Here is a 72,089-nt window from a genome sequence, read left to right as displayed (position 1 = left end):
TGGGGCGGGATAACTGTCACTTTACAGTTGATGAGAAAAGGTATCCCCCCCTACTACTCTCTTGTATTGTTATAAGCCGATCATCCTATTGATGTTTACAGACAGGGGTATATGTTTAATCCTTGCAACCAGGGTTGGCGGCAAGGTAGGATTGTCTGCAGTGGATATGAACGGTAGACAGTTCTAGTACTGCAGTCCTCACTAGTCCACAAATGCCTTGGCAAGTGTTTTAGTGTGTTTATCACTTGCCTTCTAGCACAAAGGGTTCGTCTAACTATAGTTTGTAATGGATATGGTTCTACAAATATATCTTGGTGGTTGGTACCAAAACAAAATAAATTGCGGCTATGCTGCTAAATAACTTACTTGGAAGTCTGGTATTATGAGTCCTCCATGCTCTACAGGCAGCACGAGGATGACCTACTTTATGCTTGCCTGTCCCCATATCTGGTTCAAATTAAGCAAGCTGCTTTTCAGTGTGTGGAAAAGTCTTGTGTTAAAATAGGCAGGTTACTGAAGAAGAGGGCAATCATTTCCATCATATAGTTCAGGAAGATAAATCAATTTATCAGTATGCAAATGCAGATTATTGAGGACAGCACCAAAGTTCATTCAGACTATTTCGGACAGGTCTCTACTAATTAGCACTCCTAAGTATTTAACCATGTCCGGCCTCCACTCTAATGTGTATTCACTTAACATTTATTTTGTTGCCTCGGTCAGTGGTAACACCTTAGATTCATCCCAATTTATCTTCAGACCTGAATGGGTCCCCGACCTTAATATTTACCTGATTATTGGATCCATAATTGTGGTCTGAATGTTCTATTTATATCACAATGTTGGCAGTATTGAGAGATATTATTAACGGATAGCCTCTTATGTATATGCCATTGTATGAATGATACTTTAGGAGGAGGACACACACCCTAAGTAAGCAATTGCTACTGCAAAGTTTGGAGGTGACAGATGGCAACCTTGACAAGTGCCTGCGTGTTACAGCCAGGAGGCCTGACAGTGACATTTAATTTGTGTATAGCAGTTGGATCATTCAAAGCACAGTTTAGCGCCCAGTCCACAGCAATTCAGCACTTCTAGCAAAATCAGTAATTGTAGCGAATCAAATGATTTTTCTACAACTACAAATGCTGCCATCGCTGGAAGGAAGGTGTCAAAGTGATCGAGTGCAGGCATCAATGATCGTAAATAATACATCTCTGTGGAACAAAACAAGAGTGATCTGCCATCACCATATAAAGTAGTCAAGGTTGTAATCTGCTAGCTAAGATTGTCACTAATATCTTATTGTCAGTATTCAAGAAAGACAATGTCCAGTAGGAAGAACATTCCTGAGAGACTGTATTAGATTTTGGTGTTACAGTTATTATTGCCTCCCTGACTGTCGGGAAATGCTTACTCTTTATTAAATGCTCATTGTGCACGTTGAGATGACGGGATACTAGCATTGCTAGGTATTCCTTTTACAATTTAACTCAGCCTCCATCATGTCCAGTGCATTTTCCACAACACTCTTTCCTACAGCTGAGATTTATTTTAAAGACACGGGACTAATAATCTGGTTCCTTGTGTCTCTCTCTGCTCGGGCAGGTGCAACCTTTTCAAGGCTTTCAGTTATTGGAGATGCACTGTGTGTCAGGCATGTAGAGGATAATTTCAGGTAATACACAAATGTTTCTAATATCCCTAGGAAATTAGACACTATTCTTCCACCGACTTGAGTGACTTGCTTCATATTTCGCTTGCTCCTGGGTCTTGCCAACACCCACGCCACGGTCTAGCCTGGTCTATCTTCCTTTGCCAAATTGTCTAATGCATATATTGCCTCCCCAAACGCAGGACCTCTTGTTCTGTGGTTTCTCCGAAGTCCCAGGCCTTTTCACTTACTTCAGCTATCCTCCCTCAGTCCCCCTGGTATTCATTTTCAACTCCCAAATCGTATAATTTGGTTTTAGGACAGCTATGTCAGTGGTGTAATGCTCTCAAGACTCTTCGGGCCATATTTATACTTTTTGACGCACAACTGCGCCAACGCAGTTGTGCGTCAAACATTTTACCGCCGGCTAACGCCATTCCAACGTGCCATGCGGGCGCCTTATTAATGGAATGACGTTAGCCGGCGCTGCGGACTGGTGTGCGTAAAAAAAAATGACTCACACCAGGCAGCGCCGGAGTATGGGAAAATGGGGGTTGTGCGTCAACAAATGGTGCAAGTCAGGTCTGAGGCAAAATTCAGGCCTCAAACCGGATTTGCGCCTTTTTTTTTACGCACAACCTCCATTGACATGACTCCTGTCTTGGCAAAGACAGGAGTCATGCCCCCTTGCCCAATGGCCATGCCCAGGGGACTAATGTCCCCTGGGCATGGTCATTGAGCATTGTGGCATGTAGGGGGCCCCAAATCAGGCCCCCCTATGCCACAAAAAAACCCGGAAACAAATACTTACCCGAACTTACCTTTACTTCCCTGGGATGGGTCCCTCCATCCTTGGGTGTCCTCCTGGGGCGGGCAAGGGTGGCAGGGGGTGTCCCTGGGGGCAGGGGAGGGCACCTCTGGGCTCCTTCCGAGCCCACAGGTCCCTTAACGCCTGCCCTGACCCAGGCGTTAAAAAACGGCGCACATCAGGCTGTGCGCCGTTTTTTAAGGCCCACCCCCTCCTGTGCGTCAAAATGACACCAGAGTATAAATAAGGGGCACAGGCCTTAAAGTCATTTTTTGGAAGGGAACGCTTACCTTGCATATAATTAACGCAAGGCTGGTTCCCCCTTCAAAAAAATGACGCACATGGTGGAATTTTGATGCCAGCGGGGTCGGGCGTCAAAGTATAAATATGGGGCAGGGTTTGCGCCGATTGTGCGTCAAAATTTTTGACGCACATTCGGCGCAACCAGAGTATAAATATGCCCCTTCCTCTCTTAGATAAACTCATTCCACAAATATATGCTTCAAATGCTTCTCACAAAGTATCATTCATTGGCACAGAATCCTCATTGATGTCAAAATATTTAATTTCATTCATCGGCACGTAGGAGAGGTCAAAGAGCTTGCCATTGTGAGCATGATATGAGAATGGTCAGGCACTAGTCTCAGGAGTATTATTGTGTTCACAACCCATGACACTGAAATATACCAAAATTCAGTTATGGAGCTTAAGTCGTGAACTCTTGAGTATTGTGCGTATGGAGCCTTGTGTGTCTTCTCTGCCTTGTGTGTCTGTTATTCGTTTGTGTTAAGTGAAGTTTGATGACTATACCAGAATATGGTCACCACCCACCTTTAGTATGATATGTATGATGAAAAAATTTGTAAGTGCCCCAAATGGCTGTGATGGTGCTGTATCTCTAGTAAACGAACATTAGTTTCGCTTTCTTGAGGTCAATAAGCCCATGCACATTTCAAGTTGTTTATTACTATTTGTAATTGTTAGGCAAGTTGTGTACATTTGGCCTATGTCGTGTGGTTACTTCGCTGAGAAATAGGCCGTTATTTATTAATTAATCAACAAAAACTTCCCTATCTTTCTCCCCTCTCACAATGACCCCGATTATCAGTGAAATAACCCTATAGTCCAATAATACCAGTGAAACATTTCCCTTCCATCATTACTCGGTCGTTAGTGTGCTCCACGTCTTGGGGGCGGGGGCAGATGTTTACAGCGTGCCTTGGTTTCTTACGATGACTTGTGTAAAGGGGTTAGCCCATAAAACTTGAAAAGATTAGGCCATTAATTGATGAAATATGAAGAAATAGTGCCCAAGCAACTTAGCTCTTAGCTCTGGTTTAGACAAGAGAGAAGAGGAGCTAATTCCAAGCAAGCTAAGGGCCTGATTCCAACCCTGGCGGGCAGCGGTAGCCATCCGCAGCTACCGCCGCCCGCCAAGCTGGAACTGGTATATGTCCGCCATGCGGCCAAAATACCGCTTCCCGCATTCTGACATTCCCGCTGGGCCGGCGGGCGCTAACCAAGTTAGCGCCCGCCGGCCCAGCGGGAATGAGGCTGCAACACAGAAGCCGGCTCCGAATGGAGCCGGTGGTGTTGCGGCGGTGCGACGGGTGCCCCATTCGGAGCCTGCAACTCCAGGCCGGCTTCATTGTTGCAGGGCCTTTCCCGCTGGGCCGGCGGGCGCTCCTTTTAGAAACCAAAACAAACATAATTGTAGCAAAAATGAATTTCTACTTCAATCTATGATGAAATTAGTATTCAATTCTCAGTTCTTGTTGGACCTGTCATCCTTATGTTGGTCTTAACTTAGATTTGTTGCCTTTTACCTCCTGTTTTGGTGGTGGAATTAGGACTAAAGTGCATTTGCTTCTCCCCTAAAGCAGGTAACATTGGTTTATCCACAATAGGCATATTTCATTTACCTGTAAGTCCCTTGTAAAGTGGTAGACCATATACCCAGGACCTGTAAATTAAATGCCACTAGTGGACCTGCAGCACTGATTGTGCCACCCAGTTAAGTAGCCTTGTAAACATGACCCAGGCCTGCCACTGCAGAGCCTGTGTGTTCAGTTTCACTGCCACCTCAACTTGCCATTTAAAGCCTCTTGCCAAGCATTGAACTCCTCTTTTCGTACATATAAGCCACACCAAAGGTAGGTCCTAGGTAGCCCATAGGTCAGGGTGCCATGTGAGTAAATGGCAGGACATGTACATTTACGTTTTTCATATCCTGATAATAAAAAAATCCCAAAGTCATTTCATTACTGTGAGACCTGTCCCTCTCATAGGCCAGCATTGGGAAATCCTTAAATACTTTTAAGCTGTAATTCCTGATCTAAGAGGAGTAGCTGCATCATGTTTAGTATCATTGGAATGGTGAAAATATATCCTCTTTACTGGTAAAGTCAGATTTAATATTGCTATTTTAGAAATGACGCTTTTAGAAAGTGGGCATTTCTCTGCTCTCACTGGCCTGTGTGCCTACGGCCTGCCTTAATTATACATATGACCTGGGCTAGGTGACAGCTAGTGTTGTACATTCCCTCCAGACACCCACACCACAGGATACTCAACTGAAGCTGCATTCATCTGCATACTGATCGGTCTTCCTGGGAAGGAGGTTAGGAAAAGCTCACACTTTTACATCAAAGGGTAGTGACCAGAGCCTACACAAGGGGGCTAATTACCTCCTACAGATAGATTGGAGCCTGGGGCTGGGCTGAAAGGGGATCTGTGCACTTCACAGAAACTTTGAAGTCATCCCCCACATCAAAGACACTTTTTAATATAAGTACTGGGGCTCTGGCTCACTAAAATCGGTACACTTCTGGACTCAAGGAAATTCTTCTGGAGTAAAGACTGCTGTATGTGCCAGGATTGCCTCTCTGTCGAGACTGAATTTTCGCAGGAACTGATGCTCTGCCTTGTTGTGCCGCCATCTTGTCTGCTGATCACTGCCCTGCAAACTAAGCACCCTCAGCCACCTCCAGAGTGACTCTAAGGGCTTGTTGGCTTTCCCCCTGTTCTACCCGAGATCTCAGGGACATTAACAATCTCATGATCGGTCTGACTGCCGCTCTCTGTGTCGCCTCAACTTGTCTCCAAGCTCCACTTAATTCTAGAATGTCACATTGATAGTTGGACAGTGAGTGCAGTGTGTGCGCTGTGCAGTTCCAGATTCTATCAGCCTTCACCAACTTATTGTTTGGAGACGAAGCTCCTGGCACTGCTGACGTTTGTGCCGGTCGAAGACCTCATCTTTTCATCTGGTCCCATCGCACTGGAGGAAATCGTATTCCTACGCAGAACCCCTCGCCCGTCTGCAAGTGAGAAGCTGTGTCTGCCCACAGCCTCCCCAAAGGAAACTTCTGGCATGGCCCTGTGCAGCTGAACCTGGCGATGAGCAATGGCAACACAACAACCCAGCGCAGGAGTCCACAAGCAGGTTAGCTCGACTCCAGCTGCGTGCACCTCCGTGGATATCGGGATTACTCAGGTAAGGGCCTGAGTGATCCCTGCATACCGTACAGCACTCCTCATAAGGAACTTCTTGTCAGAGGCCTCCTGTATTCCCTGTAATTCTTGCCCCACCAGTGGGTTGCTCTCACTCTCCCAGAGGGAGCCCTAATTACCATAAGGGAAACGCACTGGCTCCTTGAGCCATATGATTGACAACACTGTATCAACCTTTAAGATTGCAAAGCACTCCTTTTTGATTGCTTTAAAAAGTGAAATATCGTTCTTGGATTTTTGTTGTTCTGGTCGTATTATTATTAACAGATATAATTAATCTATTTTTCTAATACTTTTTGTGGTGGTCCATTGTGATTTCTGTATGCGTGTTGCACAAACACTTTACACATTGCCTTCTAAGTTAAGCCTGCCTGCTCTGTGCCAAGCTACTAGAGGATGAGGACAGGTTAAATAAGTTGTGTATTCGACTTACCCTGACTAGGATTGTGGTCTCGATTTGGCCAGGATTCATACTGCTGCTAACTAGGGACCCAATTTCTAACAGCTCTCATGAAAAATAGGGAACATCTTCAAAATCAAAATCAGATTATAAGTTCTAAGAAAAGGACATTCATCAGTTTTTATGTTTTCCTTCTTTTTTTTCCAAAGACTCTTTATTATTTTTTTCTCAGTCTTTGAACACATAACTCACCAATATTGTGATCTTCATTTAATATACCAAAGTTTTTTTTACCCTCAAGGTGGTTCTTCTTCTGAGTCAGTCTCTACATCTGATTCTTTCTAAAAAAAATTATGATACGTGTTCAACTGGCAATATTCACCTCCATCAAAACCTTTTTCTTCTGACACAGTAGCTACATAAACTTACTCTGGTAAAGTACCAATTTATTAGGTCCTCTCCTTCTACCTGATCTCTTCAATATTTAACTCTCATTAGTTCCCTAAAGTAGCTGCTTACTTGTCTCTGACTCTGGTTCACAGTGCTTTTTCTTTCAAGTTCTTTTTCTGTGAACCTCCTCAGGCCATGCCTCTTCAGTGACAGTTTTCAGGCCGTGGTTTTACTCAGGGCTTCGGTTCTCACTTCGCCTTGTTCTTTGTTTGATTTTTCTCTTGTCTTTTCTTTACACAGCAAATTTTCTTCTTCGAGAGGATTTTCAATTCTGATTTTCACCTGCAACTCATCAAGCTTTCTATTTTGATCAGAGTCTACATCTTCTTGCTGCCACTCATGCTATACGGTTTTGCTTGGTACCAGCTCTTCACTCTGATCAGTTTGTAACTGGACAGCTGAAGTTTCAAGCTCTTCATCTGAAATGTCACTTACTTTAAATCTTTTCAGATTTCTTCTTGAGTTTTCAGGCTGATTTTCAATTTGTTTATCAACTTAGTTTTCACCAGTCACAAAATGTTCTCCCCCTCTGAATACTTTGCGAATTTTGTTTTGATTGTCACTCATACTGTCTCTATATTCAATGGTCTGTCTATTTTGATCATCAGTGACTTCCTCTTCCACTACTTCAACTGCTCTACGTGCACACATTTGACTGCACTATTGGTAGTTAAGAAAACTCAGTGAGGGTCACTCCACCTTTTGTTCAAGCAATTTTTGCAGAGATGTTTCTGAATAACAACAAAGGGCCTGATTTAGATCTTGATGGGACTACCGCCATTCCACCACGGTGGCAGTCCCAAGTACTCTGTCAAGCTGATGGAGTTTCTACTGCTGTATTCAGATTTGTGGCGGTTCAACCTCCATCCTTGTCGACAGAGTGTACTATGTCGCATGAGCGATATCCCGTAGCCAACACTGCCGACTTCAGTGCTGGCATATTGTACTCCATCACCGACGGGACAGTGGGATAGCGCAAAGCATATTTAGATATCACAGTCATGCAGGCAGTGTACCAACAGCAGTCCCCTAATGGCGGGAGTCTGTCTCAGGACCCATTCAGCATAGTACTATGGCTGTGGCTATTGGATGGATGCTAGCAGCACACACCTGATATAGATTGGCCAATTGTGAACTCCTGCAAACCACACTATAAAACACATTCCTTTTCAGACCACTATAATTTGCCGTTTCACTGCAGAACACCATTCTGATGGCAAGTCTGTCTCTCAGGAGTCAGGTTTCTTCTCTGTTTTTTCCTCCCTCAGTTTATTTTCCTTACCTTTCTTTTTTTTGATTTTTGATTAACTTTTCTGGCAGTGGATACTTTTTTTAGTTATTCACTATTGTAGGAAGGAGGAATTCATTTTTTACAGAGGGAGAATTGCCATTGATGGTGGCTGAAATTATTAGAGTAGAGTCACAATTTTTTTGAGCCCAAGTACAAATTACAACCATATCTCAGAAAAGGCAAATGTAGACCAAAATAGTTGACATAGACCAGAATGGTTGACAGAGTGAATGCTGCAGCAAACAATCTATACACGCAGGAGGAAATTAGGAAGAGGTGAAACAATCTGAGGGGGAGAGTGCGTTCCCTGGCCTCCTATCATCACCTAGAGGCCTAGAGGGCTGGTGTTGATTCTCCCAGACCCACTTACAACTATTTCCCTGGGGGGAGACGGTCTTGCAGATCCTATATCCTGAAGGCTTGAAAGGAATCCCAGGTGGAGTGGAGACTGGTAAGTTTAACTTAGTAGTGCCTTCCTAATCACAAATGGAGTTTTTGCCTTACGTTACGTTAGCTGTTCAGAATGTTTTAAGACCCTTATCAAAACAAATAAATCTAAACTTAATTAATCAAAATATCCAGTTTCATCCAAATTACTTTCATCATGGTTGTATTTCTCTTTTTAACAATGCTCACTTTGTGTTGTCAGAATGTACGTTGTTCTCCATGGATCATCACCTGGATTTGCCTAGTCCCTTCCTTTATTTCAATGTATGTTGTTGTACAGGTTCCAAACTCCATCTATTTGCACAAGGAATAGTGATTATAAGTGTTCTTTTCAGCTATTTACATCATTCACATGTGTGTATACATATTGTAAATGTGTGTTCGTTTTCACTGCAGAAATTTATATTGGTATGTCTAACTCATATTTCAACAAGTATTGTCAATAGTGATTACAAATTACTACAACTACCATGATCTCGTGTTTTTTGTTTCTGGAAAACAATAATGCAATGTAATGTTGGTCAACCTCTCTTTTCATCCATAAATGCACATATGTAAAAGTGTTATGCCCTTGTCAATCACCATTTCATGCTGTGTTTGAAAATGCCATTTGTTGTGTTGGTCTAGTATATCATCACCTTCTTTTTATTCCATTGAATTGATATAATTGTTTACATAATTCATGGTCTGTTGAATCAAAGATTTCCAATCATGTTCTGTGGCATGCTGAATATAAGTAATATTGATACACAATTGTTTTTTGCAGTGTTCATATGATGACCAATTTGTTTAATTCTAATAAGCTGAACTATAGTCTGTTTTCTAGTTTGCTAGGACTTGGAATGCTTTAGTTCTCAATTCTCCTCTCTAGTGTGTTGGGTGAATATCTGGTTCAGGCAATGTACACCTTCTAAATAATATTTGTCATTTCAGAACACCTCTTTAACATTTTTAGTGAAGTTTTCATCTGTGTAAATTAACCTGCATGTATAAATTTTTAAAAAAATCACACAAAGGCCTAATCATTCCATTAATCATAATGTTTACTTTTAAGTAGCTTTATTTGTAGCTGAAGACACATTTGAGGAAAGACATTTAGGGCCAGATTTATGCTGTCCTTGCACCGTTCCAACGCTACATAACGTGGTGTTGGAAGGGGAAAAACACTGTGCCATATTTACAAAGTGGCGCTATGCTTGCATTGCGCCACTTTATAACCCTTTGCGCCACATTATGCCTGCACCAGGCTTAATGTATGCAAGGGGGCGTTCCGGCACTAGGGGGGCTGTAAAAATGATGCAAAGGAATCTATGATATTCCTTTGTGTCATTTTTATTAGCATTTGTTAATGCCTGATAAGTGCAGGCATTAAACAGAGGCTCCCATTGAATACAGTGGGCCTCTGGGTGATTTGCAGGATTAGAGTCACAATTTTTTACGCTAATCCTGCAAAGCGCTGGACTTGCATCAAAGATTATGACGCTAGTCACCCTTACTACTGCCATGGTGCACCGTATTTTAAATATGGTGCTACTATGGTGGCGTTAGGGGGCGCTAAGGGGCACTAGAAAAGTGGCCCTTCACTAGGAGCAGCGACACTTTTCATAAATCTGCCCCTTAATTTCATATTGTTTGTAATTCATATCAGGTCCAACACCCAGGGCCAGTGGACCACCATCTGCAGCTGTAGAACCTCCACTCAAGACCAGGATGAAGCCTTCGGTGAGGACACCACTCCTGCAAGTCCGAATCATGTGGAGCTGCCTGGTCCATCTAGTCTGTCTTGCCAGACAGCTCTAGTGATTCTCACTCTGCCCACACATACACCTCTTACCCCAGCTGCAGCAACACCTCAGCCAATTGATAGATCTACTTCCTATGTCTAGAGAACTACTATAACCATCTTTTGTCCCCCAGTCCTGGCTGCTATTGGGCAAACACCACCAACAAAACCTGTTCTCCTAGGACCCAGTGGAATGGGGCATGGTGTTTCCAGGTACAGGGTAGTGAGGGTAGGGGTCATGGGAGTGAATCTGTGGGCCATCAGAGATGCAGAGAGAGCACAATGTAGAGATGCAGAATCACAACTCAGATTTATGCTCACTGACTGATGTTTGACATTTACCAACATATGTGAGAGGCTTTTCATGTACCATCTACTCCTGTCTGTGGTCCTTCAACATCAGGACAAAATACACCAGCCTACCACAACAGGAAACTGCTCCACCCACCCCAGTTTTTGCAGCTGTCGACTCCCTCCTGCCCCCAGGAGAGGACGTTCCTCCAGACCACCTGGAGAGGATGGCAAGACCTCCACCTTAAAAGACGCCAAACCTAATTTCCTCCTGTGTGTGCCTACCATTCACTCTGTGAACTATTCATGGACACATTTACCTTTTTTGAGGACGGTTCTATTTTGTACATTGGACTTCAACCAATTTTAGGCCAACAAAAATAGTTTCATCCACCATGATGGACTTTATTTCTTTTTTATTTTTCCTTTTGTTTCATGTTTCAAACAAGTCTAGCTAATCTGTGTTATTAAAATAAATTCACATATCACAAAGTCAAAGACCGGTGTTGTATTTATTGTGGTATTTCCGTTTATATGTCTTCTTTCAACCATCATTTTAAAATAAAAAAATCCTTTTAATCAATAAGATTCAAACAAAAATAAGATATAACAATTATGTTATATGTTTTTAATTTCAATAAAAGGTAAAAACACTGATATCTCAATGTATTGGTGTCATACATGTGTACGTAACAATTCTTTGCCAAGATGTTAATCGTTTTTTACAACCCATGCGTAACCAAAATAGTGTGCGCCATTTAGAATTTGACGCTCCAAGACCTTGACACACAGCATGCAAGAAGGGGAAATAATCCAAATAAACATATTAAATAGGCAAATTATTATTGATTCATGTCATCCCTGCCTCACAATATGAATTCCACCTCAATTACACCAACAGTCAAAATCATGGCAGTGCTACATTTTGTGGCCACAGGATCCTTTCAATGCACTGTGGCAGTATGTGGAGACATGTCACAACCAACTTTCAGTGGTATCCTATTAAAATGTTATTTACACAATGATAAGACACACCAACAACTTACGCTTAACACAAAAGGAAGACTTAGTCAAAGGGAGATCAGCATGCTAGTGTGGTTAGAGCGAGTTAAGCAACACATATTGCCTTAGTGCCAACATTCAATAGAAAACAGGTCTAAGACAATCTCTAGATCTTCCATTCAATCACCGTGCAATTGTTCTCTGTTCAAGATCTGTACATTTAAATTGTGTGTCTGTCCCAGGATCAACCCATGTTCTCTTTGTATTTTTCAACAGCAACACATCACTGCAAATGCCCCAACTTTGAAATGTCCAAATGAAGATGACATGATGAAGGATCCTAAAATAGAATAACAAGGGAAAATTAATGATTTCACATGAGAAAATTGACTCAAATGATAAATTAAGAGGCATATATATTTAGTACAAGCAAAGACAATCACAGTCAATAAACACAGCAGTCAATGTATGGAAACCTTCATCAACACCTTCTTTGCCCTGGAACTTTCTTGAACGTACTATTAGTGCTAATTTACCATCACAGCCTGATATATTCACTATGTAACAAGTTGTTCTGACATTTGATGTTACAATATGAAAAGGTAAACTGACACTCAGGTGAAGAAGTTGTCAATAACATCTGGACATATGTCAGTACCTTCCTCTTCACCACTGTCATCTCCATTTGCCATTTCAACATCCTCACTCTGTTGCTCTTCATGGTCTGCATCATCTGCAAAGATTGATAAGTTCCGCCACAAGACTATGTTTTCCAACATGCAGCAGGCAATAGTGATTTGGCGAGCCTTATCGGGTGAGTAGAGGAGGACTCTGCCGGCCCTGTCCAGATAGCAAAATCTGGCCTTCAGGAGCTCAAAAGCCCACTCCACTGGCTTCCGTGTTCTTTCATGGGCCTTATTGAAGCACACTTCTCCTGACGTTGTTGAGTTCCTCAGCAGTGCTAACAACCATGTATAAGCTGAGTCTCCTACATGAAAGTATAAAATATATTGACCAATAAATTCTTATCCCACTGAGCATTCCTAAACTATAAAAAAAAGATCCTATTGTCATATTGTACTTACGAACAAGTCATGCCCTATCAGGTCCAATTTGTGACATTTGCATGGGTATATTGCTGTTTCATAGCACAAAGGAATCTTGTGTTGACCCCTGGAAACAGGCACACACGCTTGAGATGTACAAATCTGGTAAGGAGACAATTTGTACATTGATTGAATGGAAGTTCTTCCGATTGCGCTAGTCCTGTTGTGTGGTGGCACCAGGGCAATATGTGTGCCATCAATTGCTCCAACCACATGTAGTATGGCACCCAAAGCATAACAATCTCCCTTCACATTTGCAAAATCCTCATATCCTGCAAACTTGATGAAGCTGTTGATCTGTCTCATCATTGAAGCAAGGGCTTCTTGTAGCACACCACTGAAAGTTTTGTGTATTGGAAGGAACCTGTGGCCACATAATGGAATACTGACATGAGTTTTACTATTGGTGTTGTTGCTGTGGGATTCCTATTGTGAGTCAGAAGATCTGGCTCCAGCTGATGACATAAATTCAGGATTATTTGCTTATTCAATCTGAATATTTTATAATGGCCCTTTCTTCCATGGTGGCAAGGTCGGAAAGGTCTGAGCACTTAAGGTTGTCATCTTTTACCTCTCCCTGGGTTTGTATGTCTGCATATAAGAAATAAGTTATCTTAGAATGGTCATACAAAGCTTCTATAATCAACATACATCTCATACCATTATAAATTCACATATGTTTTTGTGACATATATATACACTCCAATCTTTTATTGATGTTGCAACCTAGAATTAGCTTTTTATATCTGATACTTTTTTTAGAAATAGTGTGTAAATAATACATTGAAATATAGTATTTACACTTTTTTAACATTTTTTTCTAACGGTCCATCAACAGAAGTATAAAATACACTGCGTCACTATCAATTTTAAAAACAGTAAAACATTACATTACAATGTGTTATATATTTAAAAAGACAGCGTTGTCCTCATTTTACAGTGGTAAACAACCTAACCACCATTTTAAGTGGTGGTGACACCTTTCACATTTAAAAACACACTGGTTCACATCCTAAAAGGTGGCCCCCTGACCTTGCCACCAGGGCATTGGCAATCTGACAGCCATTGTCGGAAGTTGACTGCGTAGTAGGTGTAAGTAACACTTCACAGTGGGCACATCCATAGGCAAACGTGTGTGACGGCAGTGCACGAAAGTCAATGGTTGTGCCTGTCTCCGTTGTGGATCATGTACGTCATGTACATGTACACAGCGTTAGGGATAAGGTTCACTTGCCAGCTAACACTACAACCAACAACACCTCCTCTACTTTTGCTGCCGTTATTGATGTCTGGGAGCCAGAGTGCCGGGCAAGCAGGTGACAGGGCCCCTAACTTCTCCCCTTAGCAGTTGGAACTCCTTACCACTGAGGTCCTGTCCCTATACAGCCAGCTGTATGGGAATCAAGAGGAACAGTTTCATGTTTGAATGGAAAATGTATTTCTAAATAAATAAAAAAAAATTATATACAAAGGCTAATTTGTCCCTTATAGTTACTGAGTGAAGTGTTGTGATTGGAGTGTAGTCAATGCAATAATTTGGCAGGAGACATAGGCCCTCATTTTAACATTGGCGGAAAATTCCACCTACCACCACGGCGACGGTCTCCAAAAGACCGTTGCCGTGGCTACCTACCGTCCACCATAAAATGACAGTCGCCAGAATACTTCCAGAAGACTGGCGGAATTCCAGCTATGGTCATGGCGGTGGACCGCAGTAAGGTGGCGCTGCTGTCAGCAGCAACGCTACGACAGGAGAACGCCGCTGACCATATCATGACCTATGATACGGCCTGGCAGAATTCTGCTGGCGGACCCTGCTACTGGCAGCAGAGCCACATCCCGTCTCCTGCCGGAAAATCCCCTGCATGCAGGTAAGTCGGGTGCTCCGACAGGAGTGGGTGGTGTCTGTGTGGGGGTGTCTCTATTTGTATGCATGCATGTGGGTGTGAGTCGTGTGGAATGTGTGTGTGAATTAATAGGTGTGAGTGTACGTGTATGTTGTGTCTTGTGGATGAGTGAGTGCTATAATGTATGTTAGTGTGTGTTGCGTGTGTGAGTATGTATGTATACATGCATGGGTGGATGTGGGTATGCATGTGTGTATGAGTGTGTATGTTTGCACGTATAGATGTGTGAAGGGGAAGGGCAGGAGAGGTATCTGGGTAGGGGGGCAGAACCCTATAAGTGTCAGGGAAAGAATTCCCTGGCACTGATAGTGCCTACCTCCATGCTTTTCGTTGAGGTAAGATTGCCACAAAAACCATGGGGGTAGGTGGGGTCATGATCCCGAGTGTGGGATTGTGACGGCCGTCTGCCTGGAGACCGAAGTCTCCAGCCTGGCTGCTGTTACCGCCCTGCCGGATGGAGTGGTACATTGGCGGTTTGGCTCGAGCAAAGTCGTAATGACCCCATAATGTTTAACAATGTTTGAAATGTCTATATAATTAAATTAAAAGTAATCTAAAAAGAATAAGGTGACTTTTCATTTCTATTTACTCACAAATCAAGGTTTCAATTTACAAACTGCATGTCCCTTACTTCCAGTGGTCAGTAGACACTGTATCATAAGTATTAGTGGAAAACACAGCTATACGTAGAAATGAGAAAATTGTTAAGTCCAAGTAAAAACTTTCAAGTTATGGACTTGACAGAATAACGCTTTGTGCTTTATTTTTATCCCATTTTCTGAAAAATGAGTATCTGTATGTTTTACCCATCAAATGGTGGCACGTATGGGGAAAGTAATATCCTGTGCTGCAAGTACATATGACACAGGCTCTCAATTACACACACAAGTATGTTCCTTTACTACACACACTTGTTCATCCATCACCAAAGCCATGCTATCATGGACACACCTGGCAGCCCTTCGATACTGCTCTACTCATTGAATGTGTTTCAAACCATAGTATTTGGCCCTTGAAACATTAGGCATAACCAATGTAGCTGTGCGTGGGGGTATGTGCTAATAATGTACAAGTTGTTTAGCCTTCAGTAGCTCACAATGAATTGTACAGCTCAGCTACAGGATATCTTTCATACCCCTCACCTAGATGATGTTTGTGGCCTGGATTTGTAACATGAGGACAGTGAAAGTGTTGAGGGTACTCAACAAATTAGTATTTGCTAGGAAACATGAAATATTGGTACATAATCTGTACTAACATTTTAGTAATGCCTGTGAGTGATGTTGTCACAAAAATAAAGCAAATTGTGTCACAGCCGTACAGACAAACTAAACCTCACAAAACATATTTGTTTTTGTTTTTTATATCCATACAGTTCAACGTCCACCAGTAGAAGGAAATCTGTGAGGCCTTTACCAGGAAGGTGTGGACCCTGGGGTTCTAGAAGTGGTGCAACCTTCATTGTCGTATGAGGTGGGAGGACCTACAACACTGGACCTGCAAGTCAACTGAAGTCCAGCTCAGCCAGTCTTCCCAATGTAGGAATTGCGTGCGCCGCACCCTGACCTCTTAAAGGCCCAAATTCTTGTGGTGGCCTATCTGGACCTCCATAGGCAGTTGAGAGCTCAACAGCAGCATCAAGGCAGTAAGTTAGTTTATTGAGTTCTTATTGTCACTTAGCTAATTTGTTTTACAACAATGGTTTAAGAGATAAATATAAAGGATGACACACATCCAAGGCACTAGAAGATATCTAGAAGCTGTACGTTTTACATAAGGTGAACAATGATGTGTTTTGTGCATTGATTTGTGTTAAAGGATGCCCCTAGATTACTTATCACAAATAAAGCACTGTTTTGAGCAGACACATGCCTGCCTAAGACCAAAAAGATGCCTGTTTTTTGCCTATGTTATGGGGGACAGTTGTACCACACAGGCCCCAATTGAGGATTCTGTAAAGTGTGATGCTCCGTCACAACTGCGAGTAGTTAATGTTGGCCCTTTTACAGATGGCATGACATACAATGCACTTATGATACAGTGTATGTTTCTGACTTCACAATGGTGAGTTGTTATTATGTTCAAACAATATTCAGCATCTGGTCAAAAATTACTACGAACATGAATACAATGGCAACATTTCTTAGCAAAGACATTTGCTAAAAATGTCTTCATTGCAAGAAGTCAGTTCATGTTAACAGTAGCAGACTGGCATGAAGCTTTACTGCTTCACAGATGTGCCGATAGGCCAGTCTGTTCCAACAACATGAATTTGGTAGACAAACATTCTTAATTGAAACGGACAGGAATGTGTACACATTGGTGACAGAGTACCACATACTGTAAACCATGTTTAAATGTCCTTTATGCCCAGATGATAAATTAATGATGGAGAAAAATCGGATACTGAATGGGGCTTTTGCAGATGGCAAGTTACATCACATATTTGCTGGAGTATCCCATCTGGAAAACTCAATATCATGCCCTGGTCGTGACTCATTTTGAAAATATAGAAATGCATTAAGGTGTAATCTGTAGCATGTTGTGAATTGCTTGTGAATCTTGGATCAAAAATTATATATGAATCAGTGTATGTAATATTTGCTGTGATGTTGTACCAATTCTTGCCTAAAGTGAAAGCCAGCAACTTCTATCAAATAATTACAAAATGGTAAAACAGACTTCAAATAACTAGAGATATTTAGGAGTCAAATGTGAACAGGTTTTTGCTCTGAACTGAAGTGGATTAAAAATGTATCAAGGCCTATATATTTACTTATGCTGTAGAAGTCATTTGTCAATCCACCACAAAATATTTTTCTTCATTTCTTCAACAGCATAGGTATCTACATTGTGTGTGATACATTGATAAGCTACTTCAATACAGAATCCATATAATCTTTTGTATATTTTAAATATACTTTAGTTACTCGAAGTAAGTGTTACCTTTGTAAAATGCCCAAACAAAGGGCATTCAATTTATACAAATATCGGTACCACATTGCAGTATCTGTTGACACAAATTGATTTATATTTTACCTTTTGAGAATGAAAATCATGGAGATTTTTGGGCGTTGTAAACAAACTGTACGAATGTATTTTTGGTTTATATTCTTTTTGGTGACCTCAGTTCACTATTCTAAACAACAAAGCCCAACCATTCAAAGGTGTTAACCAGTTCCTGCAGAGAAATATAAATGGATAATGGGCAAAGTCATACATGATATAGGGATATCATGTTGAATTACAAAACTGAGACCAAATGTTTTCTGATAATGATCTCCACATGCATGAAATAATGATAATAAAGTGCCAAATTTTGAGAGCATTGAAGCAGGTAAAATATGAAAACTTTAAAAATGCTTTGTGATCAAAGTTCATGTCATTTCAGCATCATCAGGCGCAGGCTGAGATTAAATTGACGACGTAGGTGGGGAAACAGCTGGCCACTGTGATTCATGTGCTGAGTCCACCGACACCGGGGAACCCAGTGGCACAGAGGGTGAGGGAACAGGACTGGAGGCTACCAGCTCTACATCATCTTCTTCGGCAGTCTCTACAAGTGACCAGTCCCTAGTGGTGGTGGACCCTACATCAACTGTTACACCTGCATCCTTGTCCGCCACACCAAGAACCATCTCCACCCTACCGCTTGCTCCCTTCCCCCAGTTGGCCAAACCTGCCCTACCTGGTGGTGTCTCCTTTGCTGCAGACACCTTACCCCCTGTCCATGTCCCTCTACTGCGCTAAGTGAGGTGGCATTGAATTCCTATGGAACATCTCTGTTGGCCAGACTGCACTCCTGAATGCTGTCCAGGGGCTTAGTTGCCATATGCAACAAATGGTAGCATACCTGCAAGGTATTTACAGTGCCTACAGAGGTCATTTCAAGGTCTAGCCTCCTCATTGACCACAGCTTCCAACCATCCCAGCCTTGTGCCCCACCCATTCACCATCCCCAATATCTTATTCCAAGCCCTGTCCCAAGCACACTCAATCCTTTGTACGCACCCACTTCAACACACACAAGCAGTATACCCACACATAAACACATACACACCACAACATACAGATACCATACCCACACGCTCCACCACCTCCACCATCAGCACACCCACAGATACCTCACCTCCACACCCACATGTACCACCACCACCAGCATACCAACAGATACATCCACATGCACCACCACCAGCACACCCACAGATACCACCAGCACACCCACATGCACAGCCACCACCAGCACACCCATAGACTCCACACCCATCAGCACACCCATACCACATGTGCCACCAGCATACCCACAGATACATCCACATGCACCACCACCAGCACACCCACAGATACCACTAGCACACCCACATGCACAGCCACCATCAGCACACCCATAGACTCCACACCCATCAGCACACCCTTACCACATGTGCCACTACCACCTGCATGCCCACAGTTACCCCCACCAGCAAACCCACATGCACAACCAACACCACCACCAGTACACCCACAGACACCCCACCATCACACCCACATGTACAACCACCAACACACCCACAGACACCGCACCTACCACCATACCCACAGACACCACACCCAACGCCACACCCACATGCACAACCAGCACACCCACAGACTTCACACCCACCACCACACCCACAACCATCTGTACCACCACCACCAGCATACCCACAGACACAACACCCACCACCACACCCACATGTACCACCAGCATACCCACAGCCATCCCCCACCAGCACACCCACTGAAACTCCCCACCACCACATCCACATGCACAACCACCACCAGCACACCCACAGACTCCACACCCACCACCACACCTACACCCACATGCACCACCACCAAGAGCATATCCACAGACACCCCCATCAGAACACCTACAGACACCCCCACCACCACACCCACATGCACAACCAACACTGCCGCCACCACCACCAGCACACCTACAGACCCCACACCACCACACCCACATTCACAACCATCAACACACCCTCAGATGCCACACCTATTACCACACATACATTATCAGGGCCCTGACATCACCCCACAACTCTGCCTGATCGGCCAGCATCTTCAGGGATGTTGTTTTAACCATATGCATATTGCACCACAAGACTGTCTGTAATGTTACTGTACAACTGTGAATACATGCTAGTTTTTGCCAATACTTGTTCTAAATTTACTTGACTTTGCTAATGCTTGTTGCACTCTGTGCCAAGGCTATATTTACATATTTGCTATTACCAATGTTTGTTTATTTTGTTTCACCCATATGGTTTTGTCAAGTACCCCGTGCCTTGAACACTTGTTGTTTACCAGTTACCAAGCAACCTCAAGCCTTGTGCTTTCAAGCAGGAGTCATGAGGGCTAAAAATACTCTTGCCTCATGCATGACGTTGCTTGGCTATCTTCCCAGTCTTGCTGGGAAGGCCTTCAGAGCTCTGGAATTCCCTCCAACCCCTCCTGCTGACCTTCAGAAGCTTCACCGGAGACCCAGATGAGCAGAAACTTTGTGGGATTTATCTTTTGTTTCATGTTGGTGAAAACTTTGAAACTTAACTCATGCAAGCCTTCTTTTGTGACTTTCTACTTTGAAGGCCTCTTTTAAATCACAGGGGCCTTGATAAGGATAACTTTACATTATTAACCTGGAGGCCTTGACAAGATTTATTTTGTGAGTATGACGTGTGTCACCATGGACTTCTGATTGTTTTTTGGTTTCTGTATATGCAAGTACTTTTTTGCAGTCCTATACTGAGAATACCTGATGTTTGTTATTTCACTAAATTGTGATGTGTTACTCGTTTGTGCAGTGGATTATTATCCCAATTATTTAGAAAGTGTCAGATCAACACAAGAGACTTGGTGAACTACGTAAACAGTTTTTGGACATTCAGTTTTTAAGAGTTGCTGAGATTACCAGGTGAATGCACTGAGATTACTGGGTGGGATGTGTTCATTACAAAAGTGATCAGTGCATGTTCTAATGTATGTTGTTTGTGCTGACAGTCTTCCTGTGGCCCATAGCTGCGCTTATATTCTGCTTCTTCTTGTCCATCTCAGAAAAGCATCTAGAGAAGCATTCCCCCAAAGGTTACACTGGCAATCTTCCATTACCAAAAAACCCGGACACCTGGCTGGACCTGGTAACAAGGATTGCAGTGTTTTCTTTCTCTTCTAAATTCCCTTCCTTTTTGGGACACCTGGTGGTACTCCTGGTTCAATCAGCAGCACCAAGAGGTGTCTCAGGAAGTCGGGGGAATAGTCATCACCCCTGCAGACAACCTGCATTTCAGGCCATGAGTGGCCGTGTCACAACATACATGCGCCACCACATCAACAAGTACCACAACCATACCCAGCACCTCAACGGCACACTCATACACACACATGCATACATTAGAACTAACACTCACAAAACACAAACGCCCACACTCACCCGAACAACATACACCAAGGTTAAAGAAACACAAACACAAACATACACAACATACATCAGACCCACAGGCAACTGTAATCTCAAACAAACACACACACATCACCCACTGCCACTCCCTCTAACTCCCAATCCCACCTCCCTTCTGACCATCATGCCCTTTTTCTCCATAAAGATGTTTTATTTGCCTTTGCCTTGACCCCTTCCAAATCCCAAACCCCTCTTAAACACAAAGCCACCCCTGCCAAACCCCAAACCACCCCCCCAATACCCAAAAGTACCCATCCCAAAGCCAAAACTACCCCTCTCAAACCTGAAAACAGCCCTGGAAAAATCACGATCACCCCTCCCAAACCTACCCTCACAAGAAAGATCAATGATGTGCCTGCTCTGTGCCCCGTCCTGAGGATGCCCCGTCCCGAAGAGGCTCCCCTTGGCAGTTGTTTAGGAGGCAAGCTTAGTGTTAAAGCACAACAGTGAACTTGACATTCTTTACAAATGATGTTTTATTTGTTGTCAAAGTTAATTTGAGAGATGTATCTCATTGGTTTAATAAACCACTATTTTGATTTCACCAAGTTTGTCCTCACATTAATATTTCCTTGGCAATTGTTTGATTCCTAGCAATGTTTCTGACTAAAATGTGAAGTACCTTTTTTTATTTAACAATATGGCAAGAAAAACAACATCACTTTTGATGGTTACTTTGTTAAGTGCATACACTGGTTAAAATAGTATGTGATGGTCATTTGTAGTTAGGTTCAGCCATTCATCATTATAATGGACACTTGCAATTAGATTTCTGAAATTATTTTTTTAAGTGTTACTACATGTGTGTTTATTTCTCCTAGATTACTGATTAAAATAAACACATATGCATCACACCTTAAAAAATAATGAGACTTTTTAATTTGAATCCAATACATGACTTGGAGTAGATAAGGTGAAATGTTACATGGATGAGTATGTTGAATGATTCAAATTTGGGCTGATATTTATTTGACAGGTAGTTAACAGGGTAAAGGTTGCACCCTGTCAAGTGTAATGTCTACATCATGTTACTTTCCACTTATCTCAATGATGTGTAATGCATATGTTTTGATTTTTTTTTTTTTTAAATGCATTTAAACAAAACTGCATGGCGATGTTTGTAATTTTGATTGATATCCTTTTTGCATGTTTCCATTTGTTTGAAGGGAGCTTGCACCACATTTAGGAATACAATGTCATGCAGGTATGTTTCTTGAAATTTCTTAAACGTCAACATGATAAACAAATGCATTGCACATTGGTATGCTTTTGCTTGTAAGAGAGTTTTAAAAGTGCACAAGTCCAGTGCAAATCTTAACAGACAAGGCAGAAGAGTACAGGTGAAAGTGGAGCTTATCTTCAATCCTGGGCACAACAGTGTTTATTTTGTTGGTCATCAAGCAGCAGCAGCAGAGGCAGTATTTGTAAGATCGGGTCCATGGCAGAAAAGGAAGTAGAAAAGTGAGAAATTGTGAGTTTCTGCCTCATATCCCTTTGAAACCCCCAACTTGTGTGGAGGTTTCCCCACCACAGGCACATCAGTGGAAAGGCACATCATGATTGGCTCGGTGGAGAAACTGGTGGTCTGCTGAACATACCTGGTAGAGTTAGCGGCACTCCAATGGTCTTTTGCCCTTCGACCCGCCAGGATCTAAAAAGAGTGGGCGGATCGCCTAGTAGGCGGACGGGGAATCCATCAAAAAACTGACAGTGGGACCATTACTCCCAAGATCTAAATAAGGCCCAAAATCTCCTGCCTTCAGATTATGAAATGATGTGTCTCTGTAATAATTTATAGCTGCAGCCACTTGGCAAAAGACAGATTTTACCACATCTGCCAGAACCTTGCAATAGTCTAAAACGATATAATCAGTTATCAGCATCAAATTCACCATCCATTTCTTCCAGATTTTCATGCACTTCTTTAGCATGCTTGGCTGCTTCATTGATCAAATATCTCATCTCATCAGCATTATAGGTCAGTACTGTGTTTAAATCCACATTACCCTGAAGCATTTCTCCAAATTCCATTTTACCATTCTCAAAACTAATCTCCACTACCACTATAGTAATGACCTGCTCTGTCCCCCTTTTGCTAGGCATCGCCAGGGTAATCAGGATTTCTACCAGTGTACTTGGGGCGCTTGGTATACTCCAGTAGAAGCTTGTACTGCCACGGTATCTCTCCATCTACCAACTCCTACAATAGTCTGAGTTGGTTCTGATAGTTTGTCTGTATGCAGAGGAGGTCTCGAAATCAATAGTTCATTAAATAACTTATCATCATCATCTATGCACTCTTCATCTCCTTCATTCTCTTTTGCCTTATCCATTTTGGCTGCTCTGTCTCTGTCACTGTAGCTGGATATGTTTTTTCACTTTCCAGTGTACCCATTCTCCATACATTCTCCTCGCCATCTATTTTGGCTTCTAACCAGCCCCTGAAGGACTTGTTAAGTGATATATCCTTCTTTTCTCTTTCTTTCTCTGTTTCATGCAATCCCATTTATTGAGAGTTTCAAAGTGAGTAGCTGTAGCCATTGGTTTCATATTATATCTGGTCTCTCTCAAGAAATCTAGGAGCATATTTACGAGACCCTAGTGCCTTTCCAACACCACATTAGTGTAATTTTTTGTGTTTCGGCATTAGAAGGCCAAAAACGCTGCACCATATTTACCAGGCTTAATGTATACCAGTGGGGCGTTCCCCGTTAGTAATTTTTTCTGAACTTTTAACGCCTGCTCAGAACAGGCGTTAAAAGGGGGCATGCCACTGATTACAATGGTAACCTATGTACTCTGCAGGAGTAGTGCCAACATTTTGGTGCTACTCCTGCAGAGTACAGCAATAGCATAAAAAAATGACGCTGTTGCCCCCTACTTTGCGCCATTGTGCGTTGTATTTTAAATACGTCACACACATGGTGGAGGTAGGGAGGCGCTAAGGGGCGCAAGAAAAGTTGCGCTGTACTGTGTGGTGTAAATATGACCCCTAATTTCTTAAAATTAAAGGTGCCCTTGCTTGGACACATTTATTTTAGCTTGGGCCTTTGGCCTGCGCCCTTTTACACAGTTATTCCATTTATTCATTTTAATTCATTTTAGCATGGCTTGCTTCTAGCAGGGATGTTTTATTTTCTAATTAATTGCTTTTTTACAGTTGTTAGTTCCTTTGCATGACAGTTCATTCTGTGCCTCTGCTCAAGGCTTTTCATGATAGTTTATCTAGTATTGCCACCACAAGAGCGCAGAGCCAGCCTTCAACATTTAGACACATTATCACGTTAGGCCTGTTCTCAGAACTTAACACGTTTTGTTATAAAAACAACACACAGGAGGTTAGAGAGATCATTCTAGCTAGAGGGGCAATCCTATTGTGTGTGTCACTTTGCAGCTTTGCTTTGCTGAACCAGTATTTGTCTCTACAGCCAACTGAGGAGACGGCCAGCAGACCCCTGTTCTTAGGTATCAAAGCGCAGACTCCTTCCATGGACTAATGTGGGCAGAAAGGTCTATCACTGCTATCCTCTCACGTAGATGCTAAGGGTTTAGGTCAGAATTCTTAGACCCATGTTTATTCCATGATGTTGTGATTGTTTATCTGTTTTTTCACTAATGGTCACAATTCTAACTGTGATATGATTCATCCTCCTCACAATCGCAGCTCATGTCTTTTTATCATATAATGCAGTCTTTTCAATAAATGCATTGAAAACTGTCCTGCATCTCTTTGTCTGCCTTTGCTTGTATGAGACTTGTAAAATGAGGGAAAGGGGCAGGATCTATCAACCACTACTTCCTTGAGGAGCTAGATTGTCATGTCTGCTAGGCTGCCACAAATCACCTATAATTTCTAGTTTTTGGTGAGATGCTGCTTCCTAACCAAAATAGTTAGGCTGACAGCCTCCAAGCAGTGAGAGAATGACTCAGTCCCCCACACATGGTGGTGTTGCCGCCCGAAAAATATCAGTCTTACCTCCATGGTAAGAGTCCTACGACACCCTCCATAGGGGATTGTAATTTCTCATTGTGTGCTGTGTACTTATTCCATTCAGGTATCCAGAGATACATGTAATGCCAAGTCTCTTCTACCCGTTCAAATGCTGAGGTGCATGCTTTTGGTATTTTCTGACCATCCTTAAGCTTATCCTTTTTCTTAGATGTAAGTTTTGTCACTACTCCACCCATATTTGCACTTTCTCACACTTAGAGCAACTCAGAAATCAAAACAATGCTGCAATGAGCTTAGTGAACAACAGCCAATAACAGCAGAGCTATGTCAAAGCTCACCCTATCCTATAGTAACAAACAGCCAATCAAAGCACTGCTAGTGATGATATTGCACTAATCCCTGCGAAGCTCCCCTAGGTGATCAGCCAATCCTAGTGCAGTTTCTCTGTGAACAGAACCAACTTCAAAAACCACACGAAATCTTTAAAATCAATAGACCTCCTGTCTTTTTACCCTAAAAAGGAAATTAAGACAAGTATCATAAATGAAATACATGCTCAACAATAAAAGATTGATTTCATGCAAGTTGAAGAAAGACAGAATCAGAAAATTAGATTTAAAACTCCACTCTACCTTCAAAGTTCCTCGCTAGGCAGCTCTCTGTTCAGCAGAAATCTCCCTGTAAGTTAATATACTTTACCCCGTAAATTCAAGATTAGTACAGTAGCCCAAGTTATTCTTCTAAACATAATACAATGAAAATGCATTAATATAGATCCCTCTCGATGTGTAAGTGGCACTTTGCTGTACATACCACATTACAGGCAACGTAATAATATTAATATTTTGAACACATGGATTTATGATGAAATTCCATAACCAACTCGATTTTCTTCTATAACAAAATAACATCACATGGTGTCACAAATACAAATTATACAACATCATAATGGTAATCAACCCACAAATTGAAGCCACAATCATCACATAACCAAACAATTCACCACAAAACAGAAATCCATCCTTACAGACTCACACTTTCAAAGTTTATCTACTCTAATTCATTCAGGACCGCACAGTAGTACAGCATGTCTCCCCACAGTAGGTTCCAGCACCAAAAAAGTTTGAAAAAATCCCAAACTCATCTCTCTTTTGTTTCAAGTGCCTATGTCAAAACATTTCTAAAATTCTTTTTGAGATCTCTTAAAGAAAAGGTGGTGTAATGCCATCCATTTCCTGCTACATAATCTGTGAAAGACGAACCCCATTAACCACCTGAATCCCAATATTTGAAAATCCCAAAATTGTACCTAAATTATTCGGCTCACGCCTCTCCAATTGATCTAGCGGTTAGAGACTGGACTCCCCATCAGAATAACATAATTTAGCAGAATTAAAACAGAAATGAATATTGGAAGCGTAAAGAACTGAGGGCCGTATTTATACTCCGTTTGCGCCGAATTTGCGTCGTTTTTTTCGACGCAAATTCGACGCTAAACTAACGCCAACTAACGCCATATTTATACTATGGCGTTAGAGGCGAATAGCGCCAAAGTTCCCGGAATGTGCGTCATTTTTTAGCGTGAACCCCTTCCTTGCGTTAATGATATGCAAGGGAGGCGTTTCCGTCTAAAAAATGACTCCCAGGCCTTTACGTGGTATTTATACTCCCGGGCAAAAGAGACGCCCGGGAGTGGGCGTGGCTAAAAACGGCGCATTTGCGCCGCTTTTTAACGCCTGGGTCAGGCATGGCGTTAAGGGACAAGTGGGCTCAAAATGAGCCCAGAGTGCCCTCCCCTGCCCCCAGGGACCCCCCCTGCCACCCTTGCCCACCCCAGGAGGACACCCAAGGCTGGAGGGACCCACCCCAGGGACATTCAGGTAAGTATTTTTTTTTTTTTTTTTTATAATTTTTTTTGGCATAGGGGGGCCTGATTTGTGCCCCCCTACATGCCACTATGCCCAATGACCATGCCCAGGGGACAGAAGTCCCCTGGGCATGGCCATTGGGCAAGGGGGCATGACTCCTATCTTTACAATGATAGGAGTCATGTTGATGGGGGATGGGCGTCGAAAATAAATGGCGCAAGTCGGGTTACGACGATTTTTTCGACGTAACCTGACTTGCCCCATTTTAAGACGCCCATGCGCCATTTTCCCCCTACGCCGGCGCTGCCTGGTGTACGTCGTTTTTCTCGCGCACACCAGGCAGCGCCGGTCTGCTTGCGCCGGCTAACGCCATTCAATAAATACGGCGCCCGCATGGCGCTTCAGAATGGCGTTAGCCGGCGCAAAACTTTTTGACGCTAAACTGCGTTAGCGCAGTTTAGCTTCAAAAAGTATAAATATGGGCCTGAGTTCTAGGCCACAAATAAGGCAAAAGGTGGATTTGTATTACAGGAAAAGTTAAATGTGGTACAGAGAAAATATGCATGAAAAACCATAAATGCTCACAATACAGAATTACAAAATAAATTAAAATCCATAAAAAATATGAATCTCTAGTTAACAAAATTCAAGAATGCTTTCAAAGTGTCTGACTACTAAAGAGAATAGATAAATTACACAGAAAATCTAAGGCAAATGGGCATAAGAAAATAAGGTCTTCTGTTACAGCAGTCTTAATGACAACTGCAAAATCCCACATAAGCCAACCCTGATCGATAACTAAGCCCAGACTAAACTTGAACAGCTAAAGTCCAATAACTTTTATACACAAATAACACTATCTAAAATAAAATTCTTCAAATGCAGCATGATATGATCATAGTTAGGGTTGCTCTGGCAAATCAGGAACATTTACAGAATGAAAATACATTAACACTAACTCATTTCTTAAGGTAGGAGAAATCATTCGTCTTCTCCCTTAGCAACCACCCTTCAGAGATGATCAGCACAAAATAAAACATCCCTCTAACAATGGATCATAGATTCTACACATCTACATCAACACTTCCAGTGGACATCCTTGAAAATTATACTTTTGGGCACATGGTAGCTTCTTTCACAATAGTTTTTCTAATAATGTTGTACATGACCATTACATTTTCGTCATTCACTTGGTGTTCTGTGGAAACAAGGGTACAGATGACTACAGCGGGTCACTGAATGTGAGGGGGAATGAGCACTGAATGAGAGGGGGAATGAGTAAGAGCAAGTTGACTACAACTACAACAGAAATTATTAGAAATAATGGTGTATCACACACAAAATGTTAAATAACTATTTGCCTCATTATCTACTCTTCTAAATGACTACGGAAATTACATTTAGTTCCAAAATCATTAGTACATCAGTTATGTCTTGATGCATTATAAAAAACTCAAATTATGAAAAATAATTTTCACACAAATTTGCACATTTTTGATAGTTTTGTAAATGCTACCACAACCTTAAGCAGTATTTGCAGGAAAATCTGGCTAACAGCTAATGTGTTCATTTGGTACTCACAGTCGTCTGCTTCTTCCCCTCGCTTATTGTTCCTCACAATGAAGTGAACTAAGAATGTGTTTTGATTATAGAACTAAAACTCAATAAGGGGATACTAGTCCTGGCCTCTTGATATACCCCCGTAAATAAACTTGTTGTCCAGAGATTTTCATTGTGTTTTTGTATCATTAGAGAAGTAATTTAGCTTGGGTATACATTGCTAATCCGGGCTGATTTTTTTACTGGATGACATTTTTAAAAATGGAAGATGCATTGCAGTCTTGATGCAATATTTTGGGAACCATGAGACCAAATACTTCATTTGGGTGTCAAAGCATAGGTATTGGGAGTCAAGTAGTCTTAAAGAGACAGAAAATAACTCCTCAGAGCAACCCTTCTGTCATTTTCCAAAATGGCGGGTCTATAATTATGTGTTTATGTCATGTTTAAGTAATTTATTTTAATATTGTTTTTTGTTTCAGGTTTTCCATTAATTCTAATTCATAAACATAAGGATCTTTACCTCCTGATAGAGTGTTGCTAACTACAAAATCTGATGACTCCTTCAACAAAGAAAAATGTGTTATATGCCAAACTAATCCGAAAGAAAAGTTAACATCAACTGCGGCTGGACAGAAGAGAGTTCGAGATGCTGCAGAAATACAGTATAACGAAGTTGACAAAAGATTGAAACTGATGGGTGAAGAGGATCAAATATTTTATCATTGTAACAACAAGTGCTACAGGTCATATACAATGGAAAAAAGTTTGGAAAAAAATTGTCAAAAAATAGCAGAAACTAGTAATCACAACAAGAATCTGAGTCTTCTGAGAAAGCGATGACAACAAACCCAATGTATATCTACTTAGAAGAATGATGGCTACCCCTCATCCACTGCCAACAACTGATCAAAAAGCAGAGAATCTTCAATGTGTTGTCTGTGGTTCAGCCAGAACAAGTGCCAAAGGGGTTGACGAAAGAACAAAGTATGTGAGTCTCAAAAAGTAGAAATGTTTTTATCTTCAGCTAGTTTCTTCCCAGGTGAAGTTTTCAGTCCAGTAGCTGATTTAAACAGTGAGGCGAATGTATTTGCAGCAGATTTGTATGCCCACCTGAACTGCATGCATACTATCAAAAATATGAATGTACAATGAGCTCCCAGAAGCACTGTAAGCGCCGGTTTTCAGTTAAGTTTGCACTATTTGAAAAAGCTAATTAAATTTTAAATCCACTCTAGAGTGCTGGCTATGGGTTCACACTCATTGAGATCAGATAAATAATTGTCAACATTGAGGAAATTGTGTTGATCCATAATAATGAAATTAAGATTTTGTTGGTGACAATGTGCAATGGCAGAATTCGTTTTTGTCAGTCGAGAAGAATGCCTGATGTTGTATTAACATTTTTTACATCATTGTTTAATATCAGCAAAGAAAACTGTTATACACTCAGGCCCTCATTTACAAAGGCATTGCGCCACCGGAACAACACTTTTACTGACGTTCCGGTGATGCAGTTCCCTGCCCCATATTTACAAAGCAGCATTAAGCCAATTTTTTGTGGCTTTACACCGCTTTGTAAATATGGCCCCTTTACACGCATCACTTTGCATGAAAGAGGCGTGCAGTGTGTGTTGCTGTTCCACTGCAACACCAATTGCATTTTGATGCTGCCCCCAGATTTACAAGGATTCCTAAACCTGAGACAGCACTAACACTAGCACCACCACCAGGTGGCATTAGCATGGCGCAACAAGGAGAAATACTTTTATTTCTCCTCTTTTTTGTTTTTCCAATGTGTGCTGCATTTTGCAAACATAGAATGAGGAAAACACCATTGATGATCATTTATGTAGGATGGTGTTCCTTCCTGCACATAAACAATCATTAAATAATGACGATTTGCTACTCATATGTGTGCTGCATTGTGCAGCATAAATAGGACTTGAAAATCACCACTATTGATTATGTGCAGGAAGGTGTCCCTTCCTGCACACAAACAATCATTCCCTACAACGCAGGCACCCCTGCACTATGATGCCAGGGTGTCTGCATTGGTGCTAGTCAGCTAATTTAAGCGCCAGCACTAAGGAAAACACAGCTGTGCGCTTTATTGTTTTAAATACTGTGCATCCCTGTGTTTCTGAAGTGATGCAGCCCATCCCTGCCAAATTTGGCACAGCGCTGCATTCTACCACTTCTTAGTAAATGAAGCACTAAAGTTTTTGATTTCGCAACAGAAGCTGACAACATTGATGATAGCTTTGAAGGTATAAGCGAAGAAGTCGAAGACAATCCCTTGAACCTACAGGCTTATGCTGTGGAAATGTACTGTCTTTTCCAAATCATGTTTTATGAATTACATCATGGCAAAAAGGAAACTCTGCACATGATGACTGCCCACGCAATCTATGACAAGTGCAGAAGACAGCTAATTACTTCAATGAATAGGATTGGTGTATCAACAAGTTATAATGACATAGTACGGAGCACGAACTTGTTAGCAGCTCATGCTGTAAAATTTTGTGAATCCAACAGCACACCACTTGCAAGTCACTTTACACAGAAAGGATTAACAATTGCTGCTCTTGATAATTTAGATTTTGAAGACAGCTCTTCTTTGTCTGGAACATCCAGCACGCATGATACTGCCATGGTACTTTTCAAGGCTGTAGCAATGAAGTGGCTGCTGGAAAAGAAGCTGTGTCAGCTGCCAGCATAAACAAACGAAGCTGCAAACTTAAAACTCAACTGCCTTGCCAACGTGTGCAAAATCACTAAAAGCCATCAACACGTCCCAGTCTACCAGAAAATTTCAAAGTGGCTGAGGACATGGATTTTCTTCTACCTGATGCTGCGGTCTTCAAAGCTGATTTAACTGACTTTAATATACTGCTTATTCGTGTGGATGTAGGAAAGCCAGTTCCTCCGTGGGCTGGAATTCATGCTCTGATCTCCCAGAATACCATTCCACTGAGGAAGGTTGGGGTTTTACCAGTAATATCATCTCCAGTCAGAAACTACATAACAAGATACACAGCTCTAAAACTTTTCCAAAATGTGCATACTCCGCTTGAAGACCAGCCTATCCTGCCAATTTAGTGTGATGAAGCTACTTTCCTTATTGTAGCTGATATTTTTATGAGCAATCCAGTAGAACTGAATTATCTTTGTCCAATGATGAGCATTTTCCACATGGCAAAAATTGTGTTGCAGTGTGCAGGAAGTTATCTCAGTAGATGTGACATAGACAATGCACTTATTGAGGCTGAAATCTTTGGAAGCAAAACTGTCCAGTGAGTTTTAGGCGGAACTCATTATGTTCATTTGTTACAAGTTAAGCTCATCACATCTGAGACCATAGAAACAATGGAATGCATTCTGGGACAAGAATGACAGATTAGGTTTTGCATATATTATCTCAGAAGTGTGAAGTCATGGTGCACCTCATTCAGGGGATTAGGAGCTGCAGGTCAAGACTGTAGCGTCAGATTTGTGTTCAAAGCGAAAAAGCTGTTTTGACATAATCACTAAAACTACATTTCTTCACTTTAATTGCCAAAGAAAGAGTTTTGGCCAACCATCCACTACAAAACACCTTACAAAAAACAACTTTGACAAGCACATATTGATATGGATGTAGCAAATGAAAGGGGTGAATTCATCAAGGACATTCTGTTGCATGATCTTCTTCCAACAAACTCATTATTTGATGGAGATGCTGCAACAAAACCAGTGAAACACAAACTCATTCAAGAGCTTGAAAAAAAACTTATACCTGAAGAATTACAATTCGAAAAGGTGTCCTCATTGAAAACTGCTGTGGACTGTGGACTATGTGTCACAATTGTGAATGGTTAAGATTTCATCCTTGCAAAACTTTGGAGAGGTCATTTGGACTGTTCTACAGATATCAGTCAGTGGCGCCTTGCAAAAACTGCACATTGTCTTTGACAGTTATCTTTAACTATCTGTGACTGTGAGAGAAACAGACAAATGTCTACAAGTGGAACAATTGACCTTGTCAACATCAAAAATTCAACACCTATACCTGTGCAACTTGATAAATGATGGTCATCAACATCGAAAAAGATGAACTTGGAAATGGTAACTCACCAAAACATTGCTGATTGTTCAGTAAACACTGAATTGTTAAATATTGCAAGTGGGATGATTGCCAATGAGGTGTTGGTGCCTGCAGAGATATATATTTAAAAGGTACGGGCCCTATTGTTCCAAAACTAAACAGCAAATTGTAGGAAAGCAACCTTCGCGTTGTTCTGTCAAATGAGACAGATGTTTTTACTGTGCTACTTAGATGTGTGGCAATGTTCATAAGTCAAGGATTGTGAGAGTTATGAATACCTTATGAATCAGGTGAGAAAAGACACTTAGGGGGTCATTCTGACTCCCGCCGGCTGCGGTAACCGCAGGGCCGGCGGGAGCCGCCGAATGACCGCACCGCGGTCAAATGACCGCGGCGGCCATTCTGGCTTTCCCGCTGGGCTGGCGGGCGACCGCCAGAAGGCCGCCCGCCAGCCCAGCGGGAAAGCGCCTTCAACGAGGAAGCCGGCTCCGAATGGAGCCGGCGGAGTTGAAGGCGTGCGACGGGTGCAGTGGCACCCGTCGCGATTTTCAGTGTCTGCTTGGCAGACACTGAAAATCTTAGTGGGGCCCCCAGGGGCCCCACGACACCCGTTACCGCCATCCTGTTCCTGGCGGTGAAAACCGCCAGGTACAGGATGGCGGTAAGGGGGTCGGAATCCCCATGGCGGCGCTGCAAGCCGCGCCGCCGTGGAGGATTCCCTAGGGCAGCGGGAAACCGGCGGGACACCGCCGGTTTCCTGTTTCTGACCGCGGCTGTACCGCCACGGTCAGAATGCCCATGGATGCACCGCCAGCCTGTTGGCGGTGTATCCGCGGTCCCCGGCCCTGGCGGTAGTCAACCGCCAGGGTCGGAATGACCCCCTTAGGCCCTCAGTTTGACTTCGGTGGTCCTTTTGAAAGAACGCCGAAGCAGCTGTAGCCATATTAGGAGTCATTGGGGGATGCGGAAGTCTGACTCAGAAGAGACGTTTGCATCACTAGCATCGCCACACCAGCAGGACTCCGCCCGCTGTATTACGAGCCGTAATACAGCTTAGTGAATGGTGAAGTCTTACTGGCGTGGTGGTGCTGACGATGCAAGACCCCCATGACCCATCCTTTCCCGGACGACCTCCTCGACAGATAAAGTAAGTAATCGTCTGAAAGGGGGGTGGGGAGTGTTGGGTGCATGTATGTGTGGTGTGTGCGTGTATGTTTGCGATTGGGAGTGTATGAGTGTGTGTTTGTTAGCGAGTGAATAGGGGTGTCTTTGTGCAAGTGTGCGGATGAAGGGGGTGCGTAGGTGTGAGTGCGGGTGTGTAAATGGATGTGTACAGTTGGGGGGTGTTTGTAGGTGTATGTATGCGGTGCAAGGGGTGTCTGTATGTGTGTGTCTGTGTGTGTGAGTATGTGGAGAGGGAGTTGATGCGTGCATGCGTGTATGTGATTGAATGTGAATATTTGTGTGTATGTATGTGTGCATGAATGGGTGTGTGTGTTTGCATGTATGCGGGTGAATGGGTGTGTGTGTCTGCTTGTATGCGAGTGCGTGGGGGTGTCTGTGTGAATGTATGTGTATGCCAAGGGGTGTGTATGTGATGCATGCATGCGTGAAGGGGTGGGGAGTGTTTGTAGTTGTGTGGATGAGTGCGGGGTGTCTGCATGTGTGTGGCCGTGTGGGGGTGTGTGTGCCAATGACAAGAATAGGTTGACCGCCACGGAAAGCCTGGTGGTCTGCAGCCTTGTAATCCACCCGGCAGGCCTGCCGACAGGGAGGTGCTCACCACCGGCTGCTGTGGTGCGACGGCACCAGCGGGCCAGGTGGCATTTTGGAGGTTTGGCATCTGCCAAACACCACAACTTGTGATGTAGCGGTCTTTACCGCTGGGTCTGGGGCAGTAAGACTGCCATGGAGTTTCTCAATGGATTTGCTGAGACAGAAGAGGAATGTGACTTTAAAGACATAGAAAAATACCTTGTGCGTGTGTGGAAAATAAATTTTTACTGTCACACATTTGACAATCTTCAACACAGTGTGTTCAAAAGATCAGTGTCCCTAAGTAACCTTCCACCGATGTCATATTCTGTGCATGGACACATTAAAAGAGCGCTCTACTTAACCAGAAGATGTTTTGGATTATGCATACGTACAGAAAGATTAGTGTGAATTTGGTTGGTAAGATATTGAGGGGGTGCTAAAACCTATGAAAGTTCTAAAGACTCTACCCACTGTACTTACATGTATACGTACTTGCAAAACCTGCACCAAAGGAAGATGTCCCTGTTGATATGCTCTTCTCAAATCTTCAACTTTCTGCAAATGTACCACAAGTGATTGCCAAAACAAAGAAATAAGGTGAAAATGTGTCTAAAACAGAGGTGATAAACATTATTTCTTTTTCATACTCCAATCATAAACATTGTTTGGTGTATACATAAAAGGATTAAAAACCATTACTATTTATCTAATTTCTATGTATGTCTCTTCTTCCTCTATATAGCCACACATTTGGAAAATGGTGGAAGGGTTGCTCTGAGGAGTTATTTCCTGTCTTTTTGAGACTACTTGACCCCTAAAAACTATGGGCCATATTTATACTTTTTGACGCAAAACTGCGCCGCCGCAGTTTTACGTCAAAAATGTTACCGCCGGCTAACGCCATTTCGTAGCGCCGTATTTATACTTTGACGCACTGCGGCGCAATCAACAGGTGGGAGTAATTTTTTTTTACGCACATCGCGGTGTCAAGTCGTAAAGGAAAAGAACGTTAACGCGGCGTAAATGACTGTGGGTCGATTTACGACACCGCAACCCGGATATGCGCTGTTTTTTTTTTACGCAATAGCATCTAAAAAACCCGCAAACACTGCAAGTGCACCAGAGGAGAGCCAAAATGGATCCCAGATGCCACTACAGACCCCAGGAAGATGAAAACAGACCAGGAACCAGCCAGGACGATCCATACAAGAACCAGGACATATATAGAAAAAAAAGAAAGTGTTGCTTCAGTGCAGAGGAGCAGGAAATCCTGGTTAAAGAGGTGATGGAACACCAGCACCAACTGTTTATCACCTCTAAGTTGCCAATCAGTAGGAGAGAGGCCATATGGCAACAAATTGTTGACAAGATCAACAGTGTGGCAGAAGTACGCAGGACAGTCACCGAGTGTAAGAAACGCTGGCATGACTGCAAACGTAGGACAAAGAAAAAAATGGCCAGGAACAGGAAGGCAGCACTGCAGACTGGAGGTGGGAGTCCAGCACACCAGGAGGCCCTGGACCACATGGAGGAGATGGTTGCAGCCGTCATCCCTGTGGAGATCGTCACAGGGATTCAAGGACAGGACAGCGCAGACTACCACGAGACAACGCACATGCAGGGTAAGTCGCATGGGGAATCATAATGCAATAATGTCAACTGTGAGCAGGGGGGGGAATACCTACTACACATTGCATGTAAGTCATCATATACATGGAGTGGCATGGGTAAAGGAGTACCGCAGGGGGGCATGGCCTGCAGACAAAAGCTGGGGCACAACATTACACGACACCAACAAAAGTCCCATGGGGGCATGCTGTCATGCCAACAATGGAGCAAAGGGAAAGCCTCGACAGGAGGGAAGGCCACTACGTCAAACTTACATCCTGGCACTCGTCAGCCAACATATCTCCTACATTAACTAGGGCCCTATCAGCAATCTTCTAGCCAAAACAACAACTGCAATGTAACTGCAACAACAGTTGACACTACCACCTCTGATCTGTGTGCAGCTATAGTAGCCAATGGCAGTAACCTCCCCATGGAACATACATACCTAAATTAGGGGGTGAGGATGACATCTGCAACAATCTCCTGAAACAAGCCAAAGCCCCCAGTACACTCAAATGTCAATGCCCAGAGTTGCCGCATACATCATCCAATGTAAACAGCAATAGGAGCGACACAGCACTAAGGACACACTCATGCTGCATATGTCAGGGTCCATCCTGTGCCTGGCATACAAGGCAACATCACAAAAGTCATACTGCTCAGACAACAGCATTGAGGAGGGGACACATGGAACTGGTCACTGAAATACACCTGCACAGTCAGAGGGGGAAATAGGACACTGATACGATAATCAGGGCAATCCAATGTAACACACATTACCCAACATCAGCAGGACACATTAACAATATCAACATACATCCATATCACATCATAATATTGCCATGCATAGGATATGCTACATGTCAATTAAACTTAAGTCAATGTGAACAATCAGGGATCGGGGCAGGTCCTGAGAGGCAATTGTGCTGCCAGGACCATCAGAACACCCACAGCCAGTGAAAGGTCTCACCATGAGAACGGATATACACGGAGGGTCGAGTAGGACAAAAAGGTGGCTATTCTCTATTTGGTATAAAGCAACACCTAGAGGCAATTAGGCAGACAAGTCTGATAACTCAAATCATACATGTGACACACAGGTGGGCCATAGGCCTATAACAATGCCCATATGAAGGACAGCAGATACCAATACCAAACAAGATCACAAAGTGAATTCATCAAAAGGCAGGCATGTTACGTCAAAATTGTCACAACACAGCCACACTAATTGTACCCTGTTTCATTGCAGAGGAAGATGGATCTCCTGCCGATATGCCTGTCCCAGATTTCCCAGACGACATGGATGACGAGCTCATAAACATTCCCCAGGAGACCATCCAAAAGGTCCTAGAAACCCTCCAGACCCCACCTTCAGTCACAAGGAGGAGAACAGCACAAGCAGCCATCACAGAAAACCACCCACCACCCCAATTGCAAGACCTGCCAGCTCCTATACAGCTGAGGACTCTGACGACACTGGCACCAGCTTTGAAAGAACTGTAGTTGGAGTACAGCGGGAGCTGGCCAAGGAGGTGCGGGTGGGGATGCAAACTATGGCAGCCAGCCTTGAGGGGGTGCACTCGTGCATGATGTCATCTGCAGATCAGGCAGCAGCTATGCAAGCCCTAACATCCATACTGCAAGGACTACAAGAAACTGTCAAGGAATTCACCACTGCAGTAAGGGAGTTGCCACAACACCTCGCACCCCAAACTTTCCACTGCATGCACAAATGAAATCATGACTCCCTCAGGGCCGACCTGGCTGCCTACCATCGTGATGTGGCTGCTATTCTCAAAAACCAGCAGGCCCTCCTTGCTGCAGTACTGCCCTTAAGAACTTCACAGGGAGCAGCCACTGGGATGTCTGACTCCACGTCTTCTAACACTGAGGTGTGTGTTGCCCCTTCACAACCAACAACAACAAGGACAAAGCAGGCAACACACACATCAGAAGATGAAGACATGGAACAGATCACATTCAAAAGGAAGAGTACCCGGAAGCACTAGTCCCTGCACCATGGCCTACTTCGATCAAGGTCCTACGTATTGTCAAATGCCAGTCTCACAACAACTATACTCAATGACTGTTCTGCTAACCACTGTATAACTTGTCAGCATTGCCAGTGAATGTCTCTTTCCTACTAATTGGCAAATCCTGTCCCTCTGCACTGTCGGTAACATCACCCCAGCATGTCAGGAGCATTATTCACACCCCTTCTGTAGGATCACCATATAAGATTTCATTAGAACGGACTCAGCAAACATGGACAATGTACATATTGCACTACAGCACCTATCAATGAATAGCACTTGCACACCAAATATGTCTCTGTGTAATTTGACACATCAACTGTGCAGTAGATAACACAAAAGTGCCTGTGTGACAACCATGTAGCTTGTCAATACAACTGTCCTGACATCATGTAGTCAGATACATCTGTGCAGTGGCCACGATTGCATCATAGCCTGCCCATCCTGAGGAGAATAACGGATGAAGGGAGAAAACACACACAATCATACTGTGTTGCACAGAATAATGCTTCATCAAGAGAAATCAAAGTCAACTAATGGTGGCTGATAAATGTTGTCACCATGCAATACTAATACATTGAAATATGCAGTCTAATCTAAGCAAACACAACTAAACACAGCATCAATCAACCTTTCTGAGTAAACTTCCAAATAGGTAATCATGCTGATTTTTTGCCCAAATGATCTATGTCAGTAATGAAGACAAGAAGACAAGAGTGTTAACAAGACCTCATCTTCAAAGATGTCCCTGAACATCACACTGCAGTCTGACCTAAAATTTTCCCCACAATACCAAGTCTTGAAGCACACTTTGGCCCTGATTCTAACTCCGGCGGTCTTCGACCGCCGGGGCGAGGGTCGGCGGGAGCACCGCCGACAGGCCGGCGGTGCCCCGCAGGGCATTCTGACCGCGGCGCTTTGGCCGCGGTCAGAAAGGGTAAACCGGCGGTCTCCCGCCGGTTTACCGCTGCCCTCAGAATCCCCCATGGCGGCGCAGCTTGCTGCGCCGCCATGGGGGATTCTGACCCCCCCTACCGCCATCCTGTTCATGGCGGGAAAGCCGCCATGAACAGGATGGCGGTAGGGGGGGTCGCGGGGCTCCTGGGGGCCCATGCCGTGCCCATGCCAATGGCATGGGCACGGCAGGGGCCCCCGTAAGAGGGCCCCGCAAGGTATTTCAGTGTCTGCCTTGCAGACACTGAAATACGCTACGGGTGCTATTGCACCCGTCGCACCTTCCCACTCCGCCGGCTCGATTACGAGCCGGCATCCTCGTGGGAAGGGAGTTTTTCCCTGGGCTGGCGGGCGGTCTTTTGGAGACCGCCCGCCAGCCCAGGGAAAAACTCATAATACCCTCCGCGTTCTTCTGACCGCGGAGCGGTATTATGGGGGCGGAATTCTGGCGGGCGGCCTCCGCCGCCCGCCAGAATCAGAATCACCCCCTTTGTGATGTAGAAAACATACTCATCGACACAAATCCTTTGTGATCCATATCATCTCCAAATGGTGGTTCTATCAAATGGTGGATACTTACCAAGTTAGCACAGGGGTAGCTGCCATTTTAAACCTCTGTTTTCTTTGGTTTGTAGCATAGGACACAAATGTCATAGAACAACAATCACCTACACTGATGGCAAGGCCATGATCAAGTAGCAGTTAACACATAATGCAAAGGGTTAACTATATATTTATTCAAAAGTAATCACACCAGAGGCAACTAAGGGAAAAGTCATACCTAAACTAATCTAACCTGACTACTCCTTACCCACAACTGTCCCTAACTAACCTAAGCTAAACTTACTCTACACATATAATGAATCGATCTAAACATCAACCCCCCACCCACCATTATGAGACAGGACACATGCAGGACAACACATACTAACCTACACACATCCTATACTATCCTAAACAATCATATATTTTTTTGTATATATAAATATATATTTTTTTCTAAACACACAGGAACCCCACCATTGACCCCCACCCACCCACACACTTAATAATGAAAAGTAGAAAGAATAAGGACCCCCCACCCTCCTCCCTAACACTAACTAAGCTAACAACCTATACTAACCTAACACTAATCCCCCAAGCCCACTAATCATGATAACAAGGAAAGAGGAGGGAGGGTAGGGGAGGGAATAATGTAAATTGCCCATATCAGTCCTAGAGGTTGGCCCTCCGGAGGGTCCGCCTGATAGACCTGACCCGCTTCTTGATGTAGGCCACATCCTGTCTCAGCTTGTCCACCTTCCTCATAAATTTGTCCATTTTGCGTTCCAAAGCCTGGAATGCTACAGGGTCAATTGGAGGTGCTGCTGCTGTCTGGGTCCCGGCAGAGGTGCTCTGTGTGGGTGTTGAGCCTAGCCCACTGGACTGTCCTGCAGCTGTCATAATGCTGGGTCCTGGTTGTGCTGCAGAGGCAGGGACAACTGTCCCCGCCGTGGCTGAGGCCACTTGGGGAGAACCAGTGGTTGTGGTGGTGGTGGCTGTAGTGGGCAACATTGGGCCACCCTGTGGTGAAGCCCACCATGCTCCGGAGGCCCGATCCGACTGGTATTTTCGGGCCATTCGTCGGAACCCGACTGCACCTGCAGGATGTGTCGGTACCTCATGGCCCGCCTCTCAAAATCATGCCTCTGTGCGGCACTCATGTTTGCAGCTGTGAAGAGAAAGGGCAACTATTTACCATAGGAACTGCATTGTGTGGAATAGCACAAGTGGTAATTCAGAAAATACATTTACTGTAGTTGTAACTGCTCATATCACTATATAGATCATTGAAAGTCTCAGAGGAAGTACATGGGAAGCCTGCGGACAAAGGTCATCTCACACATAGCATATACAATAATCTACATGATGGGTAACATCAGTCAAAACTTGTCATCATAAAAATTCCAAATGCAGCCAACAATCATGCTGCACCTCCTCCATCTATTGCCTGCACTACATACGTCAGTGTATGTTATAACAATCACAAACCTCAAGATCTGCAATTTGTAATGGGATTCGCTAGTATAGAACTCATGTGCCATAACCGACTGTGTACACTAGGTTCAAAACAAAGTTTCAAATGGTCACAAGTATGTGTAACATACTGGTTGCTTCAGTCCTAGGTACCCTATTTCCAAACACAGGCCTGTCTTTGAGGCGGGGGGTGGGAAGAACAACCAACAATCCCAAAATATATGCACACCCAGGAGTGGATAGAAACCTCAACATGTTTTTGCCTCCACACACACACCACCAGTGAAGGGCTATCAACAAATTGGAGTCAGCTAAACCTTGTCCTATCCAAGGTCTGCACATGTCAAAATGTATTGACCTAGGCCAACATCACATACTTCCAGTGAGACATATTTTTCTACAGACACAGAGGAGCAAGAACACCCATGATCATGAATAGCATGCACACCTAGGCCGTTGCACTCTAGCCCCACACACGTCTAGTACAACTTGTGGAAGTACATGCACCCGGAAGATCCAACCTACAGTGTACTCAGTAAATCGGTTACTAGGGAAGCAGCAGATTTCAGACAAGCCATTTGCAGAAGCTATCTGGGAGAATGTCAGTCTGACATGCAGACTCAGTCCGAGACGAGTCCCAGTGCAACTCTTACATTAACTAGTGTATTCCACATGACTCCCCCATTTCCCATAGCGGGCCCTACAGGAATGGCCTACAGACCCAAAATCAGACAAATGGATAAGTCAACTCAAAATGAAGTGATAACTCAAATCCCACTAATGGAACAAGACTAATGATTGGGCAGCGCATCAAACCTTGCAATGTGTTCAACACACAGTAGTCCATCACACATCACCAGCAAACACAAAACATAACACACATGCAACACTCACTGTAGGTGTAGGGGTCCTCAAAACGAGCCACCTCTCCCACTGTGTACGGTGCAGGTCCACCTGTAAAGCATGGAAGGAAGAATATACTCAGAGTCCGTGCACTGACAAACAATTTCAAATATAAACACAATGTGATAATATGACATGAGTAATGAAACACTTTCACACATGCTCATACTGCATGGAATTATTCATGCGCAACATTTACATTGGATGAGTTTCCTGCTACAGTTACACACACTTCTACACACATGCAGTGGCCAGACTGTCATGTGGTGGCAAAGATACACCTCCATTAGTATGCAGCAACAATATAAGTGTGCATTCATCTCATCATGTGCCTCCAAGAGAGACACCCAAAAGCTGGTTACTTGAGGACTGCATGACCTGTCAAACAGCCTATGTGGTCATGACACATATGTGACAGATAGGTACATGGTACAGAGGGCCAGGTACTTTGGCAATACCTCATGATGTTACAGTTTCATACATTGATGTGTCCAAACAATGGTGATTGGCGCCAAACATAGACGTTTGTACCCTAGTCCATACCTTCGGACTACCATCCCTATTCTGATTTGGGCACAAGTGACAATAAATACCTGTCTAATATGTTAGCTGAGGGGACCTGAGTCCTTTACAAATATGGTTCATGCTCAGATCTGGCATGTAACAATTAAATGTGAAGGAGCACATTTATCACGACAAGGCATGGGACTTCCATGAACATTTTCCCTACACACCAACCAGACACACATGTGACATATGTGTGTACCACATTGCTAACTTCAATTGACGTGAAGGCAGCACTCATTTTCAGCATCATGTAGGGTTTAAAAATGTCAGTCTAGCTATAGCGTCAATATATGTAGGTATGATGTTTCTACATCCATACTTCACTGGCTATTGTGACCTGTAGAGTCCTGATTGCGTCATTTATGTGTTGCTTGTCTGACACAAAGGCGGCACTACATTACATTCTGCTACAAGCAACCTGAATGTGTGGAAAACATGAGCTATCTGACTGCTAGCAGTTGTCATCCTTCACATAGTGCATCAATTACCCTGTATGTTTCCCTACCATTACACACAGTCAGCTACTTATCTGGCAGATAGGGTAACAATCATCACATGTCACAACACAGCTTTAAACTGTGCACATTTACATGATATGTACTCACCAACATGGCCACCAATCCTGATTCCCAGGTGGTCCAGCAGATCTTGCTCCCTGGAGATCAGGTCAGCCCAGCGGTGCTTCAATTGATGGTCATTCCGTTGGCTACCATATAAACGCACCAAGTGATGGCGCACCTTCCCCCACCGGACTTTTCGGGCCTCCGTGTGATACCCCTGTATCACCCTACCCCCAGCCTCCAGCATAAGTGGGTGGAAATGGCAAACAAGGCATATAAACCCCCCCAATTCCTCCTCACCCATCCTGGAAAGCCGTGGCCTACCAGACATTTTAGCACTGAAAAAGGGGAAAAAGTAGTAGAAAAAAAGAAAAGGGGGAAATGGGGAAAGTTAGAGTGGGGAAATACAAAGAAAACTTAACAAGAATAAGAGCCCAACTATCCCCTATATCACAGTACCCACAACAGACTCCCACAGACAATATATACAACACTGGACTTGACAAATTTATACAACAAAGACTCAGACAGTATTCTACAACAAGATAATGATGACAAAAGAACAAGTGAGATGGCACACTGGACACAAAAGCACTAATACACAGGACAACACTTTGCACACAGCCACACAGTCTAGAATAATCAGAGACTGCAAAGTGAAAGTGAAAGTACACCCACTGTACAGATTCTGTAAACAGGATATCCTATTACATCACATCCTGCATAAAGTGGCCGCCGTTTTTCCCCATTATGCGTCATATTTTCACGCATACAGGTTGTGCGTCATATTTTTGGACGCACAGGAGTGCAGATAAAGCAGAGTCAAAATATTTTTCATAATTGGGATATAATATTTGTTTGTGGCATATTTTACAGTTCTAGAGGTGAAAATTAAGCCACAGCAAATTATGATATCTATTTATGAAAAATATTTTTGACTCTGCATTATCTGCACTCCTGTGCGTCAATAAATATGACGCACAAGCTGTATGTGTGGAAATATGACGCATAATGGAAAAAAACGGCGGCCATGTTATGCAGGATATTATGATATCTATTTATGAAATATATTTTTGACTGTGCATTATCTGCACTCCTGTGCATCAAAAATTATGATGCACAAGCTGTATGCGTGAAAATATGACGCATTATGACAAATATGTATTTCATTTGTCCAAATGAGAAATGGATTTTGGCATGACCAAACGGTGCTAAGTGATAAACTTTGGGGTTAGCTATAGCAAATGTCCCTTATAGGATGTATAGAAGGTATTCACAGTGCAATAGTAATGATTGGCCAGAATGGATATTACGCATAAATGTGCACATATGTAGGTAATTGCTGATTGCTAATTTCAAAATATGAAAGAGATACCAGGATGTATTCCTTAGCAAAATTGTGTCCACATGTATCAAGCTATTCCAAATTGCATAAAGGCCAATTAGGTAGTGCAATTGTCACGTAAACATTTTTTGGGGGTAACCATGTCCTGATTATGAGTTATTGTATCTAAAATGTGTTTCACTATTGACATGTAGGGCACACATGCGCCTTATGCATGTGTGTGCTTCACATGTGCAGAAGAAATGTACATTTGGGGTGCAGCAGAGGGGGACTTAGGCCCCCAGCACCCTGGGGTTTGCTGTTCCTGACTTGCAACTTTATCCAAGGTTTTCCCAAATTCAGTAATGCAAAACCATTGGCAGCAGGCCCATGGAAGCAAATTGAGTATCTTTAGGGTGACCCACGGCCAGGTGCCAGTCAGGCTGACAGGATGCTGGGTCATTCAGGAGCCAGCTCTTTCACAAATTACATGATCAGTGGTCTGACTAGGACTGGTCAAAGGGAGGAGTTGACAGTTGACATGGCACACTGTGTATGTCCTGTGTTGTCTTGAAGGTGACACATGAACCCTGATAAAGTGTTACACAGCAACATTAGTAGCAATGCTTAATGATGTAATTGCCCAAATGCCAACATCTATGCTATAGGAGGCATCAGCATGGACGGGGCATGTACATTTGGGTGGTGTGCATGGAGGGGATCACTGGTGTGGCCTCCATCAGTGTCTCACTAGTCCTGTCGGATGAGATTTGCTGAAAAATAGCCTACAGTACCTTTCACACGAGAATCAATCTACAGGTGATACCAGGCCTTAAAAACTCCAAGCCAGTGTATTATATGAGCTGAGTTCCATGCAGTGAGATGGTATTATGACAATGGTAGGCATAAGAAAGGGTGTGGCACACTGGATGACTCTTGTGAGTGTGTGTATGTAGATGAGGGAATTTCAGTGTACACATATCAGCATTCCAGGGACCTCTTCAGACAGGTGGGGTATGACCAGCCGCATGTGTGTGTAATGTTATTAGAAAAGGCCTGACATATAGATGGGATGTGATGTGCTGGATGCTTGTCATATGTGTGGTACTTGTGCTGTGTATGCTCTGCTTATGTGTAACTCTAGTGACAGATAGTCATTGCAAAGATTGTAAGTAGTTGGAATTACTGCTGCCAAGAGTCTGGTAATACATTTCTGTTCCTGAAGCATAAGCATGTCAACTGCCTGATGTATGAGGCCTGTTTTCCCCTAGTTGAGTGATGGTGTTTTAGTTGTGTGCCATCTGCTGCGATGAACCATGTTTCCTACATGTATGTGTGTCATATGTGTGGTCCTCAGCTATTGCCCTTCAAAGGTGAACTGTACAGGATGTCAGTCATTTACATTGTGTGTGTATGTGACCATTGTATGATAGGCATTACATTTGTTGTGTGTTTTTCTGTGTCCTGATTGTTATATCATTATTGCTCCATGAGACGACATTCTACTTCTGATATTTAAAGCTAAAGGTGGGCAGAAATGAATAGGCCAGACCATGATGTGGTGTTTGTTATTTGTGTTTATTTACAATAGTGCATTAAGTGGTGATGGTGATAATTATGAAAAAATATTATTTACAATCTGTTGGCGCCTACGCACTCCAGCAGCCGTGTTTGGTTGTTCCCCCTCCTGTTGCAGGCCAGCATCCTCCTCTTCCTCGTCTTCAGGCATGTATGGGTCTGGTTTGAGGAGGGGAATGTTCCTTATGACACAAATGTTGTGCAATATTGCACATGTTAGTATGATACTACAGACCATCTCGGGGGAATATAGTAGGCTACCACCAGTGATGTCGAGGCAGCGGAACCTTGACTTGAGGATGCCGAAGGTCCGCTCGACAATGCTGCGTGTCCTCTTATGGGCGTCGTTGTATGCCCGCTCTGCAGCAGTACTCGGGTTGCCAAATGGTGTCATTAGCCATGGCTGGATGCCATACCCTTGATCAGCTGAAAGAAAAAAACAATGGGATCATGTTGATGTAGCTTGCATTATTGAAAAGACCGTTCATGGCAGTAGTTGTCTTGTGTTGTCTGTGACTCTTTTGTGTACTGATGTGACATCCTTTACTTGTAGGCTATACCATCTGCATTGTGTTTTTACCTTGGCTGAGCACGTGTTTGTCTGCTAACAGTTTGCCATCAGTATGTTTTGGGATTTTTAGTGCAGTGTGCCCTCCCTAACATTGTGACTTGTGATACAGGTGTCCTTGTGTCTTCACTTGGGGTGAGTAGATAGTTCAATGTAGAGTTTAATTTATAAGTGTTGTTAGCATGTTCATATGAAAGTACCCTGGACATCCCATACCTTTAGACTTAGGCAGTGTATTAATGTAAAGGTCATTGTGACACTTACAATTTGCAAGGTGACATTTCGGATACCACACTCATTAATGTCTTCACATTAGGCTGTACAGTAAATTCCAATGTGTGACAAGTTCAATGGTGACTTAAGAAACATGGCTAGTGATGTCAGGACCTCAGTGTGTTCCTGTCTAGATGTTGCTGTTGTGGTGTATGTGTTGTGTGTCCTAGAGGGTTGCTGTGCAGTGTGTGAATAAGTAGGTTTCTGTACTTACCAACAAGTAGTCCATTGCCATACCGTCCATCCTGGAAGTGTTGGTTTATGGTGCAGTGACGGAAGATGAATGAGTCATGGACACTCCCAGGATATTTAGCCACGATGTTTGTTAACATTCCTTGGTGATCAACTATGGCCTGCACGTTGATTGAATGTGTGTGCTTCCTGTTGCGGTAGAGGTGTTCAGTTGCAGCAGGTGGCACAAGGCGTACATGTGTGCAGTCGATTGCACCAAGGACGTGTGGGAAGCCACTGATTGCGTAGATCCCCTGTTTAGTTTCCTGCTGCTTCTGCAGTGTGTTAGGGAAGCAGATGTGGCGGGGTGTCAGGCAAATAATGGCATCCAGTACTTTAGGCAGAAATGCGGAGAATGATGGTTGTGATATTCCGCCAACCAGGGCACCAGTTGTTTGAAAAGAGCCACTTGCCAGCATGTGAAGTACGGCAAGCAGCTTTGTTTCTGTTGGTATGGTGTGGGGTGTCACCAAAGTGGGGGCCAACTGATGTTCAATGTTTCTCAGCAGCTGCTGAATGGCCTGCCAATTCAACCGGTACCTCTGTATGATGTCGTGTTCCCTGAGGCCCTGAAGAGTTGTTCTTGGGCGGAATATCCTCTCCTGCCTTCTGCGCTGCCTTTGGGGTCCCGCTGGTGTTGTGGTAGCTGCTGTTGTTGCTGCTGGGCTCTGCGTCTGCGTGCACGCTGGATAAGAATCACCTCCATGGCTCCCTCTTGCTGCTCTGCTGCTTGTTCTGTGTGTTCTGATTAAATACAGTTGTGTTTGCCCCATTTTAACGCCTGCCCTGACCCAGGCATTTAAATTTGACTGGCTGTGCGTCATTTTCTGGCTCCGCCTCCGGCCGTGCGTCATTTTTGCCCAAAAGCATAAATACGTCGCACGGCCGTTTGCTTCATTTTTGGGACGGGAACGCCTACCATGCATATCATTAACGCAGGGCGGGTTGCCGCATCGAAAAAATTACGCACACAGCGGAATTTTGTTGTCCGCGTGCTCGGGCGTCAGAGTTTAAATACCGGGCAACGTTTGCGCTGCTGGTGCGTCAAATTTTTGATACTAAAATGAAGTATATAGGTCTCATGGTTCCTGAAATATTACATCATGACTACAACACATTCGCCATTTTTAAAAATGTCGTCCAGAAAAATTTGGCCTGGATCAGCAATGTCTACCCAAGCTAAATTACTTTTCTAATGATCCAAAAACACAAATCACATACGAAAATCTCTGGACAACATTATTATACAGGAAAGGCCTAGCTATACCACCCCCTTCAATTATTCACATAAACAACAGAGTGCCAAGGGTATACTCTTGAAGGGAACAAAATGTTAAAGTGTCAAGCCTAAGTTACAATGGTGTATGGACATGTTTCTTTAAAGGATGAAAGCCCTCACCCAACCAGATATGGCATACTTCATCATAAGGGCCCTCCTCACATTGGTAGCAGGATTTTACAAACATGGCTACAACCCTGGGAAACAGAAGAGTTATTGTGATGGAAACACAGGCGCAGTGTGGTTGTGGGGACCTACAATTGCTGGTGTGAGGTGTGATTATTGCAAAAAAGAGGTAATATAAAAGTACCTACTGGTAGGTTAACTTCTCCAGTATGTAGGATTACATGAGATTTGGAAGAGGGATCGGTCAACCCTTTCTGTTAGGTCGACATGTTGTAGCCCTTCGAAATGCCGTTAGTAGATGCAATGAGCTTTCTTCAGGATCAGATTATGGTGCTCATAGCATCCAGTTTTTTTAAATGCCAATACTAAGCCTGTAAGCCCATTGAAGTAACGCAGTTTCATTCTGAGATGTAGCTGGTAAAGGACAGTGTAAATCCAGTAATTAAACATTACAACTTGTTGTACATTAATATTTCACCAGGTTAAATATGTTTTTGTTTGGGTAAGGAAAGTATCCATAAAAGCACAATAAAATACATAAGGACATTGAGAATACATAAAAGTATGAAACATAAAAACACAAATGATAAAAGAGACATCCAGAACCTTAGCAGCTTCAATCTTTACAGAGCATCCTCATCAATAGTGCAAACTTATTCAGTGAGCATTGAGCCCTGGGCCCATACAGCCATTTTCAGAAAGGTGTCTATATGAACAATTACCTCGCCATCCGCGAATTGGAGCAGGAGGTTGAATGCTACCCTAAAGTCTTGAAGATTGCTCCTTTTAATAAGCCGAAATAAAAAATGTTTAGCATACATAGTATAAAAAACACAAGGTAGCTCTATTCACATTTCTGTTTGATCAACCCTGAGAAGGGGGACCCCTGCCAATACTAAAACGTAAGGGCAAGCTGCGATAGGCAAATCCAATGTGTCTTTGTTTGGGTTGTGGGGAACTTCAATTTGGCCTTAACTAGGGGCTATAGCCATAGGCAATTCAGGGTTCAACCCATGTTTATTGCCCAAGCAGAGGGGGAGATCCTCTGCTAAAGGGAGTCCAGGATTAGCATGTTCTGTAGAGGGATTCTGCCCTTTGGAGGACAGTATTCACAGGACAGTATTCGCAGAACATGACACTGATATGCTCCTATTTCCAAAGGCAGTTAACTAACTGGATACAGCTAACATGGAGCACTTGATTGGTTTCAATTCCTCTTCAAGAATGTCACATAGCTTCTTCCATAGAATGTTGTAGTTACTAGGGTCAGGGATCACAGTATCAAGTGCCTGTGTCAACTGGGATCCACTTTGTGTTTGAAACCGGGATAACAGTTGATCCTGCTGCTGGACAATTTGTTTCTTTGCAGTTGGTAAGGGTTTCCCAGCAAGATTTTTTCTCTCGACAACTGGCCCTGATTGTGGCAAAATGCTGTAAGATCTATGGGGGACTAAAATAGAGTTTATATCATCACTCGCCATGTTACAAGCATTAACTGTGGTCATTGTATGTACTCTAGGATCACAAGGTCTAATCAAACTATCTTTATGCGAGGAGATTTCGTCAAGGTGCATCGGAGTAGTACAATTATCCTTTTTTTTCTATAGCTTCCTTTTTTTTTTTTTTTTTTTTTTTTAGCATAAATCAACATAATTATAAATTCATATAATTTGTAGTAAATTCATTTAAGCATTTACCATCTGGCCAAATGGTTTGCCAAGAGCAATTCATTCATTCCTAACTATTTCATGCTGTAATAAAAAAAGAAAAAAAAAGAAAAAATACAGAGCAATACATACAGTATATATCCTTAGCAGCTTAGAGGACATCAGAGAAACCTATATTTTTTCCAAAACCTAAGTGCTTATCCATCCCCGTACCCATAACTCTCTGCCAACCAGTCAGTCAAAGGGGACCAAATCATCATCCCCGGACTTCTTGCTCTCTTCCCCTTATAGTTGTATAGTGCCTTTTCAATATTTTACATATTGACTAACCTATAGTCGGTGGCTCCTCATCTTTCCAGATCGTAGTAATTAATAAACGTACATCATGGGCAGTTACTATCTGCCTTTCTACCCCATCTGAACAGTTTATCCAGCGTATAATAAATCCTGAACATTGTTTTATAATGCTGAACTCTTAGGCTTGCAGTCAAAGCACTTTCATTGCCACTTCAAATGAAGCCTGAATATCAAAGTCCTGAATTCCCAATTTTGCCGCCCATTTTTCACCATGATAGTCTAGGTCATCTTTTGCCTGATTATTATATATTTTTTTTTGGCCTCATTCACCTCAGGCTCCAGGTCTCCTCTGAGCCATCTTAGTTTGCGCTCTCTTGCTTACAGAGCAGACCTTGACAAGGGAGGCTGCACCTCTCTCACCATGCCCTTATTAGGGAGCCGCGTTACCATTGCAGCTAAGAGAGTATGGATACGGTGTAATTATAGGGCAGGATACACCCTCCTAGTTTTGTTACCTTATGGGCCTATATACTGCATTGTTTTCCCGTCCACTTCACCAAGGCAACCATAATTTTCTCCGCTTAGACACACCACCTGCCATATGCATTTTCGAGGTGTAACAAAGTGCTTCAAGCCATTCTGCATAGAGAGGTGTTTCTCCTACCCATTTCTGACATATCTCCCTTCTGGCCAACAATATAGAATAGAAAAGCAATTTCTTCGTATTGCTGCTCAACTCTTCATACCTCTCAATTAAGATAATAAAAGAGAGGCTTATTTTGATATTGACCTCCACTACACTTGAGACCGCCTTCCCCACTTCTTCCCAAAATAGGAAAATTACTGTACACTTTGTAAACATGTGCATATCATTGCATTTTCTAAACCACACTTTACACCTTTAGCCACTCCTACTTTCCTTATTTTTGTACGTTTGTGTGGAGACTGGTAACCTCTTCTTAAAGAGGCAGGTTTGACCACAGCAAGTAAAGTACGCATTGATACTTGCCACACATTGTGTAGTTGCTCCCTCAGTAAGCAACGTCCTCAAATATCTTCTGCCAATTTGAAGTCCCCGTTCCAGCAAGTCTAAGATTTCCCAATACAAGTAGACACTTCCTTAGTGCCAGGGGTTCTCCCCAATAACTTCTCTTCTTGACGATTCATCAATCCCAGGTTCGCTCAACTTCTCTGTGACCAACCTATCAGCTGGATATATTTTAATCTTGATTATTTCCCCCATCTCCCTATTTAGCTTGTCACAGAATGAAACTGCCATCCCTAAAGAGATCATCCCAGTGTTAGATACCTGCTTTCCTGATTGGGATAGCCAATTTATCCTCAAGACACTCAGGAGTACTTGGAGAGTCTCAAATAGGAGCCCAATAGCTGTAGTATTCTGCTACCATTGCTAGCCTTATAATGCACCAAACCTTTGTAATATCTTGCAGTACTTTCAGTTTTACCTCTTTGAAAAATGTTGGATCTCCAAATTTAAACAAAAAATGTTTTGCAACCTCTTTTACACCTCCTAACATGGCCTTAAATACACGCCCAGTATATGAGAAGTCCGGAGAGATAAAAAGCATTGTTACATTCTTAAGTTGAAAAGCATAATATTGTAGATCTGGCAAAGCAAGGACCCCCTTCTCTCTCTTTCTGCGCATGAGATCCTGGGCCCCTGACATGCCCATATAAACAACTTTCTAGCTTGTTGGATCTTCTCTACGTACACTTTAGTCATTTGTAATGGGATTGTATTAAACATGAAACTGACCTTAGGCAGGATCACCATCTTTACCAAGCTTATTTTCCCAAGAATCGTCAAAGGGAGATGTACCCACCCCAGCATCAGTTTACTGCATTCTGACGGAACTTTCTTCAAGTTCACAACGGGAATCTGCTTGACATCCTGCACAATCTTGAGACCCATGTATTTCATTTCATCTTTAATTTGCGGGTTGTCCCGCCTCTGATTCCAGGCCATGATGTCTGTTTTCCCTGCATTAAAATGGTATCCTAACATTTTGCTAAAGTTTGATGCTGTGTTCACCACTGCAGGAAGAGCCATCCTTCAGTCTGATGAGTATACCATGAGATCGTCCGCATAGAGAGAGACTTTTTTCTCCCACCCACATCAATGAAAGGGAGAAACTGTTGGGTCCTGTGTAATCCTCATGGCAGAGGGTTCAATATAAATACTAAACAATACTGGTGACAGGGGACATTCTTGCCTAGTACCTTTAGTTATTTTAAAGGAGGACGGTAGGCTGCCATTTACCAATGCCCTTGCTGATAAGGGTTGATAAATCTGACCACTAATCCTACATAATTTATCACCAAGAATATATTTCTTTAGGATTGTACTCAAATAGACCCAATTAACTCTGTTGAAAGTCTTCATTGCATCCTACGTTATAACTGCAAGAGGAGTATTATAAGTTGTAGCCAAATCGATAGCCCCAGTTAAATTAAAGGTTAATTCATGAAGAAATCTACCTTTGGTAAACCCCTTCTGATCTAGTTGTAGGAATCCTGCTACCACTCCTCTTAACCTCTCCGCCAACACCTTAGCAAACATTTTATAGTCACTATTCAAAAGTGATATTGGTCTATATGACTCACAATGTGTTGGTCTCTTTTCCAGCTTCAAGATCAAGGTGATAATTTTTGTTTCAAAACACTGGTAGGCACCCCATCATTAAACATCTTTACAAACAGGCCTGTCGTAGCTGCTACTATGGAATCACCCGAACTTTATGTAGCTCTGCCGGGATGCCATCCAGGCCCACTGCTTTAACCCGCTAACTTGCTTTCAGTACTGACCTTATTTCTCCCTGGGAGATTTCCCTGTTCAAATGAGCTTGTCCTTTAAGCTAGGTCCGATATCCATACCCAACCAATCTCTCAACTCTACCTCAACTACTATCTTCTACTCTGTATAGAGCTCTGCAAAAAACTCTGAAAGACCTTCTATATATCTGCACTACTTGTCCACTTCGCTCCAGGCTGCCCACACACAATCTCTTTAATGAAGTTACGGACTTGGTCTGTCTTAGATTTCAATCCTAGCAATTTTCCTGGACTTTCCCCATATTCAAAATGTACTTACTTACTTCCTAACTCTTTCTCAATCTAGCTAGCAATACTTCCTCGAGCTGCATCCTCAGCTGGTTCAACCTTTCCCACAGGACAAGCTTGCCTTCAACCTCTAACCCGGACTATAGTTGTTTCTCACAAACTGCCATTTCTGCTTCTAGAAAGCCTACTTCATTCCTGTATTTCTTAATTCTAAAGCTTGTAAAACTAATAGTTTTTGATTTTACAACTGCTTTATGAGTATCTCAAAACACATTTATAGAAGCTGATCCCAAATTGGCCCTAAAAAAGTCTTCTATCTCAATGCAAATGTAAGATACAACATTTCTATCCAGCAGCAATGTATGATCCAAAGCCCAGCTCTTGAAGGTGGCTTAATCGTTAAGACTACAGCTGCATGATCCAATATATGGGCTTATGAATAGACTATAACATCAACTGCCTCACCCAACACCTGATCAAGAAGAAAATAGTCTGTGTTGCCGGGTTGGCGAGAGCATGGAAACAGCTCCCATTCTGCCTTGGAGCGCCAATCGATGGTGCTCCGTCTAATCCTAACACTGCACAACGTTAGGATTGGCTGCAGGGTAGGCTGGTAGCCTGTTCCTGCAGTGAGTACAGTGGAGCTGCGTGGCTCTGCAAGGAAGGTAAGTTTTTTCAATATTTTTGTTGTTGTTTCCGCCCTCCCCCCACCATGCGCTGTGCCATCCTGGATCCCCCCCCGTCCACCCGTAGAGCTGTGACTATATGGCATATAGAATACCAAACCAGAAGATTCACCACCATCATGAACACTCAAAGAAAGTCACTGTCCCCATAGTACCGATTCTTCGATGACTCAAGTTGCTTATGTGGAGAAAGCTAAAGCAGCATACCTCTGATAAAGACTCATAATAACAGAACTATATGTACCTTGTGCCCAAATACCTTTCACCTGTGCATGTTTTGTACCTGGGCAAAATCAAGGGTGTTTTAGCTAACCTACATGCTGTCTGTGTGGGGCATACTCACTAGGCCTCGACACGATGCTGTTAAATCGCACTGCCTGATTGTTTCCCTATATGTTATCCCACCTATCTAAGTCCAGTATCCTGTGAGCTTCTGGTAGCTTTCAAACTACTTGTGAATAGCTCTCCTGTGAGCAGCCCCACCTACTACATTGGAAGCTTTTGCTTTCATGAATTAATTTATGTATATCAAAATTGAAAACCGTGTATTTGAGATGAAAATGCGTGTATTTTCAGAACTCTTAAAACTGATGTTTGGTTGAAAAAAGGTGAATTTCCAAAATATATTCAATGCTGATATTTGAGTGATATATCATGAGCATTGGGGAGAACTATTAGCATTATTATTAAACTTGTTGCAAGGGGCATTGCTGTTATTGCTATTGTACATTACCCATGTTTAGGAATTCCACATTCACAAAGTATTTTTCTACAATACTGATGGCAACTGTGCATGATGATTTGAGGTGATCAGTGCTGGGAATCTTGCAAAAGGTGGTCACTGTTACACTCTAATAATAACAGTAGCTAAGGACGATTTCAATTGAACATAAGTAGCTCTTATTAAATAATTTCAATATTCCACTATTCTTTTACTGATTTAACATGGTCCAATCTCCATAAAGTAATTTTTCACCATGTCTTCTCAATAAGCAAGCAGGTTGACACCATAAATATCCATTACTTTGTAAACAATTTTATACTGCTACATTTGCAGGAAACTGAAATAGACTCCTTCATCTATCCCACATTTGAACATCTCAGCATGAACATAAAATTGAAGAAAAATAATATAATGAAATGTCACCTCCTCTACCACCCACCAGGCAACATGCCATCTTACGGAGAACACTTATCGGAACTCATTATACAACGTTCACTCTCTAATTATAATAACCTAATCCTAATACTAGGTAGCTTCAATCTACACTGGGATGATGAGAAAGACACATTTATTAGATTCCTAAATGATCTCTTAATAAAAAATCTCTTCCAACACTGCAAAAGACAAACACATTCCAAAGGTGATACTCTACGCGCCATCATAGCCCAAAATGAGATTATATGTATTGACAACATCCTATCAGTCAACTGGTCAGTTCACCAAATCATTCTATTCAAAATCAATCATACGGTAATACCCCCTATTCGTACTCAGAAAACCACCAATGGTCCTACAACATAAGTCGATTTCCCCTAGGTAATCTAGAATAGAAAAGGTGGTCTCTACTCCCCCCTAACAGATAACCTCTCAACTGATGATATCACATCCCACTACAACTCAACTATGTCATCTATACTAGATGAACTAGCCCCACTGAAATTAAAACAAAATTTGAGATACTCCATCACAATGCTGGTTTAACAACGACTTCAATGCATATAGAAAACAACTGAGAACTACAGTACAGAAAGACTGTAGAGAATAAAACCATCCACTAACTACCTGCAACGGCTCAGAGTAGAATGCAGAAATACAAAAACTACATTGTGAGAGAGAAATCCACATTCTTCCACAGGTTGCTAGACACAGCAAAAAACTGACTCAAAAAACTTTTCAATGTCATTAAACAAAAAACATCAAAACCAACAAAATCCTCCAAAGATCATTCTGACAAATTATTGAATTCCTTCAATGAGAAAATCACAAAGATTGAGCTCTCCTTAAACGAAACACACTGTACGATCTACTGGAAACCATCAACAGAACTGCTCTTACATCAAACTTCCTAGAGGTGGCCACTCACTGTGAGCCATTAGGAAGCAATTTAATCCTAAGAACCCCCTCAAATCAACAGAGCTGGACGACATTGAACTCGCTCACGGAACAGGATAATTCTAAGATGATTGCGACCTCCAAGCCCTCCTCTAACCTAGCAGACCCACTCCAGGCCTCCCTGGTGAAGAATCTCAACCACCGTCTTAACTCCTCTCTGGACTAAAATAATATATAGCTCCCTGAGCAATGGGATGATGCCCGACTGCCTCAAAGTAGGGCAAGTCACCCCCCTTGCTAAAGAAACCAGGTGCCAACCCAAATGACCTCAACAATGTCAGGCCCATCTCCAACCTCCCTTTCTTGGCAAAATACTTGAGAAATGTGTACTCTTACAACTCAACCATCACATTGACTCCAACAATCTTCTCAACTCCCTCCAATCAGGTTTTAGGAAAGGATATAGTACAGAACCAGCATTACTGCAAATAGCAGATGACATACACAAATCGCTGTACACTGACAGATGCTGCCTACTCATCCTCCTTGACCTATTCATGGCCTTCAACACCACCGATCACCAGCTGCTTGTAGAATCCATACAAAATAGGATAGGAGCTGATGGCCTGGTTCTGAAACGGTTCTCTTCTTATCTACATAACTGCTCCCAACAAATAAAAAATAAATAATGCGACTTCTAACACTGTTACTATAACAAAAGCTGTCCTGCAAGGCTCTGTCTTCTCACCTACACTGTTCAATGTATACATGGAACCCCTGACCACCATACTCAAACAAGCAAGCATTGTTTACCACCTCCATGCAGATGACACCCAGCTTTACTTAGAAGTACCCATGCTAGAGGACTTATGACTGCTAAACACCACTCTCATAAAAGTCCAAAACTGACTCACACTTAACTACTTGAAACTCAACCAGGACAAGATGAAAATCTTGCTCCTATCCAACTCAGACTGACTCCCAGGTCCAAGAATGGATAAATACCATTGACGCTGTTAGCTGCAAATTGACACTGGCTGAATCCGTCAGATCCCTAGGGATCAACCTGAACCCTAGTCTGAACATGAACTTACATATAAAGAACTCAGTGATGAGTGCTTTTTACAATCTGAAACTCCAACATAAAATCAAGCCCTTCCTCCCCCCCGAATTACTCAAAAACCACCACGCAAGCAATGGTACTATTGAGACTCGACTACAGGAACGTGACCTTCACTGACACAGCAAAATCACACAAAGCCCCTTGAGAGCCACACTAAATGCAGCAGCAAGGATGGTCCCTGGAGTAAAAAGATACAATCACATCTCAACATCCTTGAAGAACATTAAGAGGCTCCAGCTCGAAGTTCGCTGCTGCTTCAAAATGACCTGCCTCATTCACAAAGTCCTCCACACCGGGAAACCAGCTTACCTAGCAGCCAAACTCATAAAAAGGCAAGCCAGTCAAGAAATCTAAGAAGCACCAACACTCTCCTTCTCATCCCACCCAAAACAAATAAACAAAATGCCCTTACATGTGAATTCTCAAGCAATATCTTCAAAACCTGGAACTCCCTCCCAGTTCACATCAGGACAAACCCCTCCTTCATGAGCTTCAAAAGACAACAGTTAAAGATCATCCCCTCAATCGACACCTCAACCCGTCGGACCACAATTCCTAACTCACAATTGGACTCAAGCCAGTCAAGAAATCTAAGAAGCACCAACACTCTCCTTCTCATCCCACCCAAAACAAATAAACAAAACGCCCTAACATGTCCCTTCTCAAGCAATACCTTCAAAACCTTGAACTCCCTCCCAGTTCACATCAGGACAAACCCCTCCTTCATGAGCTTCAAAAGACAACAGTTAAAAGATCATCCCCTCAATCGACACCTCAACCCTTCGGACCACAACTCCTAACTCACAATTGGACTCTCCTACTCATTAAAGTTACTTTATATTTGCTCACTCTCCAAGACTTATTTTTATATGACTTTCAACGATCTTGTGTTTTGTAATCAATGTTCTGTAAAACTGTTTTGATTATCTATAAAGCACTCTGATACCTTCGGGTCTTGCCAGTGCTACATAAAACTCTTCAAATAAAAAATAAAAATAAATAAAAAATAAATAAATAAATTTGCTTTCCTTTTTATTGTCATTTTATAGTCTGATCTAGGAAAGGTCAACAGACGAGCGTGTTAAATAAACTTAAATTTAGACTATGGCTTTCACTAGCAAAATGATAATTATTGAATAAGATTATTGCAGGATGTAGCCATAGTCTGTAACTATGCACTACAATTTCTGCTGAAAATACACTGCACACAGAATATAGCTGTGACTTTTAATGAATACCCTTTAGGTGGCCTTTAGCTGTACACAGCGGGCGTTGCCTCAAGGCCTGATCTTCATTAAGTCCCTGTGCTCAAATGCTTATATGAGCAGCAAATATCCGTTGGACACAACCAAAGAATGAGCACAGCAGGGGTTTACTGCTCACTGTGCCTTTTGGATTCCCTACAACCAAATGCCATCTGTCCAGTACCCGCAGTAACTTACATATGATTATTCAGTTTTTGTTGTGAACTCTGGAAAATGACGTCTGTTTCTGGATAGAAAATGGTGGCCCTGTGCTATTGATTATTTTTAAGTTTACTATACCTTGAATAGATTTTTTTCACTTTTTTAATTTGTTGATTTTTTTTTACGTCTATTGCTTAAAACTTGTCATTATGTCTGGCTTTCTCTTGCTAAAGTTGGTTCCTCAGTCTAAAACTGCAAGTGTGGCTGAGTCTATGAATTCTTAGATGGTTTAAAAACAATCAAGCTCCTAATCTGGAAAAATTCAAATATGATTGACAGAGCTCCTAAATTTCATGCTTGGGATTTTAACGGTCAAGACATCCATAAAATGTTACACTTCAAAGCATGTCCTACACCTTTTTTTCAAATGCAAAAGATCCTCTGAGGTCTTGAAATATTGATTAGGGAGGGATTTTTTTTTTTTAAAAGGCCGCCCTCTAACACTACCATTCCCAAGTACGCAAAGCGTGATCATATGCATGTACCCCATGTAAAAAAAAAGAACCAAGCCATAATGTAGCACGTGCAAGCACAACAGCCAACTGCATTCTCCAAAGTTTCCAAAACTGCCCCCAGCAGTCAAAGCGGAAGTGCAACCACCAATTCAGTTCAAATTCAGGCCCTGGAGTGCCCCAGAAGCCATTGCGGCTACCCTAGATGACCGGAAAGGCATGCAAGATTTTGTGAAACTTCAGGGCCATCTTGAAGTCTGGAAAGCCCCTTTGAAATTACCAGCAAAATGCCTGGTAAGAAACCGTGACAAGTTTATTGAGACACTCAAATATAATGACACGTCAGTGTAGGAAGAAATACATGTCTTACGAGGAGATATCCCAGCACCATGCGTGCAAAGCAATGTCACGGTACAACTCATGGGACTTCTGGCCATGACATAACAAATGTCAGAGCATCACAGTACCCTGAAATACAACCCAGAACTCTTCATAGGGTTTGGAAAGCTGAAAGACACGCAGGTCACTCTTCATATCAATGAAGCAATCAAACCTGCATCTCAGAATCGCTGCTGATTTCTAGTGCTTCAACCACGGATGGAGGAGGAACTCAAGAGTCTACTCGCACAAGACATTATTGAATAGGCTGAAAGACCAACTCCATGGGGGTGTCCCCCATTGTTGCCATGTCAAAGAAAAACACAAAAAATGCACATCTACATAGACATGCACCCACCGAACACAGCCATAGAAAGGGAAAGACACCCAGGTCCCTACCTGAATGGAATGATCAGTTGCCTGAATAGAGCTTGTGTATTCTCTAAATTAGACTTCTTCAAAAGCTGTTGGAACTTAACCCTCAGCACATTTTCCGCACATCTGGGACTGTTCCACTACAGACGCCTAAGCTTTGGTGTGTCATCCACAGTTGAAATTTTTAAGGAGAGGGTGAGGAGGGTAATAAGACCCATAAAAAACTGTCTGAATTACAGCAATGAAATTGTGGTGTTCGGCCACACGAAAGAAGATCACAATACAGAACAAAAGAAAGTATGCAGTCAGTTGGAAAAAGCAAGATTTACACTAAACAAAGACAAATGTGAGTTGAAAAAGGAGGAACTCATCTTCTTTGGGCACATTTTTTTCCCATAAGGGAAGGCAGACGGATCCAAGCAAAGCCAAAACACTGCACAAGGCACGGGGCATTGCAGAAGTGAGGTCATTTCTACAATTTCTAGGATTTTGCCACCATGGGCACCCCACTTTGGGAAGTGAACAAGCAAGGACAATCATTCATTTAGACCCCAGAATGTGAAAAAGCATTTGCAGACATTCTGCAGTCTGTCACAGCCGTGGATCACCTCACATACTTCAGCGCTTCCTTCTGCACTGAACTCATAGTGGATGCCAGCCAAGTGAGGTTACGTGCGATTCTAGCCCAACCAAGCCTGGTCGTGACTCACCGATGGGCATTGTTGCATGTGCAAGCAGAGAGAGAGAGACTAGCTGTGGTGTGGGCATGTGAGCATTATCATATGTTCATATATGGGAAGCCGTTCATGGTTGTAACAGCACTAATTACAATATACAGCAACCCAAATGCAAAATTCTGAGGTGAGGATCAGAGGCGAGGATTATGCACTTAACCCTATTCTTTATTTGTTCAGCAGACATCCGACTGAAAGCCCCACAACATATTTAAACAAGAAAAACCTTCCACCAAGTACATTTGCCAACATCCAGACCAATAGGTGTCCATCAACTCAATGTCAAAATGCTTGAAGGAGACCAACAGTACTTCTTTACTGACTGCAGCTCTTATAGTTTAAGTGTTCTTTCTATTGTTTTCAATGATGGGCCATTGTAGGAGGCTGGACTGGCTTGTAGTGAGTACCTAGGGGTACTTGCACCTTGCACCAGGCCCAGTTATCCCTTATTAGTGTATAGGGTGTCTAGCAGCTTAGGCTGATAGATAATGGTAGCTTAGCAGAGCAGCTTAGGCTGAACTAGGAGACGGGTGAAGCTACTACAGTACCACTTAGTGTCATATGCCCAATATCATAAGAAAACACAATACACAGTTATACTAAAAATAAAGGTACTTTATTTTTATGACAATATGCCAAAGTATCTTAGAGTGTACCCTCAGTGAGAGGATAGGAAATATACACAAGATATATATACACAATAGCAAAAATATGCAGTATAGTCTTAGAAAACAGTGCAAACAATGTATAGTTACAATAGGATGCAATGGGGAAACATAGGGATAGGGGCAACACAAACCATATACTCCAAAAGTGGAATGCGAACCACGAATGGACCCCAAACCTATGTGACCTTGTAGAGGGTCGCTGGGACTATTAGAAAATAGTGAGAGTTAGAAAAATAACCCTCCCCAAGACCCTGAAAAGTGAGTGCCAAGTGCACTAAAGTTCCCCTAAGGATAAAGAAGTCGTGTTAGAGGAATAATGCAGGAAAGACACAAACCAACAATGCAACAACTGTGGATTTCCAATCTAGGGTACCTGTGGAACAAGGGGACCAAGTCCAAAAGTCACAAGCAAGTCGGAGATGGGCAGATGCCCAGGAAATGCCAGCTGCGGGTGCAAAGAAGCTTCTACTGGACAGAAGAAGCTGCGGTTTCTGCAGGAACGAAAAGGGCTAGAGACTTCCCCTTTGGTGGACGGATCCCTCTTGCCGTGGAGAGTTGTGCAGAAGTATTTTCCTGCCGAAAAAACGCCAACAAGCCTTGCTAGCTGCAAATTAAGTGGTTAGCGTTTTTGGACGCTGCTGTGGCCCTGGAGGGACCAGAAGGTCGCAAATTGGACCAGGAGAGAGAGGGGACGTCGAGCAAGACAAGGAGCCCTCTCAGCAGCAGGTAGCACCCGGAGAAGTGCCAGAAACAGGCACTACGAAGATGCGTGAAACGGTGCTCTCCCGAAGTTACACAAAGGAGTCCCACGTCGCCGGAGACCAACTTAGAAAGTCGTGCAATGCAGGTTAGAGTGCCGTGGACCCAGGCTTGGCTGTGCACAAAGGATTTCTGCCGGAAGTGCACAGGGGCCGGAGTAGCTGCAAAAGTCGCGGTTCCCAGCAATGCAGTCTAGCGAGGTGAGGCAAGGACTTACCTCCACCAAACTTGGACTGAAGAGTCACTGGACTGTGGGGGCCACTTGGACAGAGTTGCTGGATTCGAGGGACCTCGCTCGTCGTGCTGAGAGGAGACCCAAGAGACCGGTAATGCAGCTTTTTGGTGCCTGCGGTTGCAGGGGGAAGATTCCGTCGACCCACGGGAGATTTCTTCGGAGCTTCTAGTGCAGAGAGGAGGCAGACTACCCCCACAGCATGCACCACCAGGAAAACAGTCGAGAAGGCAGCAGGATCAGCGTTACAGAGTTGCAGTAGTCGTCTTTGCTACTATGTTGCAGTTTTGCAGGCTTCCAGCGCGGTCAGCAGTCGATTCCTTGGTAGAAGGTGAAGAGAGAGATGCAGAGGAACTCGGCTGAGCTCTTGCATTCGTTATCTAAAGTTTCCCCAGAGACAGAGACCCTAAATAGCCACCTAGGAGAGAGGATAGGCTACTAATACCTGAAGGAGCCTATCAGAAGGAGTCTCTGACGTCACCTGGTGGCACTGGCCACTCAGAGCAGTCCAGTGTGCCAGCAGCACCTCTGTTTCCAAGATGGCAGAGGTCTGGAGCACACTGGAGGAGCTCTGGACACCACCCAGGGGAGGTGCAGGTCAGGGGAGTGGTCACTCCCCTTTCCTTTGTCCAGTTTCGCGCCAGAGCAGGGCTAAGGGGTCCCCTGAACCGGTGTAGACTGGCTTATGCAGAATTGGGCACATCTGTGCCCAACAAAGCATTTCCAGAGGCTGGGGGAGGCTACTCCTCCCCTGCCTTCACACCATTTTCCAAAGGGAGAGGGTGTAACACCCTCTCTCAGAGGAAGTCCTTTGTTCTGCCATCCTGGGCCAGGCCTGGCTGGACCCCAGGAGGGCAGATGCCTGTCTGAGGGGTTGGCAGCAGCAGCAGCTGCAGTGAAACCCCAGGAAGGGCAGTTTGGCAGTACCAGGGTCTGTGCTACAGACCACTGGGATCATGGGATTGTGCCAACTATGCCAGGATGGCATAGAGGGGGCAATTCCATGATCATAGACATGTTACATGGCCATATTCGGAGTTACCATTGTGAAGCTACATATAGGTAGTGACCTATATGTAGTGCGCGCGTGTAATGGTGTCCCCGCACTCACAAAGTCCGGGGAATTGGCCCTGAACAATGTGGGGGCACCTTGGCTAGTGCCAGGGTGCCCTCACACTTAGTAACTTTGCACCTAACCTTTACCAGGTAAAGATTAGACATATAGGTGACTTATAAGTTACTTAAGTGCAGTGTAAAATGGCTGTGAAATAACGTGGACGTTATTTCACTCAGGCTGCAGTGGCAGGCCTGTGTAAGAATTGTCAGAGCTCCCTATGGGTGGCAAAAGAAATGCTGCAGCCCATAGGGATCTCCTGGAACCCCAATACCCTGGGTACCTCAGTACCATATACTAGGGAATTATAAGGGTGTTCCAGCAAGCCAATGTAAATTGGTAAAAATAGTCACTAGCCTGTTAGTGACAATTTGGAAAGAAATGAGAGAGCATAACCACTGAGGTTCTGATTAGCAGAGCCTCAGTGAGACAGTTAGTCACTACACAGGTAACACATTCAGGCACACTTATGAGCACTGGGGCCCTGGTGAACAGGGTCCCAGTGACACATACAACTAAAACAACATATATACAGTGAAAAATGGGGGTAACATGCCAGGCAAGATGGTACTTTCCTACAGCCATTCGTTTGTGATAGCAGAACATGCTCTCTTCTTGGTGACAAGTGACCCTGCCGTCCTCTCCCCAGCCTTTACCTACTACAGGCGGGGTGTGGCTCAGCTTATACCATTAATCTCCATCTGTTTTTGACATGGAAAACCATTACCAAGAACATAACCGTGAAGTTAAAGGTTGTTTGCCTCTCAGATATGTACATGGTATTGACTACAATTCCACATAGTACAAAACCACAAGTGAGTCTGGACTAATAGTTACGTCTAAGTTTTAATAATACTGCAATGTATACAGGATCATCCAGGTCCTTCAAACAAGAATACCTACTAGTTTCCGGCCTTAATTACCCAAAAGTAAAGAGACCACAGATCAACAAAGGCTTTAGTCCAGTACCTACTTCAAATGATGGTATCCACTATCTGTCACTGAGACATGTGTTGATCTCATTGCTAACATGTCTCTTTTTTGGTTATACAACAGGTTTAAAATCACCCACCTCCTCCGTAACATTTAAAGTGAAGAGAGATGCCATATTTATGCAGAGCGAGCCAGTTATTAGAGACATTTGGAATGGAATGCCCACTCGTATTATCCCATCCATTAGGAAAGCCCATCATTTCTTAGTCATGGTCCTGCAAAACTAATTTCTCATATCCAGAGGCTGCATGACAAGTTTATACACAATTGTAATCAAACAACATACTTGCAAGGTCCACAACTAAAAAGCAACTAAGACTGCAAAATCCCATGTCTGTACCAAAACCATATATATATATATATATATATATATATATATATATATATATATATATATATATATATATATAGATAGATAGATAGATATATATATATATATAGATAGATATATCTATCTTTCATGGTCCCGATTAAACAAAAACCCACAGCATGTCACTTCCTTGTGTTTAGCTTCCACTGTGTCCAATATGTTTCTTCACTGTTATAAGAAACTAATAGTTTGTTTTCTCTATTTATATTAAAATGGAAATATTAAAAAGGCAATATGAACGAGTATGCCGCTCTACCTACTTGCTGAAGAGCATAGATCCGGAAATGAACTATTTAATGGCCATCGTAGGCACCATGTTTAAATAAGTAACAAGTAGTTGCAAACAAGTAAGAGACAGGAAAAGAAAAAATATCCTTGCTTAGTTGCAATGTCAATCACAGTTCTCTTCAACAAAGTTGAGGATTATTACATACAACTCTGCACAAACGCATACAATTAAGAGCTTCATCAACTATCCAAGCTGTTATGTTGTCTATGTTATTGTATGCAACTGTGAAAAATCTATGTAGGCTGCACAACACACTAATTGAAAACATGTATTCAAGAACACCGAAGGGCATGCATAAATAAAGATGCTAGTATTCTTAGGCAATGCATCCTTGTACCAATGAAACTGATAAAAATTATTTTAAGTTTCATGGAATAGACATATAGTCAAACAGGACGTGAGGGACAGAGATAGATCACTATGTGTAAGGCAACTAGAGGACAGATGGATCTGCAAACTATGAGCAGTTGACTTGGGCCTTCATTGTAATAGAGAGTTGCACTATTTTCTAGAATAGGTGGAAATATCTACATATTTATTATGCCTGTTGTCTACTCAGACTAAAATATACTGTGATAATTGATCTGCATGTACAGTGTATACATGTGGTATACTGTGTTTCTCCTTTTGGGCAGTTTTACTTTTGAAGGTGTTGTGTTATTCCATCAACACTAATTTCAACCTGTACTGTATGACTTGTTTGTAAGAATCTAGATGATGATATAAGGTGTACATTCAAGATAACATATGAATTTTCTAGGATTAAATATAAAAAGTTGTAGAAACAAATGTGACGCTAGCTTTTAACTAATTTTTTCTGATAACATATTTTCTATAGTCTTTTCACTATAAGTGTCAGATTACCTCAGTTTGATTTCCTCAGGAGCAGAAGATAACTCCTCAATCCCAACCCAGACTACTCACAATGAGTTTGAACCTTCGTATTGAGCACCCTGAAAGGGGAAAGGGGAATAGGATTTAGAGAGACTGCCTCAGAGATGATGTACGTCAATACTCAGTCTGCCTCCTCACGTCTATGATTGGATAAGGCACCTGAAAAAAGTCACATTCAAAGTTACTAGGGACACACTATGGGCCTGATTCTAACTTTGGAGGACGGTGTTAAACCGTCCCAAAAGTGGCGGATATACCACCTACCGTATTACGAGTCCATTATATCCTATGGAACTCGTAATACGGTAGGTGGTATATCCGCCACTTTTGGGACGGTTTAACACCGTCCTCCAAAGTTAGAATCAGGCCCTATATCTGTTACTATGCTTTCTATTGTACTAACCTTTATTTTCTCTAATAATTAATGTTATAATTAATGTTATTCTCACTCACCCTGAGCTCCCAGAGGTCTTGCTTCTCTCTACTGGTGTAATTGAATATTATTGATGTGAAAATGAACTTCGTTGAATGGATGTCAATTAAACACGAAGAGCTTCTCAGGACTTTCTTAATTACTTTGTTGGGTTGCTATACATATATAGTTTATTTTGGTTGAGATAGAATTGATAAGATATATTTCCTCTTGACTGTCTTAGAAGTGCTGTATTTGTAAATGCTTACTTGTTATAGTTTGTTTCTTCCATAAGCTCAATAGAGCTGTCAGGAACTTTTGTATTTGTTAATGCTTATTTGTTAAAGTTAGCTTCTTCCATAAGCTTGATAGCACTATCAAGAACCTTTGTATTTGTAAATGCTTATTTGTTATAGTTTGCCTCTTCTATAAGCTCGATGGAGCTGTCTAGGACTTTGGTATTGGCAAATGTTTATTCGTTATTGTTCGTTTCTTCAACAAGCTCGATAGAGCTGTCAAGCACTTTGGTGTCTGTAAATGCGCATTTGCTATTGTACGTTCCTGTCATAAACTCTGTAGAATTTCCAACCCTCTCAATAGATGCAAGACTTGTTCGCCTCGGACTATACCTATAACGGTTCCTGTGATTTATAAAATTGCATTTGACATTTAGGCGGTCATTACAACATTGGCGGTAAAAGCCGCTTACCGCCGTGCAGAAGACCGCCAACACACCGCCGCGGAAATCCGCCACAGCTATTATGGCCCACATTTCGGAATCTGCCAAAATTCAGACACCCACACAAGTCCACCACACCAAAGGTCAGTGATCTACTGGCGAAAACAAAACCTCCACCGTCATCGCCAACAGAAATACTCCCACACTGTCACGACACACGAATACATGCGGCGGTCTTTCAACCGCGGTATTCCATTGGCGGGACACACCGCCGCGCTCAAAATATACACACTCTTACGAAACACCACCACACTGGACAATTCTAAATACACACACCTGATACACATACACACACCACTCCCACACACCCATTACAATATAAAACACACACCCACATCACCCACAAACCCCCATGACCAGAATCACTGAGAGAAGGCCAGAGAGAGACACCACCATCAACAAACTAGCATCCACAGGCACACAACACCATCACGCACACAAGTTCCACGCACCTCACACAACACACCACTACATATCACCACACTTATCACCACACACTCCACCCCACACATCACCTACACCACCCCATGGCAAGGCAAAGACACCCCATGTTCTCGGAGGAGGAGCTCAGGGTCATGGTGGAGGAAATCGTCCGGGTAGAGCCACAGCTATTCGGATCACAGGTGCAGAACACCTCCATTGTAAGTAAGATGGAGCTATGGCGAAGAATAGTGGACAGGGTCAACGCAGTAGGACAGCACCCAAGAAATTGGGAGGACATCAGGAAGAGGTGGAACGACCTACGGGGGAAGGTGCGTTCCGTGGTTTCAAGACACCACCTGGCGGTTCAGCGGACTGGCGGCGGACCCCCACCTCCTCCCCCACAACTAACAACATGGGAGGAGCAGGTCTTGGCGATTCTGCATCCTGAGGGCCTCGCAGGAGTAGCTGGAGGAATGGACTCTGGTAAGTCAAATCTCAATTAATACACCCCCACCCTACCTGCATGCACCCCAACTCCTCACATATGTCCCAAAATCACAAACCACCCATCCCAACACCAAGCCCTGCATACAACAACAAAGCATGGACACCCATCGCTAAAGCATGCCCACTGCACATACCCATAAAACCCCCTAAACCATCATCACACAAGGTCCCACACAGGAATGCAAGCACTGGGATACACGGTCACCCACCCATTGCACACCATGACACACACAGATGTAAAAACCATCTTCTTATACCCCTGCAGGACCCCTACATAACGTCACCAGACAGGAGGGTCCACACATGTCCACACCACCAACAGAAGAGGCCCACAGTGATGACAGCACTTCAGTCCAACTGGATCTAGATGACCAGCCCGGCCCATCGGGGACCACGGGACAGTCGGTTCCCATCACACAGGCACAGGCCACTACAGACCTTCCACCCTCTGGAAACACCAGAATAGCACCCACCCAGCGGGCCCATACCTCCGTCCCCAGGACACGTCAATCAGCTGTGTGTCCACCACTACAGGGAACCCAGGATAACCCACCACCCCAACAACAACAGGGACCTGGGGGCAGTGGTAGTGGGCACACGGTCCAGGGGACGGAGGCCCAGGAACACAGGGGAACTGGGAGGGCTGCTGTGCGACAGGGGGCGGACAGGCCAAGGGAACCCACTCTCCATGAGGCCCTCTCCTCCATCATGGGAGCCTACCACCACTTCCAGGAGACGATGGCAACAGTACTGGCCAAGTTTCAGGAGACCCAGCGCCTGCAGGAGGAACAGTATATGGGCTTCAGGTAGGAACTCAGAACCATCAGCTCCACCCTGGGCACCATCGTAGGGGTGCTGAAGGAACTTGTGAACACCAGGAGGGATACTGTGGCACTACAAGGGGCCCCTGACACTAGCATGGACGATGAACTGCCCACCACCTCCGCCGGCGCTAGTGGACAGGACGCCCCACCAGAGGACCACCGCACCAGCACCCCACCCCCTGCAGAGGGAGAACCACCGCGCAAACAGTCCCTGAGATCCAGGACAAAGACAGAGCACGATGCCAAGACCCCGCCAAGAAATGAGACCACCCTGATTGTCATCCTACTGTCCCACTTTGTCACCCTGTCCATACTTTAACTGCCCCAGCTCCACTTCCTATGCCCATATGGGCAATGCAACTGTGAGACTAATAGACTGGACTCTGCCATGGACATTCCTCCGCCATCACCCCTCACCATTTCACTACCCCCTCCAATATTGAGCACTTAAATAAACACACCTAAAGCACAAAACAATCTGGAATCTGTCTGTGATTTCGAAATAGTGTATTAGCAATTACTGTGACAAAATGCTTTTTAAATAGTAATGTCAACATACCTATGTCACACAGCTCTAGTCAATGAGGAATCTAAGCAGATGTCACACAGTGGGACCCACATCTGTGAAATCGTAAGGGAAAGTGACAACTCAGTGACCACACACTGGGTGAAAATGACAGACAGTAGAGAGGTAGTAGTGTTAAAATACATGTAGTAGGCAGGTTTGTATTTTTACCTGTGTCTCACTGGAAATATTGCAGGATCACTGAGTCCCTGTTGTGCATGTCTTCTTCCTCTGCTTCCTCATCTTCACTGTCCACAGGCTCCACAGCTGCCACAACACCGCCATCTGGACCATCCTCCTGCAGAAAAGGCACCTGTCGTCGCAAAGCCAAGTTGTGAAGCACACAGCAGGCCACGATGATCTGGCACACCTTCTTTGGTGAGTAGAATAGGGATCCACCTGTCATATGGAGGCACATGAACCTGGCCTTCAGGAGGCCGAAGGTCCGCTCGATCACCCTCCTAGTTCACCCATGGGCCTCATTGTAGCGTTCCTCTACCCTTGTCCTGGGATTCCTCACTAGGGTCAGTAGCCATGACAGGTTGGGGTAACCAGAGTCACCTGCAAATGGTGAGGGACAACTGTCAGACACACACTAACCTGTAGGGATATCCCCAGACCCAGACAACCATTCCCAATTACTTGCTTCCAGGTGCTCACCTAATAACCACACACAGTGCCTCTGGAGTTGCCCCATCACATAAGGGATGCTGCTATTCCGCAGGATGTAGGCGTCATGCACTGAGCCAGGGAACATGGCATTCACATGGGAGATGTACTGGTCGGCCAAACATACCATCTGTACATTCTTGGAATGATAACTCTTCCGGTTTCTGTACACCTGTTCACTCCTGTGGGGGGGGACCAAAGCCACATGTGTCCCATCACTGGCACCTATGATGTTGGGGATATGTCCCAGGGCATAGAAGTCACCTTTCACTGTAGGCAAATCCTCCACCTGAGGGAAAACGATGTAGCTCTGCATGTGTTTCAGAAGGGCAGACAACACTCTGGACAATACGTTGGAAAACATAGGCTGGGACATCCCTGGTGCCATGGCCACAGTTGTTTGAAATGAGCCACTTGGCAAGGAAATGGAGCACTGACAGCTCCTGCACTTGAGGGGGGATTCCTGTGGGATGGCGGTTTGCTGACATCAGGTTTGGCTCCAACTGGGTTCACAGTTCCTGGATGATTGTGGCATGGTCAAGCCTGTATGTGATAATCAAATGTCGTCCTCCATTGTCGACAGGCCCACCAACGGTCGGTACACCGGAGGATGCCGCCATCTCCTCACATGTCCCAGCGGACGGTGCCTATGAAGGACAACAGCGTGCACAGAGTCAAACAACTCAGAGGTACATACCCACAGTTTACACAGAACACCTTTCATATACAAAAGGTGGCCTGTAAATGTGTTGAGTCTAGGCCTAGGTCTGTGTGACGCAGTTGAAAATGAAGCCATGTGGGCCCCTGAAATAGCGGCTGCCTGATCTCTAAAGTGGGACAATGGGATGTGAGGTAACTGAGCTGGCATTGAACACCTTTGCGGTAGGCGGTCGAAGACTGCGGCGCAATGCTGCATTGGTTAACCTATGGGTCCCAGGAGCCAATGACGATGTATGCTGGCGGTGACGGTACGCACCGATGCGGACGTGACCGCCATTTTCTCTCTGTTCAATCACTCGATACCTGATCTTCGACAGGAGAGGACCTACACTGCAAGTGCTGCTGTGACCTCAGTCTGGAAGAGACAATGGCTCGAGTGTCTGGGGAAAGGACCCCTGCCTTCACATCGGAGGAGTTGGAGAAACTCGTTGATGGGGTCCTCCCCCTGTACAAGCTACTCTACGGTCCTCCAGACAAACAGGTAAGTACACAAGGAGCATGTTGTATGGGCTATGCCTGTGTGGAGAGGGCTGGATGTAAGAAGGAAGGGGGCAGAGTGCTGTGTGCATGAAAGACAGTGAATGCATGTGTCACATGGAAGGGTAGGGATGGGGGCCAATCAGTTTGACGGTGCAGTTGGTAATAACATCTCTTTTTTCCCTGTACATTTCATGTAGGTAAGCACCCACCAGAAGAAAGATATTTGGCGTGCCATCGCCAAGGACGTCCGGACCCTGGGGGTCTACCACGGACAGAGCACCCACTGCCGTAAAAGATGGGAGGACATTCGCCGCTGGAGCAAGAAGATGGTGGAGGCTCAGCTGGGGGTGGCCTCCCAACGTGGGAGGGGTGCCCGTCCCACCATGACCCCCCTGATGCTCAGGATCCTGGCGGTGACCTACCTGGAGTTGGATGGGCGCTTGAGGGCATCACAGCAGACACAAGGGGGTGAGTACACTCTCATTCAGCTGACTTTGTGGGCATTACGAGGTGTCTGGGTGGGGGATGTGGGCTGTGGGTTTCCCTAGGCCAGGGCGAGTTCCGTAGTCAAGGCCCCTCCGTAAGGCAGGCCATGTGGCACCCCACCCCACCTCTGTAGAGTACCAAGTACACCTAGTCATGCCCCTGTGTCATTTATGTGTGCAGATGTCATCCATAGCCTTCTAGGCCATTTCCCAGGAATTGAACAGTGGAGCCCAAGAGCGCGGCGTAGTG

The sequence above is a fragment of the Pleurodeles waltl genome, chromosome 1_1 (genome assembly GCF_031143425.1).
Source record: "Pleurodeles waltl isolate 20211129_DDA chromosome 1_1, aPleWal1.hap1.20221129, whole genome shotgun sequence".
Taxonomy (NCBI): Eukaryota; Metazoa; Chordata; class Amphibia; order Caudata; family Salamandridae; genus Pleurodeles; species Pleurodeles waltl.
This window is presented reverse-complemented; position numbering follows the sequence as displayed.